The sequence below is a fragment of the Talpa occidentalis genome, unplaced genomic scaffold, assembly GCF_014898055.3.
Source record: "Talpa occidentalis isolate TD23 unplaced genomic scaffold, MPIMG_talOcc4v2.1 talOcc4.2, whole genome shotgun sequence".
Classification (NCBI taxonomy): domain Eukaryota; kingdom Metazoa; phylum Chordata; class Mammalia; order Eulipotyphla; family Talpidae; genus Talpa; species Talpa occidentalis.
In genome coordinates, this window is record NW_023602073.1 from 54,348,846 (window position 1) to 54,410,375 (window position 61,530).

A 61,530-nucleotide genomic window follows, 5' to 3' on the forward strand; every position below is an offset into this window, starting at 1 on the left:
AACAGCTCAGTAAGCGGCAGTTTTAATAAACAAGAGGACCTACAACAATTGTCTAGGATAACCACGGGAAAAGTAGAACTCTGTGTCTAGCAGTCAAAATCTTAAATTTATTTAAATGCCTCCGTCAGGGCTTCCCTGGTGGCGCAGGGTGAGCTGTGCAGCCTCTGCTGTGTGGATTCAATCCACACTGGGAGATTCCCATATGGCAGGGCAGACCTCTCCTGTCTCACTCTCTCCTCCCCTCAGCAGTGTTTTCAGTCCATTTGCCTGTTCTGATCCCCAATTTGTCTCTGGTGAATCCTCTCACTCTCCCGTGACTCTGCCCTATAGCCCAGTTCTATGCATAAATAAATAAATTTTCAAAAAAAATTATAAATAAAAAATGCCTCCATCTGGTTCAGTTACATATGCAGTCAGGATGGTCTCCACAGCACAGGATTACCTCAAGACAGTGTCAGGTGGCAATTTCTACTGCTGAGAAGGCAAGTGAATTGCACATTTCAAGGAAATGTAGGGATTTTGGAAAATCCTAGGCCTCCACCCTCCACCCAATCAAAGCAAAATTGCAGGCCTGTTCACACCCTCTCTGCCTGGGAGGTCACTGTGGTCCAGTTGTACTGTGTCAGGCCCAAGTCTTGTAAATAAGAAAGCTGTGCTTTTTCAGTTTCTTGATACCTATTGGCGAAGGGCATTTTGCAATCTTAACAAGGACCAGCCAGCCACAGCATCAGTCATCGATTGGCTGAGACTGACACAAAACACATAGTTTATTTATTTCTTGAAGAGCATTTGGTTTAGTTTTGGATTATTGCAAATAAAGCTGCAATGAAACATAAATGCCCTGAAATATGATTATTGAGTCATGTGGCAAGTATTTGTTCATTTTTTTAAGAAACTGCTTCTCACAGTGCATGAAAGATCCAGTTTCTCTGCATTGGCCTCAGTATTTTGCACATCGGTATTTTATATTTTGACTGTTTTATACGTGTGTGCTAGTATTTATAGAAATGTGATGTATCTGCATGTTCTTTTTTTTTTTTTTTTTTTTGGCACAGAAAAGCAGGGATGTAGGCCAGAGGTGCAGGAGGTGAGACAGTTCACCAGAGACAGAGTAGGGAGCAGAACAGGTGGATTTACTGAAATACACTGCTGAGGGGAGCAGTGAGCGAGACAGAAGAGGTCTATGTTATATGTGGGTTAGTTCCCTGGCCAGGGATAGAAGTCAGGTTGTAGCAGTAGTAGTGGTGATAGTGCTGAGACTTAACCCCTACGCCACCAGGGAGACCTCTATCAGCATGTTCTTAATTTGTATTTCCTTACTGGGTAATGATGTTGAACATCATACAGAATGCATATTGCCATCAGGATATTTTTTTTTTGATAAAATGTCTCCTCAAGTGTTTTGCCTAAAATTAGATACATTTTTAGTGCAGAATTTTGAGAGTTGGTCTATATTCTAAATACATGTCCTTTGTGACATTTGGGAGCGTGCAAGTATTTTCTCTCTGTGTACTTTATCATTTCTGTCTCTTAACAGGATATTTTGCCCAACAAAATTTATAAATTTTATAAAGTTTGTAAATTTGGCATTGTTGTATTTCTTTTATGAATCAAGTTTTTGGTATCATGTCTAAGAATGCTTCACTAAGTCATAGGTCCCAAAGATTTCCTCCTCTAAAATTTGTGTATTTTGGGGCCTCCTCCCCTGGTGGAACAGCATTTGAGCGCTGGGCTGCGAAGCTGCCTGCATCCTCTGCAGTGCCGGTTCAATCCCCAGCTGCCTGCGAGGGTCCCACATGGCGTGAGACCTTTCCTGCCGAGCCCGCTGCACCCTTCAGCAGTGTACCCCTCTAGTCTGCCTGTTCTGTTCCCCACTCTGGCTCTGGTGAATTCTCTCACCCTCCCACACTTCTGACTGTACGCAGTGCTTGTATAAATAAATAAATCTTAAAAAAAAAAAAACTCTCCTTATAAAAATAAATAAATATGTATATTTTGCACTTAAATTTACAATCTATTTTGAGTGAATTTTGGCATAAAGTGTGAGGATTGATCTATTTTATTTCTTTTATTTCTATGCTTTATTTTTCACTTATTTGTCTTTTTTGCTTATGGATAGCCATTTGCTCCAGCACCACTGTTTGAAAAGACTATTTATTCTCCATCCAATTGCTTTGCACCTTTGTCAAAATTAAGAGGTGTTGATCTCCTTCTCAATTCTCTAGCCTGTTCCATCAATGTGTCCATCTCTCCATAACACCAATCAGTGTTGATTACTACAGCTATATAAAAGTATTACATTTAGCTAGAGTGATTCCTCAACTTTATTTTTATCAAATTTACTTTAATGATGCAAATATCACCCCTAGATTATTTCAGTCACTCTGTATGAGAGCTAATTTGGGGCAATTTCTCTCCATTTCAACTGTTTTAATCCTCAGCATGTCCCTTGTGACAAAAGAACATACCTTTGTACAGAGAGTACTTTTTTTTATTATTCTAGGCATCTGCAAAGTGAGGATTTTAGGGAGCACAACATCAGCGGCTCCTTGGCATCATCCATGAAAAAAATTTCATGAAGCACCAGAATAAAGCCAGCAACAAAGTTTACTGGGAAGCCATAAAACAGAACACTGTGAGTGGAGGTTAAGCAGTCTCAGAAAACAGGAAAGCTGCCCTGAGCAGTAAAGCAATAAGGTTTTTAAAGTTTTTTCATTTCTTAATTACACATACCTTGCTCCCATTACTCCCCCAGATACTCAGACTAAATGGGACTACCACTCCCTCCCACTTTTCAAGACTCTTCCCAGGTTTCCTAGACCCAGTAGAACTTTGCTTATCTTTGAAATGAAGCAATAGCTCCAGCTGGACTGCAGGGTGGCAGAAATACAGTTGTGTTCCTCTGGGGGAATGTGTGAGAGCCCATTTCTATCTTGAATAGGTGGTAGGGGTTAGTCTAGTGAGGGTGATCCCTTAATCTGTAGGACTTCACCTATCTCCCAGATTGATAGTGTTAAAATGAAGCTGAACTGTAAGACATCCAGGTGGTGCCAGAGAGTTGCTTGGTGATGTGAAAAAACTCCCACATGTTACAAATGGATCTCAGAATCTTTAATATCTACCTACAGAAAATCCACAGAAGCAAGGAAATCCCCCTGATTCACATGTGGTCAAAATTCAGGAATATAAATGTAAACTATTACTGTCTTATGACGTAATCCTCCATTTTTCTCTACTTCTTGCCCTTGTAGCTGCATAAAGCAGATGATTTCATGTTTAGCTGAGGAAAATAATGGAACATAAAAAAATACTGGCAGAAGGTGAGTTCATTTGCATAAGAGGTCATAGGGTTCAATACAAAAGGACCTGGGCAAGAATGAAAATGAGATATTTCAACCAATAATATTGGGACTTCCAGGTCAAGGGCAGGGCTGAGGGTGGACATTTTCTGCGAGGTCACTGAACCAGGAGCAGACCAGATCCTGAGAAGGGACTTTCTCTGCGGAATAAAAGCCAGCAGGAGGACTTTACATGCTGCAAAAAAGCTGGGGCAGAGGCTGTACCTTGAGGGTCACTACCTGGGCATCAGCTCAGCAGTCCTGCAAAAGAAAGGAGAGTCTTGTTTCCAGACCTACTTACAAATAGCTTCCTTTCCTCTCTCATGGCCTCATGTTTTATAACACTGCAGTAAGAAAGAGGAAATTCTTATGTCACCTTGAACCAAAGTTATTTTGCAGTGCAGGCTTAATTAAGTAAATGGCAAGAAGAAACTTGAGTGTAAACTGTCAGGTCAGTAGTTAGAGCCCCAGTCTTTCCCATTATTTCTGTCTTGTCACTCTCTACCATCAATTCTATGGAAATTGAATATGTCTCTAAAAGGGGATTAAAGAACATTACCTGTTGGCTGAAGTCCAGAGTGTCCTGGGAATGAGAAGGGATGTTATATACTTAAAAGAATTAAAAACAAGTCTGTCCCCACATACAATGCTCCCAGGCCCTGACCAACAACCTGAGATTTTTCTGACATTACAACCGGCATCACATAATGCCAGGCCAGAAAAAAGAGTAAGGGACCCATGATGAGAGCAAGTGACCGATGATGTGCCTATATAAATTCACTATATTTTCATCACCTTAGTAATACTTCAGCAAATTTGTATTTGTCCCACGATCTCACCTTGAGGTCTCTGTGAATGCTAATCCTTTTCCTGCTTCTATAGGTCATAATAACCTCTTATTGTTTAAACATGCTAATCATGACTTGCTGATTTCTGAAATTTCAGGACATTTGAGGTCAGTTGAGGAAAAACAGGCCTGCTAGTGTACAGAAAATTAAACTGTGTGAAGTCATCCTTTTCTCCCACAAAACTCAAAGAGGACTCTCAGCTATGACTAGGCTCCTTACCTTTGGGATTCCTGAAGTGGATGAACAGCCCCACCCCAAGGAAGAGCAGACCCAGAACAAAGCCCCCAAATCCACTCAGCATCTTGCTCCGTGCAGATTCAGACCGTGCCCCTGAGAAAAGAAGCCAGTTTTAGTGATGTTTGCCCCATATCCAATTTCCTAATATAGTCTGAGATTGAGAGCTCTGAGAAAAGGTGAACACTGCCTTCAAAGAACTAGAATAAATGAACTTTTCTGGAAAAGAGATTTAAAAACCACCCTGCATAGACACAAGTTTCAATCATTGAACTCATTTGACTATCACAGTCTTTATGTAGGCCAGTACTTCAACATCTGATGAATGAGGAACATGAGACCCAATAAGTTGAGTAGCTTGTTAAGGGGGACAGATCCAATAAAAGACTATTCAAATTCCCTTATATTAGGAGTGTCTCTATATTGTAAAGAGGCTTCTCTTCTCAGATCACAAAGAACAACCCAGAAGCAATTGTTCTAGAAGTACAGGTCCAGCTAAGGCAAGGAGATTAGTGTCCAGAGCAAAGAGGTGACCAGGATCTGTGACATCATGGGAATGCTCAAAACAAGGATAAACTTTTCTGCTTGTCAGCTTAATTGCCTCCAGTAGGAGGATAGGTATTGGCAGAAACTATCACAGGGCTATACCCAATAACCCATGCTGAAGGAGAAGAGAAGATAGAATAAATGAAAATATGGTGTGGGCACAGGACAAACCTGAGACTTAGGGATAAGCCATGTCCCCTCCAAGGTGGATAAAGAATTTTTGAGATCAAAAAGATTCTCACTCCACTCCACTGTGATAGGGCTCATCAGGCTTGCGTGCTCCATGTGGCAGGTGTAGACCTCTCCACTCTGAGAAACTGTTTCAAGCATCACCAGGGTCTGGAAGGTCCAGTCTCCATTCTGGATCAGACCTGTGGAAACGACCCCAGCCATCTCCTCCTGGCCATTCCGGAGCCACCTGACTTCAATGTGGCCTGGATAGAACCCATTCACAGAGCAGACCAGGAGGTTGTGGTGCTGCATGGACGGGGTCTTTGAAGGATACACAGTCACTTTGGGCTCAACTAGGAGAGAAATGAAGAGGAAATAAGTGATAATGATGAAATAAGAGGCCTTGGCTGGTGCCTTTCTGCCCCCAGGCACTAGTCTCAGGTCCTGTCTCAGGGTCTCAGGCAGACCTCCCTCAAAGCTGACCATATGGTCCAACAGGAATTAATGCCAAGAGGCTTAACTATAACCTTAGAGCAGGGACCCATTATAGTTGAGAGATGCTGAGGAAATCTGTAGGTTTTTCATAGCATGAGACAGTAATTCATTGTTGAATTTGAGTGTTTATAAACTATTGTAAAGCATTGGGTGCATTAATTAATAGCATTATTTTTGTATCCAGGCTACCTGAGTTCAAATCCAAGTTCTGTCTCTTACTGATTGATCCTGGGTGAGTTTTTAAATTCTTCTGTGCCTCAGTTTTCTTCTTTATGAAGGGTAGTACAAAAACGAACTCAGGGTTAGTATGTATAAATTCTTAAGATTATATGAGAATTATGTGGACTTAAAATATGAAAAACTTAGGCTGGAGCTCAGTCTTCTATATATGTTAACTATTTACTGTCTTTGCTAAGTGGAGAGAAAAATATAATTTAAGGCAGTGTGATGAGCTGAGAAAAAAGGATGTGGACTGTGAAATCTTGGGAATGCTACAAACTTTACAATGCCATAGAAATGGTTTTATCTTGGAAAGCTTTACTAGACAATAGTGAGTGTCATACTCTATGAGTTGAATGCCAAGAACAACATGAATCCGTCATCCTGAAAGGATGATGGTAATCACTACTGGCAAGAGTATAGAGAAAAAGGAACACTCAGCCACTATTGGTGAGGATATAAATTGTTGCAGCCTCTATGGGAAATGGTATGGACATTCCTCAAATAATTAAAACTGAACTATCACAAGACACAAAAATACCACTGGTAGGTATTTAGCCAAGGAATATGAAAATAATATAAAAGATTTATGCACTCTTATGATCATAGCAGCATTATCCACCATAGCCAAGATAGAGAATCAACCTAAATGCCCTTTGACAGACAACTGGTTAAGGAAATTGTGGGAAATATATTTAATGGATTACTCAGCTATTTAAAAAATGAAATAGTGCCTTTTGGGACAAAATTGATAGTTCATTAGGTGATTATGCTAAGTGAAATAAGTCAGAAAGTGAAAGGCAATTACTGATGGCTTCTCTCATCTGTAGAATATAAATAAAGAAAACAGACTGGAAAAACACAACACAAGTAACTGTCAGACTCTGTGAAAACTATGGGAGGGAGGAAGGAGGATGCAGAGGGGTAAGCTGATGGTGTATTGGCCCTGGTGTACTGCCCTGCAAATGGCAAATAAACAAAAAAAAAGATGAAAAAACTAAAATATTATGATACATTCTACAGATCAACATCAATCCTTTGCAAAACAATCATCTCTGTTATTGGAATTGTGACAGTTTTGCAACTGTTTCTCTTTTTAAACTGACATTTGAGTCAGGGTAGGGTCTGTGTGTGATTAGTGTTCAAGACAATCCCTCGCACTACCAGGCTTAAAAATATTATTTTGAGGGGGTGGAGCAACATGGCGGCGAGGAGACGCTGCGAGTAAGATCTCCCATTAAAAAAAGTTAATAGGGAGGAAAAGCGGCAGGTCCCAGTAAGAACTGGGACACGGAAGATAAACGGACGACTCTAGCAAACTGCCCGAAGAAGAAAGTGGCCATAAAAGAGGACCAGAAGGGAGGGAAGCGCAGAACCCTGCTCCCCTCCCCCGCCCACAGAGTCGGCACTCTCCGCCCGCAGAGAGGAGGGAAACAACAAACCAAAACGGCCAACAAGAAAAACGGACACAGCAAGTGGGACTGTGAGTGGAAAGGAACTATTTCAGCCACCACACCCCGTGAACGGGAGCTGAGGCGAACCCTGCAGGATCCACCGGTGAGCGAACGGCTCCAGGCGCCATTAGAGAAGAACAAAGACCCCGGGAGACGCGCACACAGCCCGGGCTGCTGGTAAGCTTGCGCCAAAAGTGGCGCGCTCGGCGCGCTTGAAAAGCAAGTGCAGACCAGGATCGCGGCTGCCCAGGTCCCCGCGCCTGCGACCTAGGCTTGGGAGATGACCTAGGCTTGCCGGGAGACGCTCGGAGGTCCTCACTGAGGTGAAGGTCCCTCCCTGAGTAAGCAGGAACCAGGCGCCCAGGCAGGGGAGCGGTGCAAAAGGCACCATTCCCGCGCCACTGAACTGGGCTACAGCCCGCGTCCTGGAACTGAGGGCTTTGGAACTGAGACCCGGGGCACGAAATTAGGGGCGTGGGTTCCCCACGACAGTAGGGCACAAGGCAGACACAGCACCCCAAAGCCGTTGAGGTGTACCCTACCATCCCCGCTCTGCTCCCTGTCCCACGGGGTGGAAAATCAGCTCCCCAAGGGCTCTAGGAGAGATCTCTGGCGCCACCTAGCGACTTGAAGCCAGCACAGCTTCCTGAAGGAGCTAGTGGCCAGCTGGGGGGTTAGCCCACACCCGGCCCCTTCCGAACAAGTAGTCTGAGCCCACAGGGAGAGCTAGCACCCACAGCCAGGGCAGACCAGGCACGCAGAAGAGTGTGCCTGACACCGTACGCGCAGGGAGTGTGTCCCACATCACCATTTTAGAACAGGGACATTTCTTCAGTAAAGACTACCTGCAGAAGGCTTCCTCAGGAGCCAGAGGTGAGCGGGGGAAGTTCGCCCACGCCAGACCCCCTCTGGCCTGCAGTCCAAGCCCAGAGGGGGAGCAGGAACCCACCGCCGGGGCAGACCAGGCGCACAGTGGAGTGTGTCCCCACATCGACATTTTAGGACAGGGACCTTTCTCCAATAAAGACTGCTTGAAACTGACAGATGACTCTTGGAGGAACCAGAGGGGAGGAGAAAGCTCACCCAAGATGCCGGCCAGTCCCAACTACACAGTGTCCCAACGCATACGGCAAATTAGAAAACAGAGAGTAGGGAGGAGAAGAACCACACGCAACCTAGCAACTCTCCAGAGAAAAAGCACACCACAAAAAGAAAACCAGTCCTCAGATTGCAACGACAGTAACTTGGAAGAACTTCTGAGCCTTCCAGAAAGAGAATTTAAAATTGCCGTGATTAAAAAACTGACAGAAGTCATAAAGGAAAACAATGATAAGGGAAAAATAATCAACGATCAGAAGAATGAAATTGAGTCCCTAAAGAGGGAAGTAAAAGAAATGCAGGAGATCAAAGAATTAGTGGAAGAACTAAAGAATTCTGGGAAAAGCAATGAAAGCAGAATTGATGAAATGGAAGAACGAATAAGTGCTCTTGAAGACACAGAAATAAAAAGAACCAAAACAGAAAAGGAAAGAGAAGTACAAAGGAAAAAGAATGAAGAAAGACTTCGGGAACTATCTGACTCCATGAGGAAAGGAAATATAAGAGTTATAGGAATACCAGAAGGAGAGGAGAGAGATGTAGGAACAGAGAAAATATTCAAAGAGATAATTGAAGAGAACTTCCCAAATGTGAAGAAGGAGCTGAAAATTGATATACAAGAAGCAAGAAGAACACCAAACTTCCACGACGAAAGAAAAAATACAGCAAGACACATAATAGTAAAGCTCCCAAGAATCCAGGACAAGGAAAAAATAATGAAGCTGGCAAGAGGGAAGAAACAGATAACATTCAAAGGAAAGCCAATCAGGCTGACATCAGACTTCTCCGAAGAAATACTACGGGCAAGGAGAGAGTGGAGGGACATAGTCAATAGACTCCAAGAAAACAGATGCCAACCAAGAATACTCTATCCCGCAAAGCTCTCCTTCCTCTTTGAAGAAAGAATATGGACCTTCCCAGACAAAGAGAAACTCCGGAATTTCATTGCAACTAAACGACCACTCCAAAAAATACTACAAGGAGTCCTAAAGCCAGAACCTCAGAGGGACGAATAACAATGAAAGAAGGCCAAAAAAAAAAAAAAAAAAGTTATTAAAAGAATAAATAAAATCAAAGGAAAGACAAACACAATGGCAAATACAGATGTTAACATATCAATATTAACTCTAAATGTAAATGGACTAAACTCTTCAACAAAAAGACACAGAGTTGCAGCCTGGATTAAGAAACAAAACCCAACCTTTTGCTGTCTCCAGGAAACACATTTAGCTACAAAAGATAAAAATAGGCTCAAAGTTAAAGGATGGAAAACAATCCTACAAGCAAATGGACCAAAAAAGAAAGCAGGTACAGCTATACTTATATCAGATAAAACAGATTTCAAACTCAAAAAGATAAAAAGAGACCCCAATGGTCACTACATTATGATCAAGGGGACAATACTTCAAGAAGAAATAACACTCATTAACATATACGCACCAAACGAAGGAGCACCAAAAATATGAGACAACTGTTGTCCTCTCTGAAAACAGACATCAAAGAAAACACATACGTAGTGGGAGACTTCAACACACCACTATCAACAATGGATAGATCAGCAAGACAAAAAATAAGTAAAGAAACCAAAGCTCTAAATAAGGACCTAGAGCAATTGGGTTTAACAGACATCTATAGAACACTAAACCCCAAAAAAACGGAGTACACATTTTTCTCAAGCGCACACGGATCATTCTCCAGGATCGATCACATACTGGGGCACAAGACAAACATCAACAGATACACCAAGATTGAAATCATACCAACCATCTTTTCTGACCATGAAGGCATCAAACTAGAAATAAACCATAAAAAGAAGGCAAGGAACTTTCCTACCTCATGGAGATTAAAAACCACACTACTGGAAGACCACTGGACTAATGAGGAGATCAAAGAAGAAATTAAAAAATTTTTTGAATTGAACGACAAGGAGGACACCAATATCCTAAATGTATGGGATGCAGCAAAAGCAGTAATAAGAGGAAAATATATAGCAATAGAAGCTCACATCAAGAAACAAGAAAGAACTCAAAGAAACAACCTAATCTCGAAGCTCAAAGATCTAGAAAAAGAACAACAAAATACCCCAAAACCAGTAGAAGAAAAGAAATAATAAAAACCAAAGCAGAAATAAATGAAATTGAAATTAAAAAAACAATCCAAAAGATCAATGAAACCAAGAGCTGGTTCTTTGAAAAAATCAATAAAATAGACAAACCCCTAGCCAGGCTCACAAAGGAAAAAGGGAGAAAGCACAAATAAACAGGATCATCAATGAAAGAGGAGAAATCACAACGGACACAGCAGAAATCAAAAGAATAATCAGTAACTACTATGAACAGTTATATGGAAACAAGTTTAACAATCTAGAGGAGATGGACAAATTCCTACAACTCTACAATCACCCAAAGCTAGATAAAGAAGAAATAGAACACCTAAACAGACCAATTACAATTAGCGAAATTGAAATGGTAATCAAAAACCTCCCCAAAAACAAAAGCCCAGGACCTGATGGATTTACAAATGAATTCTACCAAACATTCAGAGACGAATTAGTGCCTATCCTTCACAAACTCTTCCAAAAAATTGAGAAGGAAGGGACAATACCAAACACGTTCTATGAAGCCAACATTACACTAATACCAAAACCGAACAAGGACAACACAAAAAAGGAAAACTACAGGCCAATCTCCCTAATGAACACTGATGCAAAAATCCTCAATAAAATTTTAGCCATCAGAATCCAACAATGTATCCATAAGATAATTCACCACGACCAAGTAGGATTCATTCCAGGGGCACAAGGATGGTTTAACATCCGAAAATCAATCAACGTTATCCAACACGTCAACAAAAAGAAATATAAAAACCATATGATAATATCAATAGATGCTGAGAAAGCTTTCGACAAAGTGCAACACCCATTCATGATAAAAGCCCTTGAAATTCTTGGGATACAAGGAACATACCTCAACATCATAAAGGCCATCTATGACAAGCCAACAGCCAGTATCATTCTCAATGGTGAAAAGCTGAAAGCAATTCCATTAAGATCTGGAACAAGACAAGGATGTCCACTCTCACCACTGCTTTTCAATATAATACTGGAAGTCCTAGCCAGGGCAATAAGACAAGAGAAAGACATCCAAGGAATCCAAATAGGAAAAGAAGAAGTCAAACTATCACTATTTGCAGACGATATGATATTATACATAGAGAACCTCAAAAACTCCACAGAAAAGCTAATTCAGCTCATCAATCAGTTCAGTAAAGTGGCAGGATACAAAATCAACACGCAAAAATCAGTAGCCTTCCTATACACAAACAATAAATCTGAAGAAGAAGAAATCAAAAAAACCATCCCTTTTGTTATTGAAACAAAAAAATCAAATATTTGGGAATAAATCTAACAAAAGAGGTAAAGGACCTATACAAAGAAAACTATAAAACACTGTTAAAAGAAATAGAAGAAGACACAAAGAAATGGAGAGACATCCCCTGCTCGTGGATTGGAAGAATAAACATTATTAAAATGGCCATCCTTCCAAAAGCAATATACAGATTCAATGCTATTCCAATCAAAATTTCAATGTCATTCTTCAAAGAAATAGAACAATTATTGATGAAATTCATATGGAATCACAAAAAACCACGAATAGCCAAAGCTCTCCTGAAAAAAAAAGAAGGGAATGGAGGCATTACACTCCCAGACTTCAAACTATACTACAAAGCCATAATCATCAAAACTGCATGGTATTGGAACAAGAACAGACATACAGACCAATGGAATCGAATAGAAAATCCAGAAATAAACCACAGATTTATGGTCAACTAATCTTTGACAAAGGAGCAAAGAATATGCATTGGAGCAAAGAAAGTTTGTTCAATAAATGGTGCTGGGAAAACTGGGTCGCTACATGCAAAAGAATGAAGCTTGACCACTACCTCACACCATACACAAAAATCAACTCAAAATGGATTAAAGAACTAGACATAAGACCTGAAACCATAAAATATATAGAAGGAAATATAGGCGAAACACTACGTGATCTGCACATCAAAGACATCTTTACAGACACATCACCCAAAGCAGTGATAGTGAAGGCAAAGATAAACAGCTGGGACTACATCAAATTAAAGAGCTTCTGCACAGCAAAAGAGACAATAACAAAAACAAAGAGAAACCCCACCAACTGGGAGAACATTTTTGCACCCAACACTAATGATAAAGGACTGATCGCAAAAATCTGCAAAGAGCTGATGAGACTCAACAAAAACAAAGAAAATAATCCAGTCAAAAATGGGCAGAAGAGCTAAAAAGAAACTTCTCTGAAGAGGAAATGCAAATGGCCAACAGGCATATGAAAAAATGTTCAACATCACTTGCCATCAGGGAAATGCAAATCAAAACTACCATGAGATACCATCTTACACCAGTGAGAATGGCACATATTAAAAAAACTAGCAACAACAAATGCTGGCGAGGGTGTGGAGAAAAAGGAACTCTTCTACACTGTTGGTGGGAGTGCAAACTGGTCCAACCACTGTGGAAAGCTGTGTGGAGATTTCTGGACCTACTAAACATAGAGCTTCCATATGATCCAGCAATTCCACTCCTAGGTATTTACCCAAAGGACACAGAAACATCAATTCCAAAGAACACCTGCACCCCTATGTTTATAGCAGCACTGTTTACAATAGCTAAGCTTTGGAAACAACCCAAATGCCCAAAAATAGATGACTGGATCAAGAAGATGTGGTCCATATATACCATGGAATATTACTCAGCATTCAAAAAAGATAAACACATGCAATTTGCAGCAACATGGATGGCGCTGGAAGGGATCATGCTCAGCGAAATAAGCCAAAAAGAAAAAGAAAAATACCGGATGGTCTCACTCATAGCAGGAATCTAGAAAACTTAAATAAGGGACCAGGAAAATGAATAACTATAAGAAATTGAAAATCAAAATGAACAAAAAACTATGAACCAGAGTCACTTTTAGGGGGGCGGGGGCGGGAGGGGAGGGATTGGAGTCAGAATGGGGGGGCTGCAATTGTATGGGGAATATAACAATAAAATTTAAAAAAAATATATATATTATTTTACAAAAGGAATGAAAACCCTGAGAAAAAATAATTTTACTATATGATAATTGTAGATTTAAGATTGGTGTAAATTATGACTAGCAATTTTGCATTGTATTCCATTTAATAAAAATGTTTAAATTTCTATAATAATAAATAGAATAAAAAAATACAGATTGGACAAAATGCTGAATCACCTACAAGCAAAGTGTTAATCATTGCATTATCTATAAAATCACTGAGAAAAACACAAGGACCCCAGAGATAATAGATGATTCTTAGAGCAGTAACAGTTAACCAAAATACATGAAAAATGTTCAGGAGACTTCAAAATCAAAAAAATATAACTAAGATATATTTTTCAATGGTATTGGTCAATATTGAAAGAATATCTAAGGTGGGCATAATATGCAATAAATTGTCACAACTATAAACAAATAATATGTCACTACTTAAATACTATTAACATTGTACAAATAGTCACATCAGTATGCTAAGTAACAATTATAAACTTAAAACCCTGATTTCATAATCACCTCAACTATGTGACTACACTAAGAAAATATAAGCAAGAAAGTTAGGCCCAAAAGAAGCCTCTAAGATTAAAGGTGCATCTGAGGTCGCCCCTCTCCTCAAAAATTTGTCTGAGACTTTTTTTTTTCCTCAATGAAATGCTTATGCACACAAACACATGCCCACTAGATTCACTGGTTTCAGGATTAAGGAGGGGGTGGGACAAGCCTGAGACCAGCCTCATCAACAGTTCTGATTTCTATATATAAGCTGAAAATTTCAATCCAGACCTCTCCTCTACAAAACACTTTCTCACTCATTTTTCTATTTTCAGTTACTATAACTTAGAAATCTTTCTGTAACTATAAAAAAAAGTTCTAAATTCTTTTACATTCCTTACCTCCCTAAACCCTCACTCCAACTACAGACACTTTCACGTTCTTTTTCTATATCTCTAACCACCCACCCAATGAAGGTTTCTCCATCTCCAGCGCTTGCACTGACACCTCCATTATGTCCCACTTGACCTCTCCCACAGTGCCCACCCGAGGCCCTCTCTTCTGCACCCCCCACACCTCACCACACTCGCCTCCTCAGATCCCAGCCCCCCACATCCTCTGCTCCTCCACACCTAACAGTGCACCCCTCACTACACACTGACACCCACAACCCAACACGGACAGAGTCTCTGACACAGTCTCTCTCTCTCTCTCTCTCTCTCTCTCTCTCTCTCTCACACACACACACACACACACACACACACACACACACACACACACACACGCCGGCAGCCCATCGGCCTTGCTCACCTCGCCGCTGCACCGCGAAGCCCTCAGCAATCCCGTAGTTGTGTCTGCACAGCGTGTCCACCTCGCCCCGCTGGTGCTCCAGGATGTCCTCCTGTCGGTTCAAGAACTCGGCAATCGGCCGCCCCAGCTCCGTGACCGCGATGAACTCCCCCAAGTCGCTGTCGAAGCGCACGACCTCCTCCTGATTGTAGATGTGTCTCTCTAGAAACCGCACCCGCTGCGTCCCGTTGGAGAAATGACACTCGGATGTAGTGATGAATAAGTAATGCGCTGTGGAGCAGAAATAAGCAGGTTCCGGGGTCGCCTCCCGGAAGGAGACTGAGGAGGCTCCACCAACGAAAGGGTTGGGTTTCCTCCGGTACTGGACCCCGGGCTGGCTCCACCCACACCCCCACTACCTGTACCCCAGGGGTTCACCCTTCATCTGCTTGGCCTGGGAGGCCTCCCCTGCGGAGGAAATCCCTCCAGTGTGAGCCTCGGGATCTCACCAGTGTCCGCGCCGCTCCCGACTGCAGGAGCAGCTGGGCAAGACCCCACCTGCTCCCCACACCCCCTGCAGGCGCCCCCACAGTCTCTGCTCCCACCCCGGGGCTCCGGGGCCCCCTGAAAGAAGCCCCCTCCTCTTGTAAACACCTGGTTAGGGCTGACCTCGGCCGGGCTGGTGCTGCCCGCTGCCTGTCCAGAGGAGAGAAAAACATGCGCGTCTCCTCCCTGGCGGAGCTCAAAGTTCAGTGCAAGTGATGACAAACCCAGCACACATGTGGGGGTGAGAAATGTCCAAAGAAAAGTCTGAATTTCAAAATAGAGTAAACGTGTGATCACTCATCTTAACGTGTCAGAGAACTGGTCCCTAAGGGAGACACTCAAGATGTGACCTGGTAGTCAGTGGACGTGCGCTGGAGGGAGGGTAGGTGTGTGTACACTTGTAGGGTAAATGGTTTTTCAGGCTTTCCTGCCCTCCTGACATCAGGATGGCCCTGCCAGATGGGGCACCTGCAGTAGTTACATTGTTACAAAATGTCTTGTTTGCTTGTGTGGGCGGTGGGAGAAGTATTGAGATGGTCACCTGGAGAAGCAGAAGCAGGAAAGAAGCTGGAGAGATGCAGGAGAGAGAAGGGGACAAAGACAGCCAGAAGAGAGACAGAGAAGCCCGGAGTGAAGATTTGCCGGCACCCCTGCCTGCCATATACCTGGTTGCTGCAATGCATGTAAAGCTCAATAAAAGCCTGAGAAAGCCACCGAGGGCTCCAGGACTGTCCTTTACCCGGCTGCCTGATCATAGATAACCTGCTCAGCGCCCTTCCCGTCCTTGCAACATTGCAGGAAGAGGCGGAAGAAGGCATGTTTCAGGTAAAGGTCATACCCCGAGGAAACACTTGATAGACCTGACACCGTCAATAAACCAGAGCAAAACAGTCTGCTGAAGCAGAGTGAGGGAAAAGAAGGAAAAGATGAGGCAGAGAAATCCCAAGGTCTAGGTATTTAAAGGCTTTTAGGTGAAGGTATAGGGTTGACTTTATAGATATGTAATGGGAAACCAGTGACAAATTTAAGGAGATTAAAACCATAATCCCAATATAGACTATAATTCCTTTTCTGCATTTCCAAATCCAGAAAGTTCAGAAATCAGATTTTTAAAAATCTGACTTTTAAAAATTTATTCAGGTCCTCCCCAGTGGCGCAGCTTTTGAGCACTGAGCTGCGAAGCTGCCCGCAGCCTCTGCAGCACCGGTTCCATCCCAGGCCTCCAGCGAGGGCCCCACATGGCGGCCAGACCTCTCCTGCCGCCCGCTGCTCCCCTCAGCAGTGTACTTCGGTCCTTCTGCCTGCTCTGCTCCCCGCTCTGGCTCTGGTGAATTCTCTCACCCTCCCGGGCTTCTGACTGTACCTGGTGCTTGCATAAATAAATAAATAAATAAATCTTAAAAAAAAATATTCAGCAAATCTGACCTAATAAGGAAAAGAATCACAAGTCTCAGAGGCTTATGAGTTTTATGTGTCTGTGTTTTCAATGTATGCAAATATAACTTATATACATATATTTACATACACACATAAATTTATATTTTTATCATTATTTTATTAAACTGTGAAAGTATAAAAAAAATCACTATTTAAAAGTAAGATGAATAAATGGATGTATCTGATATCAATAGTGTCAAAAGTAGAATTAAGGCAGAAATTTGAAGTATTTTATTGAAAAATGCTTGTGGCAGTCACTACCACTGATAACTTATAAAGGAGAGTTGTTGAAAGTTAACAAAGATGTGACAATCAGGAGCTCATGAAAATTTTGAAAACATTACATAAGGCAAAAAATAAAAATGAGTATTTTGAACTTGAGTTGATTAAGTCAACAAGAAAGTAGTAAATTTGTACAACTCTCTAGTTCTTTTTTTTTTTGTCATGAAACAAGCTAAAATAAACCATGAATATCAGAATTAGAGAGTTTATATACAAAGTGTGAGTCTAGAATTTTTACAAGCAATAGTGTAAACCACTGTTTTCAACCTCAACACTGTTGACATTTTGGACCAGATAAATCTTTGTGGTTGGCAGTGAGGTGTGGAGGGAGAAGGGCTGTTCTTGATATTGGAAGATGTCTGTCCACCAGTATCCCTGGCCTCTACCCACCGTATGTCAGAAGAAACCTCCATTGTAACAACCAAAAATGACTCCAGATACTGCCAAATGTTCTAGGAGTCAGGGACTGGGGAAAGGAGTGGTGAATTGTCACTGAGTGAACTCTGCTGATCTGAAAAATCTGTAGCAAAAAAAAAAAAAAAAAATCACTAATAATTGTGCAGCAGCTAAACATTATACTAAAAGTTTTGTCAATATATCTTTTGAAAATTTTGGTCCTACATGAGGTTTGTATTTTTTAGGAATATATTAGGTTACAGCAGAGAGCTAGCTTTCCAGAGAACTAAATTGGTTGGCCTTAACAGTAAATTACCCAATCATGTCATTTATCTTTCATATCATCTCCTTTCTTAATTTCTTCGCTACTGGGCCACTAAAGACATGGACATTTTATTCCTATTCAATGTCCCAAGTAATTGATTTTCAAACTTTATCTCCTGCTCCCAGTAATACCAATAGTCATCAAATTATCAGTCTTGGCCAGATGAAGACCTCTCATTCTTATAGTCAAATCCCCTCAGAAAGAAAGAAACTAAGAAAATGGGATTTTCATAAACACATTTTACAAAAAGATGAGTGGGTTCCCAGACTTCTCCAATTAGAAATGATGGCATAGAGAAGTTCACTCTTGATATGACCCAGTTCTATTTTATAGTCACAAGTTCTCTAAGTATATTCTTGAAAGATGGGACAGTTAAAAAATTAGAATGTATGAAGTTATTCTTCAATGTGGCTTGATAATTAGCACTTTTTATATAGTTAGTTAACTAACACCAGTTAGTTCTTGTCCACGTGACCAACTTAGTGTTCCCGGATTTAGCAAATAAAAATGTAGGATGCCCACTTAATCTGTATTTTGTTTGTTTAATTCAGGCTTAATTGGATATCCTGTGTTTTATTCGGCAGCCCTAGCAGAACTCGCTAACACTATCTCAGGGCAAATAAATATTTAATACCTTCTTTCATATCTTAATGCAACTTCTTTTCATTCTTCAATATGTGCCTGTGATAACCAACACAAGGTGAAGCCACATGAAACTTTTCAAATAACAATAAATACAAAATGAGTATTTCCCCTACTTATTGAAACTAATGGCCTTTACATCCCTCCCAACCTTAATACAAACACTATTACATGAACATCAGAAACATCTCAATCAAACCACTAGTAACTAATGGTGGTTAGAAGTTCAAGCTCTAGAATCAGAAAATCTAAATTTAAACACAAGTTCCTTCCATTTGGGTGAATTGTTAATGCCTATGAATCTTATTTATCTCTAAAATGAATTTACTGATGGCATATTTCTCACAGAAATACTATTGTGTGAAAATTTAGTCGTCCTAGTGCTCATCACATAGTAAGTACTCAATACATATATTACCATTTTAATATTTATAACTCCTATGAATGCAAGCTCACAAGATCTTTCATTCCTTAACTACTAAAAGTATATTCATCATGATGTGGCAACTGTCTTTTATTAATTTTATCACTAATTATCATTTCAAACACATTTAAGGGCAGAAACATAGGTTACTGCACATAAAGGAGCTCACATGAACCTACCACAAAAGGAACATGCTGACATAGGAGAGAGGGACTGTCCGTATACTCAGATTTGGACCACAAAACCTAGATGTAAGCACTAAATATATGACATGAGGTAAATTACTTAACTCTTCAAATTTTACATTCCATAGATATACATGTTTTTATGTGATAAAATAGCTATGGGAATTGCATACTGAAATTTGGAGGCCTGGTATATAGTAACTACAGATTACTATGACTCTTCATGCTGATAGAGAGCTCATCTGTTTTGGTATCACTCTATCCTGATCACCTAGGGCAATAACTGGTATCTTTTAGATCACTGAAAAATATTGACTTTATAATAAATTGGTAACTTTTTTTAAAAAGCTGTAACCTCTGCACACAAGGGCTCTCTAGTGTTTCCTTGTCAATGACTGAACATCCCTTGTTCTCAATTCTTCCTAATTTCTCTTCAGGCTCTTTTATTCTTACACTTTAAATCCAGATGATGTCCCCATCCCAGGAAACAGTGTTTCCCTGGTATTAGCTGCTCCAAAGAGTGATCTGTAATCTATCCTTCACTTCTGCAGCTCCTGTTCACTTTTCAAATGATCCAATACAGTTTCTATATTATATGTCAAGTCTAACAAAATCAATACTCGCTTATCTGTCCAGGTCTCACTTCACTCACTGTTTGGTAATAATCATCTCACATTAATACTCTCTCCTCCTTGAAAAAATCTATTTTCCTTCACTTCCACACATCACACTCTCTTGTTTTTCCTCAACATCACAGGCATCCCTTCCCAGACCCTTTTGGTGATTGGCCCTAAGTCCTCTGGCTTTGATCCTTGTGCTCTTCTTATCTCACACACACACTCTCTCCCTACATGCCCCTCTACTTTCCTGGAATTTAAATAGTCACGCGTCAATGACACCAATGTATATACCCCTATCTCTGGCCTCCCTCTGAACTCCAGTCTCAACTTGAGCTCGTGACTATTTTCATCAACATTGAAAAAACATTTCAAACTTAGTAGACAAAACTTTACTCTTAACCACCCACTTCAATTTATTTTTATCCACATATTCCCTATCTCAACTAATAGCACTATCAAGTTTTTTCAAGTTATTTAGACAAAAATACTTAGAATTAACCTCATTTTTCTATTCCCTTGCCTATTTAATTCATTAACAAGTCATACAATATCAAAAATATCTTCAATTTAGTTTTACTATTGTCTTTGTCATACCACCCAAAATGAAGTCACAGTATGTCTTCCCTACATGATTCTACCATGCTCCTAAGTGGTCTCCCACTTGTTAATCCATACAATCCAATGTCCACATTGTATTTAGAATTTTTTTTTAAATAAATATAAATGGACTCTACTCTGAACCCTTCAAGAGCTTCACAGTGAATGAGGAAGTTAAGAAATGAGTGTAGACAGTCAGTCAGGATCAGATGTCCTAAGTTCATTTGTTAAAGTGAAGGAGGAATGATTGGTTGGAGTTAGGGTACCCCCAACCCAGTAAAAATTGAGTGTTCAGAACACCTAGACAGTAACACAGTACCAAAGCAATGGACCAAAGCTCTTTCTGAAAAACAGACCAGGTAACCTAGGAGACTCAGTGGGCCTGAGTCAATCAAGAGACGCAACACATAGACACCAAGTGGCTAAAACCCCTCCACTCCTTGCCTGCTATACCCATATATTCACCTACTTTTTGCCCCCTCAGTGGCAGCTCCCTAGGGATCACCCTCTGCTCAGATTGCTTTCCTGTCCTTCTCTTTACCTGCCAATAAATCTCTTGCTTTTCTGCCAAACTCTGATCTCCAATTGAATTCCTTCCTGTGGAGATAATAACTGAGATCCCATTAACATCCTGCTCTGTCTCTGGACAGGTTCTGTCTCAGATCCATCTGGTGCCCTGACTGTGGCTCAATTTCACTTATCTGTCTCTGTCTCTTTTTTCCGTACATCTTCTCCCTCTGTTTCCTGGTGGACTGAGAGCAATCCCGGAGGCAACTGAGGTGGGTAGCAATGCACCACTTCCTAGAACTGGCGCAAGGCTTCTTGGAGAGCTTGGAGAGCTCAAAAGGGTGGAGAACAGTCTTCTTTTTCCTTGGAAGCCCACTTTTACCTTTCCCTCTTTCCTTTCCTCATCCTGCCCTGTGGCTGAGTCTTCTAGTTTCTTTCTCTGCAAAACTAGTCTGGTCGGTTTTAGGGAGCTCAAGAACCCCATCTGGTGATTTCTATGGAACTCAAATCTCTGAAAACTCAGAAGGGGTGGTGATTTTCTCTCAGAAGGGTGAGTGAAAATCCCCCTTCTATCCTTTATTTTCATTTCTACAGTCTGTGAGTCTTCAATAAGTCTCCCCACAAAATACCAGTGTAACAGGGTGGACCCTAGAAAGGGGGAGGCACCAGGTTCCCTGCCCCATTCAAGGAAAGGTGAAGCTGAACAAGGAGGAGAAGCTGAAGATGAGACTGGAAAAGGAAGGAGAAGGGAGGAGAACAAGAGGAGACCTGGAGGAGGCACATGGAGCACAGAGACATGGAACAGAAGCTGCACTTGCTTCTTGGCCTTGGACTGATTGAAACAGATGTGTGTGAGAGACTCATGGGGAGGTTAACAATGGCAGCTCTTATCTTGATTTTGATTTTGCTTGTTCTATCCCAGACATGCTGTGCCCCTTCTGCCCCACGGTGCTTTAGACTTGTGGCAGGCCTCAGCGGCCCTGCTTTGGGCCAACCCTGTGTAGCTGGGCATTTGCCCACAAGGGAATGGGTAACTTTGGGTGCTTGATTTAGAAACTGTATTCTTTGTCTTTTTTTTTTTTAATCTTCTCTTTATTGCACACTAATTATTTTAAAGTTCCTTTCCTTTAAAGGTCTTATGCACTAGTGTATGTTTTTTCTTGATGCAATGGATAACAGATCCTATTTAGAGTGGGCAGGTTTGGGGGTACTAGCGTGCCCCTCTCCCTGCCCTGTAACAACCAGGAACCCATCAGTCTATTATTTAATATGCTGATAGAATGGCTGCCAAACTTAAGACTCTGGGGACAGATTGCTGCTGCAGGTGGCCTTGTTGCTCCAGCCAGATAGGATACTGACAAGCAGCTAAGAGAAAGGGCTTCACACCGTGGGGCTGAAGATCTGGCATCCCTTTGCTTTTTGTTCTTGGTCATAGAGAGAGAAAAATTTATCAGAAAGTATATTAGGCAATAAATTATATGTATCAGCATACTGTAAGAAAATGGCACGGAAAATTGTCTGTTTAGAAATTAGTTGTTGGGCAGTTTGGCCAACTTGACAATGGGAGATGGTTTGTTGTGCATGCCTGACAAGCAATCCAGCACAACAATTGTAGTGGGTCTTTCTTTTGCCTTCTTTTGAAGTTTCTTGGGAAAGTTTTTAAATGAAGCTATTTGAGTTAGGACTTTCTAGGTAGAAAAAGTTCTGATAGCTGAGTAGCAGCCAGTCCCCGGCTGAAGGCCATGAGAATAAGAGGAGTCTTTTCTTGCTTAGGCTTTAGCTGATAGGGATGTACTGGTCGCTATCAACTGTCTTAGGATATTGTTTAGCTGAAACAATGAGTTTTAGTGTAAGGCTTAGTTTTTTATTAACCTTGAAGGTTGCCTTCTTACTGAGAGCATGTAGTGGCCAAAAGCTTATGGAAAAAGAGATGCACTGATTGTTTCTGCTTTGTTTCTATGCACATGCTAATGTAATCTCACTGCTTGCAAAAAATGTATAAATAAAGAACCTGCTGAGCCTTTCAGTAGAAGAGACTTGCACCTCACCAAGTGTCAGTGTCTCCTCATTCTACCTCATCCCCTTCCCTGTAGCCCTTCCGTTTCAGGAACCCCTGACATGACATTTTGCCGGAGGCTGGTCCCCGGCAGACTGCGTGGTATAAAAAAATCCCCTGTGTCTTTTGAAGCAGAAACGTCCTCTCTTAAACCACTTTCCATTTTCTCCATGATTATCCAGTTTAGTTACAGGATGTGGGAGCTTGGATTATTCTGTCCCTCAAACTATTCTGTGTCTTTGCTTTGATAATTCTTTGCTTTGACTATTCTGTGCCTCAAAGTTTGAGATAAGGAAACTCACAGGGCTAAAGTCCTGGGTGTGAGAATCTATACATGCTGAAAGCAGCATGTGCAGAAAAGCAATAGATGTTATGCTTAGAGTAGTGAAAACACAGGCTTCCTTGTCTCGCTCCCTAATTTACCAATCTTGGCTGGCACCAGCTGGTTACACTTCACCCACATACTTGTGCATTCCCCATTTGCTTGCTTTCTTCTTTAATCTTCTGTCTTCTTTGTCTGATTCTAAATAAAAATGAAACTACCCTTGGAGTTAGACTGCACCTTTGTAGTGTGGTCCCTTTAGGCTTCTCAGTGTTCTGCACATGTACTCTTGTTAGGGGGAAAAGGATGTCCTAAAGCTATTTCCATACAGGCTTTGTGGACTTCCCCCTCCCCCCTCCAAATTCCATCACCACCAAAGGGAAGGTGGCTGGGACCTGAGGGTGGGGTTAAGCAGCCAGGTTGGTATAAAGCCAGACACGTGGGCTTTGGAGGGGATCCCCCATTTTGGCACTCCGCCACCTCACAGCGTCCAGCCAGCTCAGAGAGTGCCTTTGGGTTTCCAGGTCGGCGGATCGGGTAGGATGCATTAAAGACTTTATTTCCCTATTTTCTCCCTGAGTTGTACATTTCCTTATTTCCTTTTCCCTTGTAAATAAACCTTTTATTAACCTTTTGTGTGTGCCTGTAGTGGAGTATTCATAAGTCCCTTTTAAGCGCACGGGTGAGGACCCACAGCCAGGCAACCTGTTTTATATGGGGGTTGCCCTATAACACTCTGAGTGATCCTTTTTCATGCTGCCACAATGTTGTAATGAGACAACCAGACTCTGTTTCCTGTCTCTCCTACCTTTTCTCATTGCCTTAAAAACCATCATTTAAGCCTGACCTCCTTTTCCTTCTGTCTAGGCTTTTTCCCCAAAAGCTCTCCTACATTGGTCCTTTCTACAAGGAAACAAGGTGGGGCCTGAGAATGCCCCTTCTAAATCACTTTGACCCCCAGGACTCCCCCATTTGGTTAAGCTTTTTAAATCACACCCTTAATAGCCTTCCCTCCTCTGGATCATTTCTCCCTCCAGATAAACTCTTGGTCCTAGTTCTGCTTTAATAATCAGTAAATCAGGGCCTTCCTGGTGGCGCAGGGGTTAAAGACGATGCTATCAATCTATCACCATCCGCTGCAGCACAAGTTTAATCTCCGATTTCAATCCCTGACCTGCCAGGGAGCAACCCACGTGGCATAGCAGACACTCCCCCCCCGCCTCGCCCTCTGCTCCCCTCAGCACTGTATTTCAGTAGATCCTCCTGTTCTTCTCCCTACTCTGTCTCCGGTAAATCCTCTCACTGCATCCCCCACACTTATGGCCTACACCCCAGTTCTTGCATGCATAAATAAATAAATCTTTAAAAAAATAATAATCAGGGAACTCCCTAGTGGCTCAGGCGTTAAGCACTGCACTAAGAAGCAATCTGCAGCCTCTACAGCACGATTTTGATCCCCGGCCGGCCAGGGAGCAACCCACATGGCAAGGCAGACCTCTCCTGACTCGCCTGCTGCTCCCCTCAGCAGTGTATTTCAGTCAGTCTTCTGGTTCTGCTCTCTCCTCTGTCTCTAGTGAATACTCTCACCCCCTGCACCTCTGGCCTGTAACCCAGTTCTTATATGCATAACTAAATAAATCTTAAAAAAAAAAAAAATCCAATCACTGCTGCAGGGGTCTTGCTGCCCCAGCCAGATAAGACACTGGCAAACAGCTAAGAAAAGGGCCTCACACCGTGGGACCAGCCGAAGCTCAAAGAGCCTCACACTGTGGGGCTGAAGAAAAAGGCCTCACACCCCATGGGGCTGAAGATTCCTTGTGCCTCACACTGTGGGGCTGAAGAATAAACATCCCTTTGTTTTTTGTTCTTGTTCATAACAAGAAAAGACTTCTCAGAAAATACATTGGGCAATAAATTATATGTATAAGAATATTATAAGTACATGGCACGGAGAATTACTTGCTTAAAAATTAAACACTGAATAATTTGGCCCACTTGACAATGGGAAATAATTACTGTGCAAGGCCATGCCTGATAAGCAACCCAGAGCTGGCCGCAATTTTCCTTATTGGAAGTTCCATAAAGAAACCTTCTAATGATTCATAAAGTTGATTATGCTAGGAGTTTCTAGCTAGAAAAAAGTTCTAATAACTGATAACCAGGAAGCAACTGGCCCCCGTATAGATAGAGGAGTCTCCTGATATTGTAGCCTTGGTGGATAGGGATGTACCAAGGACTATTAGCTGTCTTAGGTAGTTGTTTAAGCTGAAATAATAAATTTTAATTATCTATTAACTTTAAAGTTCACCCCTTTTCTCAAAACACTGAGGCGCCAAGATGTCCATGGGAAAGGAATGTACTGATTGTTTCTATTTTGCTTCTATGCATATGATGATGTAATCCCACTGCTCGCCTTAAATAAAGACCCCCTGAGACCCTCAGTGGGAGATACTTGCACCAGAGAGAGTGTCTGTGTCTGCCTCGCTCCCCTTCCCCTCAGCCCTCAAGTCTCCCCAACGCTATCTCATCCTGTCAGGGACACCTGACCCGACATTTTGCTGGAGCTGGTCTTTGGCAAGTCACAGCCTCGCAGGGTCTTCTGACTCTGGGTCTCTCACAAGGCTGCACTCAAGGTGTCTTCTATGGCTATGGCCATCCTCAGGCTCCAATGGGGATGGACCAGGAGGGGGCTGGTAGTCTCTGTTCTTCAAGGCAGTTGGTCTAACTCCTCCCCAGTTCCTTGTCAGGTAGGACTGTGGGAAGGTCGGAACACCTGGCTTTATCAGCAAGAGAAAAAACAAGGGCAAGGGCAAGACAGACTGTGAGCAAGCTGGAAGTCCTGATCTTTCGTAATTTAATCTTGAAAAGTAACATTCCCTCACTTTATAATACTCTGTTGGTTAAAAGCTAGTCACTAGATCTACCTCACATTCAATGGGACAGATTACACAGGATGGATATATTTATATTTCGGAAATGGGAATCATAAGGGTCATTTCATATGGCTGCTTACCATACTATCCATCCATTATTATTGGAGATGTACAAAAAGGTGTGGGGCCTCTCTAGTAGAGCAAGTGTTTAAGCACAGTCTCTGCAGCATGAATTTGATCCCTGGGCGGCCAGGTTGCTATCCACATAGTGCAGCAGATGTCTCCTGTCTGCTGCTCCCCTCAGCAGTGTATTTCAGTCAGTCTGCCTGTTCTATTCCCCACTCTGTCTCTAGTGAACCCTCTGACTGCCCCCCCATCTCTGGCCTGTACCCCAGCTCTTGTATGCATAAATAAATCTTTTTAAAAAATAAAAAATAATAACCAATAAATTATAAATTGGCCCAAATCTTGAATTCCAACTACAACCAGCCACAAACAGCCTAACATCTTCCCACTAAGAATAATGTCCCTGTGCCTCCCTGGTGGCGCAAGGGGTTAAGCACTGCACGGTGAAGCAATCCGCAGGCTCTGCAGCACAAGTTCCATCCCAAACTGGCCAGAGAGAAACCCACATGGCGAAGCAGATCTCTCCTCACTAGCCCGCTGCTCCCCTCAGCAGTGTATTTCAGTCTGCCTTTTCTGCTCTCCACTCTGTCTCTGGTGAATCCTCTTATCCTCCTGCGCTCTGGCCTGTACCCCAGCTCCTGTATAAATAAATATTTTTTTTAAAAAAAAAAAAAAAAAGAATAATGTCCCTTAAATGACCTGGGGTTCCCTCTCATGAGATTATTAAACCCATTTGGACTGGCCCCTTGGCTCCCTCTTTGACTTCCCTAGTCCTCTGTTCACTAACCATAAACATTTTTCAAAAATCTAAAAAACAACTCTCCTTCCACTGACTCTGACAAATTCACCCTGCCCACAGGCATGTCCAGATACAAGAAAAAAAACTAGGGACAGGACAAGGGTCGGTGACATAGATAAGGACAATTAATCCTGCCAGACCCTTTCCCTCAAATTTTAGGTTACATATGACCTACCCTCCACAAGCCTGAGATCCAGAAAGAATCCTCTTAGCTACAGATCAAAAGAGGATGCTTTTTCTGTCATTCCCTTCCCAAGAAAAATAAACCCTCCACCACTACCTCAAAAACTCCATCCTCAAAAACTGGGACTCTTTCAAAATCTTCAATCTCAAGGAAAAAAAAAAAAAAACACTGATCTTTTTTACCACTGACTGGCCAGCCTGCAAACTAAAAATAAAAAGTCCTGGCCCAGAAAAAAAGTATCAATTACAATGCTATTCTCCAACTAAACCACTTTTGCCACAGCTGAGGCAAAAGGTAAAACAATGGAAACTAAAATAAGAGACCCACTACAACTGACTGGTGTGTGTGTGGGAGGTGGGGGGCTGCCTTGTTCTCAACAAGTAACTGTAACCAGGAGCTGAAGCCAAAGGCTTTTACAGTGGCGCCCCCTGGAGGGGGATTCTGGTAAGGGTGGATAGTACCAGGCAAAATACAGACAAAAAGATCAGTGTGGCTGGATATTCTAGAGGAAATATAAGGGACTGCAGAAGCAGACCCCCCGGATTTTCAGCTTTTTCGCGATTTCAGCTTTTTCGGATCTTCAGCGATTCCAGGGTCAGCCCATCCCCCACCAGGCTGATCTTCCAGAAGTTTGTGGGCCTCTGAAGGACGTGGAGAGGATTCCAATAGCCAACTTCAGAGGAAAAAACTTGAGAGGCTTTGCAGGTAGCCAAGAAGCTCCAACTGTGCTGGTTTTGCTGCTGTTACAGCCTGGCAGAGCAGGCCAATACCTGGCGCCCAGTGCCTCACTGAGTTGCGTGAGTATAGCTGTGTGTTGGGTAGTTTGGCCACTGTAGCTGCTGTTTTGAGTGTTGCTTGTCTGCTGCTGTGCTGGGGCATCTCTGCAGCTCTGGTAGCATCACCTGCTGTGTCTTCTGCTGTCTTTGAGAGTTGGATCCTGGCCTATGGTCTGGCTGTCACAATATACTGTAGGCCATCAGTGGCTGGAAGATGCCATCTTAGACACCTTTTGTTTAGGAATTTAAAATGCTGGGCACTGCTTTGGGGCACAGTAACTGGTCGCCTGTGGCCACAGTAACTGTTTCCCCTTGTTTGTTAAATAAATCCTGTTATTGTTGTTCTCTGAACCTTAGTGGTCTTGCAGTTGTACACAGGTGAAGAACTCAGACAGTGACCATTAAATTGGACACTGTCCTTCGCAAATTTGGGTGCTCTTTATTGTCCAGTGTCATAACTGCCTAAATCTTTACTCCAATGTTAAAATAATTGATTTGTCTCTAGTGCCTTTCATCTGTGGTGAGACCTGGACTTTCCTTTTGTCCACCTTAAGATACTGTTCACGGGTAAAATAATTCTATTTCCTATATTGTCTTAGTCTTAAAAGGAACACTTCCAGACTTAGCTAACAACAAACAACAACAACAAAAAAACCTCTTAAGTTACTTAAAACTATGCAGTAAAATGCAGCCTTCTGTGAGCTAAATTCAAAACCTCAGATTTTTCATGAGTCTTGAAACAGGCAAACTACAATGTAAGATCTTAATCTATCTCTTCTGTCTCATGGTCCACAAATAAGGTGTTCTTTTGTCTTAAAAATGCCTTTGGTCTCAAGGAGAACAAGTAAAAAACAAGGACTTTTGAAACCCATGTAAATCTTCTGCCTCAGTTTAAAGCCAAAAATTATCATTCTTAAAAATGCAAACTTAAAAAAGTTGCTTTTCTATAGGAATTAAAAGCTGCTTGAAAATTAAATTAATAAAAGTTCTTAGTGTCTTCACAAATGTTGGTAAAATAACTTTTTCTTAAAATTAGTACAAATGGCTAAAATTTTAAATGAAAATCAAGAAATCTCTGTAACTGTATTTGTCTTTGTGTCTTTTGCCTCTGGGGGGTTAATGTGTTCAAATGAGTTATGTGCCTTAAAATTACAATGTTGGATTTTATTCTAGGTATTTTATTCTAGGTATTCTAGGTACTTTTATTCTAGGTATTTACTTAAAAAGAAAGCTTTAGTACTCAACAGAAAATGAGTAATTAACTTGATCTATGTCAGCAAAGATAAATTAGCTTTTTAATATTAATACCTAAACTTCTCTTGAGAGTTCTTTTCCAGAAAGGCTAATCCAGTTATCCTTATTTAAATGGTCACCCAAATCCCTTATAAGACTTAGATTTTACTGAGTATAATAATAAACATTTGTTAAATCTCTAAAATCATTTTATCTAAAATTACTGAGTTTTCACTCTATAGGGACTACACCTGAGGGGGTGGGGGAAGCAAATATTGTTTAAAAATGAACAGTGATGTAAAATAAAAATAATAATAATAATAAATAAATAAAATTACTGAACTTTCAGGTTTACTTCTTGTTCCTTACTTTAAGAAAATGAAAATTTTAATGTTAAATCACCTCAAAAAAATTCAAACATGTGTTTATATATAAGATACTCAGTCTAAAGGAATGACAGTATATGAGTACAATACTTATATCATGTTTATTTAAATAAAATTCAAATTTCATACCATGACTGTCAGGTGAATTCCTCTCCAGCCTCCTCTAAGCCCAGACTGTTTGCTACTCTTCAGCCACTTTAGCCTCTTTTCTATGTCGTAAACACAGCAAACATCTTCCCACTCTTTGGCCTTTCCCCTGTTCTCTCTCTCTGGAATACTTGCTCCTTAGCTCTTCATATGACTGACTGGCTTCTTCCCATCTTTCTTGTCTCCACAAAATGTCACTTTCTCAGGGAAGGTTCCCAAACCACTTTCACTGATGTGAGGCAAATCCAATTCTGTCTAAAAATCTCATATTTTTCAGAGCACCTATTTTCTCAGAAATATTTTCCTTCATTAAATATTTATTAAGCTATTGCCTTTGTCTCCTATCATCAGGTAAGTTCTATCTTATTCAAATAGAATTCTCTGAGCCTAGAACAGAACCCAGTTTATTAGAATTGATCAAGGTTCTGGGGTTTGAACACTGTGGGGATCCTGGAAGTCAGGGAGCTCAGTTCTGATGGCATGTTCATCTGAGAAACAAAGACACCTTTTCTCTTTCTTTTCCTACTAGCTGCAAGAAACATTCACAGGTAAGAAGGTGATTTTAAGAAAAATGAAAAAATTCATTTCATTCAATGACTCTGTTGTGGTACTAAGGGTCTATACCAACTTTGTGGATTTTCAGCATCGATGATGACATAACTGGGAAAGAACAAGGAAGAATGGGAAGCAGAGGTAACTATATATGACTAATGAAAATGGAGAACATGATGAATGAAACTATGAAATTTAGGGTCAACACATCAGTAGATCAATGAGATCCTTGATTAATCTATTGACTTCCAGTTCTATGGAATGTAAACAGCTTTTACACTCTGCACCACTGCTCAGGGTATACAATTTGAAACAAATTATATTGGTAATATTTTACTATTTTTTTGCTCAAAAACAATTTCATTTAATTTATCCATTGCTGGTTGAATTCTTTCCTGTGGGTGCAGGCCAGAGAATGGAGGTAAGAGAAATTAATATTATAAAAAGATCCAAAATAGGTTCATAATGGACACCAACATGTGTGAGGTCTTCAGAAGATGTTTTAAGATTTTATGGCAGAAAGAACACCCCTTACATGCTCCTGACCTACAGGATCATCCCAAGCACTAAGGCTATCTGCTTCAAGTCTAAGGTGCTTTCTACAGGAAAAAAAGATGATACAGGAATCCCAACTTCTTTCAGAGAACCTCTAATACTGGGATCTGGTTTACAAACATTGGAGTTCAGGGAGAATAGAAAGGAAGTAATGTGAGAAACCCCTTGATACATCCTGACATATCAGAGAAAAGCACTAGTATCACAGATCCTATTGAGGCTAAAACACAGGATCTTCTAGAAGAGATGTCTTTCTTTCCTTCCTTCCTTCCTTCCTTCCTTCCTTCCTTCCTTCCTTCCTTCCTTCCTTCCTTCCTTCCTTCCTTCCTTCCTTCCTTCCTTCCTTCCTTCCTTCCTTCTCTCTCTCTCTCTCTCTCTCTCTCTCTCTCTCTCTCTCTCAGTGCTTTACAACACTGTATGTGATCAGAAATACAAGATCATACCTCCCCAGATGCACCACATCCAACATCAAGGTACCATAGTCAATCATGCCCCTAACTTTGTTACCTCCCTCCCCATTCCAGTCTAGTAGTCTTAGTTCCACAGTCAGATTTCTAGGGTTTATTATTGGTTTGGTTTTGTCTGATGCTTTGTTTTCTATATTCCACATATAAGTAAAACCATCTGGTATTGCTTTCTCCTTCTGATTTGTTTTGCTTAGCATAACTAGGAGAGATTTTACTAATTATTTTCATTCCCTATTAACTTTTCAGGGAAAATTTCTCTTTTTCTGGCACTCTCAACATAATAAAAGGAGCGTCTGTATGTAAATTATTTTAACATCATTATTTCTAACATTGATGAAATCATTATTCTGGGGGAATGGAATGCAAGGCTGAAGACCATTGAGAGGAAATGGTCTAAATATAAGGATGTGCTTTATACATGTCTTGTAGAGAGGGCCAGAATCAGGTTCTTTTTGTTCTGGAAGGAACTGAGTACCCATACTTAAGATGGGTGTTCACTAAAGAAAACATCACAATTTTCTAAGGTACACAGTCTGAACATAGTGACAACGCTAACGTCCTTCCTTCCCCCACTCACAATAGCCCACCAGCTTGACTGTGCACTTGCCTGGAACATCCCTGGCCCAAACCAGAGGAGGGCTCAGCACTACCAGCATCACTGTCAGAGCTGCCATCCAGAAGCCTCCTGGGAACCACAGACATACCATGCTGAGAACAAAGGTGGACAGGATGCAGAGGAACAGGCAAGTTTCACTCAATGTAGATTAGGACCTTCCTTCACCACTTCACAAATACTAACCAAGAAATCTTTGTTCTTGGATTGGGCGCTGAGTGTTGAGAACCAATCAGCATCAGAGATGAATAATGTCATCAGTTGCTGGTCAGCAATTTAGTTTGAAGGTGCTATTCTAAAACTTAGAATTTCCTGCATTAAAAGGATTAATTTAGTAATTTAAAGGTCTGATCCAGTTCATTCTGAACCATTTTACTTTTTATTTGAACATTTATTATTTTTTATATTTTTTAAACATATTTACTTCCCCACCAACTCAGATTGAGTCTCATAGAATTTCCTTCCCAAAGGCACCCGTGCACCATCACCACAGTCCCCTGTGCTCACCACTCTCTCCTCTGATGCCTCCCCATTCTCCTCCCCTGCAGTATGTCTCTGGTTTATAATTGTCTGTTTTTGCTGTCTTGTGTTTTATACTGTCATTATATTTTTTTACACTGATATCTTATTTGGTTCCCTTATATTCCTGTTATATGTGAAACCATCCAATATTTTTCTTTTTACTTCTGTCTTATTTCTGAGCATAATTCCTTCTTGCTCCATCCACGTTGCTGTGAATGGCATGAGATTATCTTTTTTGTTTGCTGAATAATATTCCATCATGTATATATACCACATCTTCTTGATCCAGTCATCTATTTTTGGGCATTTGGGTTGTTCCCGATTTTACCTATTGTATATACTGCTGCAATAAACATAGGTGTACAGGTGCTCTTTTGAATCACGGTTTCTGTGTCCTTTGGGTAGATCCCTAGGAGTGGAATTGCCAGATCATATGGTATCTCCAGTTTTAGTAGACTGAGGAACTTCCAGACAGCTTTCCACAGTGGTTGGACCAGTTTGCACTCTAACCAGCAATGTAAAAGAGTTCCTTTTTCACTGCATCCTCGCCAACATTTGTTGTTGCTTGTTTTTTTGATATGTGCCATTCCTACTGGGGTAAGGTGGTATCTCAGTGTGGTTTTGATTGGCATTTCCCTGATTATAAGGGATGTTGAACATTTTTTCGTATGCCTGTTGGCCATTTGCATTTTTTTTTTTGGAGAAATGTCTTTTGAGTTCTTCTGCCCATTTCTTGATTGGATTGTTTATTTTGTTTTTGTTGAGCCATGTGAGTTAATTGTATATCTTTATGATCAGTCCCTTATCAACTGAATGGAGTGCAAAGATTTTTTCCCAGTCAGTGGGGTGTGTCTCTGTTTTGGTTAATGTCTCTTTGGCTGCCCAGAAGCTTTTCAGTTTCATGTAATCCCAGGTGTTTATCTTTGCCTTCACTATTACTGCTTTGGGTGATGAGTCTTTAAAGATGTTTCTGAGATGTATCTTTTAGTGTTTTCCCTATATTTTCTTCTATGTATTTTATGGTTTCAGGTGTTATGTCCAGTTCTTTGATCCATTTTGAGCTGATTTTTGTGCGTGGTGAGAGGTAATGGTTTAGTTTCTTTTTTTTTACATGTGGAGGTCCAGTTTTCCCAGCACCATTTATTGAACAAACTGTCCGTGTTCCATTGCGTATTCTTTGCTCCATTGTCAAAGATTAGTTGTTCAAAAGAGTGTGGGTTTATTTCTGGGCTCCCTATTCAGTTCCATTGGTCTGTGTAATTGTTTTTGTTCCAATACCAGAATGTTTTAATTATTATGGCTTTTTAGTATAGCTTGAGGTTTGGAGGTGTGATATCTCCTTTATCCTTTGTTTTCATCAGCATGGCTTTGGCTATTCTTGGTTTTTTTGTGGTTCCATATGAATTTCATCAGTATTTGTTCTATTTCTTTGAAGAATGTCATTGGATTTTTATTGGAATATCATTGAATCTGTATATTGCTTTTGGTAGGATGACCATTTTAATAATATTGATTCTTCTAATCCATGAGCAGGGGATATCTTTTCATTTCTTTGTGTCTTCTTCAATTTCTTTTAACAGTGTTTTATAATTTTCTTTTATAGGTCTTTCACCTCTTTTGTTAGGTTTATTCCCAAGTATTTGATTTTTCTCTTTTCAATTATGAAAGGGATAGTTTTCTTGATTTCTTCTTCTTCCGACTGATTGGTTGTGTATAGGAAGGCTACTGATTTTTGTGTATTGATTTTGTACCCTGCAACTTTACTGAACTAGTTGATTATTTTGAGTAGTTTTTCTGTGGAGTTTTTAGGATTCTCTATGTATATTATCATATCGTCTGCAAATAATGATAGTTTTACTTCTTCTTTCCCTATTTGGATTCCTTATATGTCTTTCTCTTGTCTTATTACCCTGGCTAAGACCTCCAGTATTATATTGAAGAGCAGTGGTGAGAGAGGACAACATTGCCTTGTTCCTGATCTTAAGGGAAAGGCCTTCAGCTTTTCGCCATTGAGAATAATGTTGGCAGTGAATTTGTCGTATATGACTTTTATCGTGTTAAGATATGTTCCTTCTATCCCAAGAATTTCAAGGGCCTTCAACATAAATGGGTGTTGCACTTTGTTGAATGCTTTCTCAGCATCTGTTGATATGATCATATGGTTTTTATTTTTCTTTTTGTTGATGTATTGGATTACACTGATCGATTTTCGTATTTTGAACCATTCTTGTGTCCCTGGAATGAATCCCACTTGATCGTGGTGTACTATCCCTTTGATGCATTGTTGGATTCTGTTGGCAAAGATTTTGTTGAGGATTCTTGCATCCGTGTTCATTAGGGAGCTTGGCCTGTAATTTTCTTTCTTTGTGCTGTCTTTATTGGGTTTTGGTATTAGTGTAACGTTGGGTTCATTGAACATATTTGGTAGTATTCCTTCTTTTTCAATTTTTTGAAAGACTTTGTGTAGGATAGGCACTAGTGCACTGCTGAATGTTTGGTAGAATTCAGTTGTGAAGCCGTCTGATCCTGGGCTTTTGGTTTTGGGGAGTGCTTTGATTACTGCCTCAATTTCGCTGCTTGTAATTGGTCTGTTCAGTTGTTCTATTTCTGCTTTGTTCAGGTTTGGATGATTATATTGTTCTAGGAATTTGTCCATGTCTTCTAGGTTGTTGAATTTGTTTGCATATAAGTGCTCATAGTAATCTCTGATTATTCTTTTGATTTCTACTGAGTCTGTTGTGATTTCACCTCTTTCATTTGTAATCCTTTTTATATGTGTTTTTTCCCATTTTTTTCTTTGTGAGCCTGGCTAGAGATTTGTCTATTTTGTTTATTTTTCAAAGAAACAACTTTTGGTTTCATTGATCTTTTTGATTTTTTTTTTTAATTTCCAATTCATTTATTTCTGCTTTGATTTTTATTATTGTCTTTCTTCTACTGGCTTTAAGGTTATTTTGTTGTTCTTTTTCTAGCTCTTTGAGATGTGAGATTAGGTTGTTTCTTTGAGTTCTTTCTTGTTTGTTGATGTGAGCCTGTATTGCTATATATTTTCCTCTGATTACTGATTTTGCTGCATCCCATACATTCTCGAAAGTGGTGTCCTCCTTGTCGTTCAGCTCAAAGTATCTTTTAATTTCTTCTTTGATCTCCTCATTAGTCCAGTGGTCTTCCAGTAGCATGGATTTCAATCTCCATGAAGTGGGAGGGTTCCTTGTTTACTTTTCATGATTTATTCCTAGCTTGATGTCTTTATGATCAGAGAAGATATTTGGAATGATTTTGATCTTCATGTATCTGTTGATGTTTGTCTTGTTGCCCAGTATGTGATCGATTCTGGAAAATGATCCACGCGTACTTGAGAAGAATGTGTACTCGGGTTTTTGGCAGTGCAGTAAGTATCCTGTAGATGTTTAAGTCCATAAGTTCTATGTCTTTATTTAGAGCTCTAGTGTCTTTGTTTATTTTTTGTCTCTTTGATGTCCATTGGTGAGAGTGGGGTGTTGAAGTCTCCCACTATATATGTATTTTCTTTAATATCTGTTTTCAGAGCTGATAAGAATTGTCTAATATATTTTGGTGTCCCTTCATTTGACAAGTAAATGTTGATGAGTATTATATCTTCCTGATGTATTTCCCCTTGATCATAACGTAGTGTCTGTCTGTGTCTCTTTTTACCATTTTTAATTTGAAGTCTATATCATCTGATATAAGTATGGCTCTTTCTGCCTTCTTTTTTAGTCCATTTGCTTGTAGGATTGTTTTCCAACCTTTTACTTTCAGTCTATGTTTATCTTTTCTGGTTAAATGTGTTTCCTGGAGGGCCTCCCCTGGTGATGCAGGCGGTTGAGCGCTGCACTGTGAAGCTGTCTGCAGCCTCTGTAGCACTGGTTCAATCCCGGCTGGAGGAAAAGGTCCCACATGGCACTGCAGACCTCCCCTGTCATGCCTGCTGCTCCCCTCAGCAGTGTATTTCCTCAGTCTTCTTGTTCTGTTCCCCATTTTGTCTCTGGTGAATCCTCTCACCTGCCCATGCATCTGGCCTATAACCCGGTTCTTGTATAAATAATTCAATAAATCTTTTATAAAAAATTGTGTTTCCTGGAGACAGCAGAAGGTTGGATTTTGTTTTTTAATCCAGCCTGCTACTCTGTGACTTTTTATTTATGAGTTTAACCCATTTACATTTAGAGTTAATATTGATATGTTGGCATCTGTGTTTGCCATTTTGTTTGTCTTTTTTGTGATTTTATTCCATGCATTATTCTTTTCCTCTTGTTCATTCCTCTATTGATTTTGGCTTTAGGACTTCTTGTAGAATATTTTGGAGTGGAGATTTAGTTGTAATGAATTTCTGGAGTATCTGTTTGTCTGAGAAGGTACATATTTTTTCTTTGTAGAGGAAAGAGAACTTTGCAGGGTAAAGTATTCTTGGGCAGCATTTGCTGTCTTGAAGTTTGCTGAATGTGTTACACCATTCCCTTCTTGCCTGTAATGTTTCTTTGGAGAAGTCTGAAGTTAACCTGATTGGTTTTCCCTTATAAATTATCTGTTTCTTCCCCCTTGCCCGTTTCATTATGTTTCCTTTTCTTGGACTCTTGCAAGCTTTACTACTAGATGTCTTGCTGTAGTTTCCTTTTCATTGTGGTAATTGGGAGTTCTTTTCACTTCTTCTATGTCTATATTCATCTCCTTTTTCACGCTTGGGAAGATCAACATGGCAGCAGGGAAATGCTGGGAGTAAGTGCAACTGTTATAGGGCAGCCCTGATACAAAACAGGTTGCCTTACTGTGGGTCCTCACCCGCGCGCTTGAAAGGACTTATCAATACTCTACTGCAGGCACACACGAAAGGTTAATAAAAAGTTTATTTACAAGGGAAGGGCAAATGAGGAAATGTACAACTCAGGGAGAAAAGTGGGAGACAAAGTTTTAAATGCGTCCTACCTGATCTGCCAATCTGGAATCCCAAAGGCACTCTGAGAGCTGGCCGCAAGCCAGGAGCCCTGAAGCCAGGAGGCGAGCGAGAGAGTGAAACCCCCAAGGCCCACGTGTTTGGTTTTTATACCAAACCTGGCTGCTTAACGCCACCCTCAGGTCCCAGCCACCTTCCCTTTGGTGGTATGGGATTTGTCTTTCCCAATGTCTTGATGGCTTTGGTCTGGAGTGGGGGTGGAGTAAACAAAGCCTGCATGGAATTAGCTCAGAACATCCTTTCCCCCTAACACTCTCATTAAAAAAAGTTAATAGGGAGGAAAAGCAGCAGGTCCCTGGGAGAACTGGGACACAGAAGATAAACAGGGGACTCTGGCAAACTGCCCAAAGAAGAAAGTTGCCATAAAAGAGGACAAGAAGGGAGGAAAGCTCTGAACCCTGCTACCCTCCCCCACCCACAAAGTCGGCACTCTCAGACCACAGAGAGGAGGAAAAAAATAAAACAACAACAACCAACAAGAAAAACTACATATCAACAGGACTGTGAGTGGAAAGGAGCTGTATTAGGCACTGCACCCTGTGAACTGTAACTGTGAACTATGCAGGAATTGCTATGGAGGTAAATGAACGGCTCTGGGTGCCATTAGAGGATAACAACCATTCTGAGACCTACAAATAGCCCAAGGCCACCCGGTGAGCTTGTGCAGAAAAGCAGCATGCTCAAAAAGCATACATGGATCACGGATTGCAGCTGCCCAGGTCCCTGTGCCTGCAACCCAGGCTTGCTGGGAGACACGCGGGAGCCCTCATTGAGGTGAATGTCCCTCACTGAGTAATCAGAAATCAGGCACCAGGACATGGGGGCAGGGTGCAAAAGGCACCATTTCTGCAGACACTGAACTGGGCTACAGCTCGTGTCCTGATCTGAGGGCTTTGGAACTGAGACCCAGGGCACGAAATTTGGGGCATGGTATCCCCATGATGGGGGGGCACAGGACAGACACAACACTCCCACACCATTGAGGCACTCCACCCCACTCCCACTCTGTTCCCCCAGACCCACAGGGAAAAAAAAAAAAAAAAAACAGTTCTGGAAGGTCACTAGGAAAGATCTCTGGCACCACCTACTGACCAGAAAAAAATCACCAACATCCTGATAGTTGGAAACCAGGGATCCCAAAAAAGCCCTCAGGTTCTGACAGAGGGTGGGTCATGCAAAAGTGGGTAAGGAGGGAAAAAAGGCATGGAGCAAGATCCCATCCTGGAACTGAGGCCAGGAGCCAGGCGCAGGATCTGGGCGTGGGTCGCGTCATAGCAGTGGGCCTTGCACAGAGTGACAGCCAGTTATGGATCTGATAGCCCTGGAACTGAGACCTAGAGTGCAGAATTTAGGGCAGGGGATCCATACAACTTCTGGCACACAATAGGGTGAACATGGGGCAGACACAGCACCCACCTGAAATAAGAGCCCCTGTGTTGAGGTGCTCCCCTCCACCCCCTTTCCATTTCTCAGAGAACCACTGGGTAAAAGCACCGGTCACCAAGTCTCTGGCTCCACCTCCTGACCAGAACAAAATCAACAACTAGCTGATTCCCTGTTGAAACTGAGTAAATACAGAGGAAGGAAAATGTAAGGGACAGTGCCCAGCAACACATCAACACCCTGGTGGAATTTTGGCCCACCAGTGCTGGTCTCAGTGTGGTAAACAATATCCAACACCCCTAAAGGAGCACCCCAAAGAGATGCCTGCCAACACCAGTGGCACAACATCCCAATGCATAGAAATAATTAGAAAGCAAACAACAGGGAGAAGAAAAAATATAAATAACCAAACAAGCCCACAGGAGGAAACACCACAAAAAGAAATATAGTCACCAGAGCACAACAATGACATGGAAGAACTTCTTGGCCTATCAGATAGAGAACTGATGATCATCATGATTAAAAAGCAGAAAGAAAACAAAAAGGAAAAAATGATTTGAGACAAATAATCACTGAACTGAAGAATGAAATTGAGACCTTAAGAAAGGAAAGAAAAGAAACGCAGGGGATTAAAAGATTACTAGAGAAGATAAAGAACTCTGTGAAAAGCAATGAAAACAGAATTGGTGAAATGAGAGAACAGATCAGTACTCTCAAATATACAGAAATAAAAAGAGCCAAAAGAGAAAAGGAGAGAGGAGTGCAAATGAAGCAGTATGAGGAGACTCTTAGACAATTATCAGACTCCATGAAAAGAGGAAATGTAAGAGTTATAGGCATTCCAGAAGGTGAGGAGAGAGACAAAGGAACTGAGAAATTATTCATGGAAATAATCAAACCATTTTAGTTGGGTCTCTATTGTGAACCAGCTCTGTGTTGATCAATGATGTGCACACAAATATGAGCCTTTTAGGAACATTCCTTTCTCGCACTTGAAGACAGAGCAACTTTGATAATGTACATGTCAGCAAGTTTAGGAGTTAAGGTGATGGAAGAAAGGTGATTGCAAGTTAGAATACCTTTAATCTGAAGTTTATTGAACAATTTATATTTGGACAGATTACTTAATTGTAAATAATACCCTTCAATCTGTCTGCTATTTCAATCCTGGAAAATGTTTTGACTCTGTGGATAGCCCAAGAGGCTGACTCATTTTCATTAATGAGGAAAGCTCAAAATTTCTTGTAGAGGTGGGAAGAAGTCAGTATTTTCCCTGGATTTGGGAGGAAATTAGGTCTGAGGTGCCAGTGATATTCAGAACCATTAGCAGGTGCACATTTGCAACCAGGAGAACATCACATTTAATCTGACAGACAAAATGTCATAATTTCCTCGGGATTAACTAGTTATGACATATCACAATCGGGGAAACCAAACTAAGATTCCTACTAGATTACAGGAGAAAAAGAATGGCAAAGAAACATAATCTTAATTCAAAATATACTGACCTATAGCTGAAGAGAGCACCATGAAAACTCATTCATATAAATGTGATATACAATGTACAAGCCATACAAACTTATTTTTAAAGAATGGGTCAACAACTGTGACATGAATTCTATATATTGTATACATTTGAGAGTGACAAAGAGTACAACCTTAAGTATTATACATCTCACCCTTTTTGTCAATATGAATTCAATATAAGGACAGTCCAGGTAAAATGAGGCAGCAACTGTTCACCAAAACATCAATCCTATAGGGGATGTTGAAGCTGAACTTCACTGAAATCAAGAGGAGAAGCAATCCTGCTCAAAATGTATCGAAAAAGGGCTCCTTTCGGTCCGAGCCGCCTGGAGCATGCGCCGTGTTGCGCATACTCGCAAGTTAGGTTTCGATTCCTGTTTCGCCTTCTGAGAAACCACTGCATTTCCGGTAAATCACGTGGTACTGGGAGATACGATGGGAGGAGCTACAAGGTATAAGAAGGGAACCCTGGGAGAGAGCGGGGAGAGACTGCTGAGACTGCGTAGAGGATAAGGAGAGAGACTGCAGAGACTGCAGAGACTGCGTAGAGGGTAAGGTGAGGAGACTTCGAGAAGGAGACTACGGAAAGGATACTGCGTAGACACTTTGAGAGAGGATACTGAGAAACGTACTGAGAGAGGAGCATAGAGAAAGCCAGGGAAGGTAGTAGGACAGGGAAAGGAAAAAACATGTAAAAGTAGGAAAAGGAAAAAGGAAAAATAAAGAAGCAACCGCTAGCGGCAAGTCGTCTCAAGCCCCTCATTTCCATCCTCAGCCCTTCTCTTTCCATACCTCCAAATCCCGCGGGTCGGGACACCTTTCTTGATGAAAAAGGCAATTATACCAATTTCCAGAAGAAAGTGGTTATGCTTGCAGAAGTGCTACTCTGCTCCTGATGCAGGATCCCATAGGTCTATTTTCATCAAAAATTAATTGCAACACTCTTGGGAACAAACAACTTAAATCAAAACACAGATTTGTTGAACAACAGGCAGTTTGAAGTTTGTAGCACTGCAGATTTCCTGAGTCCTACCAATTCTCACAGAATAGGATTCCCAGTTTATCTGGGAGAAATGGATTCCAAGTTATCAAAAAGCCAGTGTTTCTCACTTGTCCAAAACTATAAAACTACAGAATATTCCCTGTACTTTTCAGAAAATTGTGGACTTCAAGTGAAAAAAGGATCCTTAGTTCCTTTATCTAAGAAAAATAAAAAAGATTAATAGCGAGAAATGGATAAATAAATCTAATTTCTTCTTAATATGTGAAGCCATGTATCCTCAACCGAAAACTGGCATTTGCAGGTCATATTAATGCACCCTGAAGTGTTGACAGGATCCTCTCCAGGGATGTCTCAGCAATGTCCTCTACAAGGAACTTTAGATTGAAACAGTCTTTATACCATAACATTAAGTCATTTAGCAAGGCTTCTTCATTTTGTGAAAATCATTCGTTGACTCAATTTTTCTGTGTTTTATAAATTTTAACACAGCATTTTTAAAAAAAGAAGAAGAATGTTGGCTATACAGAAATTAAAGCAAGAAAAGAAAAAATTCTAGGCTTAGTCATTAATATTATAGGTAGGAAGACATTTAGCTTTCTTTCTCTGATGTAAACTTTGTATAAATCATGCTGTGTCAAAGTATTTACCTCTTTACAATGCAAATATGGCCAGGTTATTTTTAAAAAATTCATTTTGACTTTCCACTAACAGCTGCCCAATGATTGCAGGAAATTTATTTAAAATTTCTTTAAAATTTCACTTCAAACATCTATGCCTAGAATGCTGTCTGTTTTATTCAAAATAAATAATAAAATATTTTAGCATTTTCTGTTAATAGTCCATCCTTATAGATAAACAAATTTCTACCCTGAAAAAGTAAACTTGGGTCTCCCCTGGTGGCCCAGTGGTTGAGCGCTGGGCTGCGAAGCTGCCCTCAGCAGTGCATTTCATCGGTCTGCCTGTTCTGTTCCCTGCTCTTGCTCTGGTGAATTCTCTCACCCTCCCTGTGCTCCTGACTGTACCCGGTGCTTGTATAAATAAATAAATAAATCTTTAAAAAAAAATAAAAAATAAACTTACTATTAAGTTTTCCCCCCAAAGGGGAGACTGAGCTGCTCCCTTTGTCCTGACATCTTTTCCTCCATGGTATGCCTGTCAAACAAGCCAACTCTTTCAATATTGAAGAGCATTTCTGAGAACACTGGGTCCATCCTAATTCTTTCTAGCATTTCAATTTTGGTCATATATTCATTCCATAGTTTACACAAGTAAGACAAAGGAACAAAACTTGGTGCCAATACACTTCCAATGGCTAAGGTAGGACTCTGGGTGCAAAAAATATTTTATTAGTCTTTATAGTTGAGGTCTGTAACCCTATTTAAAGAGAACCCTTTAAGAGCAGTCTGGTCAGTTGATAAAATGAGAACAAAGGAGCCAGTTGATCAATCTAAACCATGACTATGTTATTAACCACAAGAAAAATGCTTAACAACCACAGCAGAAGGTAACATGAGGCTTAGAAAGTTTAAACGTCTGCAGAATTGAGTAAACCTTATTGCTTTTACAATTTCTAAATTATAAGAAACACAAAGGAATAATGAAAATGAGCGGTGTGAGCAATTGTTAGTGCCATCTATTGAAATACAAAACAGCTGGTCAATCTGTCTTTGAAATCAGGAAGGAAGTCACCACTTAGAGTCATGTGACTTAGACTATCAGAAGCAAATTCTTTTTGTGCCCTAATATGGGTAATTCCCTGGAGAGTTACCTAGCTAGGCTCCTAAGGATGCCTGTCTATAGCCTCTCTATTAGTGAAAGACAGAGTCACTACCAGGATGAAAACTCAGACTGCTAAATGAGTTGTAAAATTCTAGAAAGGCTCAAGAATTGGTCAAGTAGGCCATGAAATGTGAAATTTGTGGCATGCAGGAATTTTTGGCATATATATGACAGATCACTATTTCAGTATCACCTATGAAATCTAAATATAGAACTTCCTGAGAAAATGAAGAAATATGCTCAAACTCTCCACAGGGAAGAAATGTTGAAGATTGTGACTATGCAAATTTGTCCAACAATAAAATCAAGAATGTTGGCATGATTCAAGTTAATATCATGGAGCACAGACTAACATGACAGTCCTCTCTATATTGGACCTCCTAATTTGAAATTCACATCCAAGTAGAAACTCAGAAACGTTCCAGACCTGCAGTCTGGTATAGTTTTCAAAGAGTTCAATGAATTTATTCTTTAAATGTTTACTTCAAACATCTTGGTGCCCCCATCACCTTTGTACAGAGGTGCATTGAGTTCCACTAGGAAGCAGGCTGCTGTTCTTGTGTCCATGGGTGCCATCTAGTGGTCTCTGCACAGGATGCCCAAGAGCAAATATCTGCTTGCTGCATGATCTGATCAGAGAGAGGAAAAATATCCTTGGTAAGAATACTATCTGTGGGTCTCCCATGGTGGTGCAGGTGCTTGCGTGCAGCACTCTGAAGTGGTCTGCAGCCTCTGCAGCACCGGTTCCATGCCAGCCAGCAAGGGTCCCCTTGGCACAGCAGATCTCTCCTGTAGCACCCTCTGCTTTCCTCAAGAGTGTATTTCTTCAGTCTGCCTGTTCTGTTCCCCATTCTGTCTCTGGTGAATCCTCTCATGCTCCAGTGGATCTGGCCTGTACCCCGTTCTCATATAAATAAATAAATAGATAGATAGATAGATAAATAAATAATAAATCTTTAAAAAATTAAAAAAGAAAAAAAGAACAATATCTGTTTCTGAATATTATCTCCAAATGCATAACGAATATTGATGGTAGCAAACTGCAATATTGTAATTTACACAATATATATTCATTCTTTCTCTCTCTCTCTCTCTCTCTCTATATATATATATATATATATATATACACATACTATTCACATACACACACACATATGTGTGTGTGTATTCGTGTGACCAAAATATATTTCTTACACTAGTTGGTCTTTATTTAAAGTTCCTGGTTCATAGACATAAGACCTGAAACCATAAAATATATAGAAGGAAATATAGCCAAAACACTACATGACATGCACCTCAAAGACATCTTTACAGACACATCACCCAAAGCTGTGATAGTGAAGGCAAAGATAAACAGCTGGGACTACATCAAATTAAAGAGCTTCTGCACAACGATAGCGACAATAACCAAAACAAAGAGAAACCCTACCGACTGGGAGAAAATTTTTGCACACAACACTAATAATAAAGGACTGATGACAAAAATCTACAAAGAGCAGATGAGACTCAAAAAAAAAAAAAGAAAGAAAGAAAGAAAAAAAAAGAAAATAACCCAGTCAAGAAATGGGCAGAAGAACTAAAAAGAAACTTCTCCAAAGAGGAAATGCAAATGGCCAAGAGGCATATGAAAAAATGTTCAACATCACTTGTAATCAGGGAAATGCAGATCAAAACTACAATGAGATACCATCTTACACCAGTGAGAATGGCACATACTAAAAAAACAGCAATAACAAATGTTGGCAAGGATATGGAGAAAAAGGAACTCTCCTACACTGCTGGTGGGAGTGCAAAATGGTCCAACCACTATGGAAAGCTGTGTGGAGATTTCTTAACCTACTAAAGATAGAGCTACCTTATGATCCAGCAATTCCACTCCTAGGTATTTACCCAAAGGACACAGAACATTAATTCAGAAGGGCACCAGCACCCCTATGTTTATAGCAGCACTATTTACAATAGCTAAGCTATGGACACAACCCAAATGCCCAAAATAGATGACTGGATCAAGAATATGTGGTATATATTCATAATGGAATATTACTCAGCATTCAAAAAAGATAAACTCATGCAATTTGCAGCAACATGGATGGCGCTGAAAGAGATTATACTCAGCAAAATAAGCCAGCAAGAAAAAGAAAAATATCGGATGGTCTCACTCATAGCAGGAATTTAGAACACCTAAATTAGGTACCAGGAAAAAGACTAATTGCAATAAAGTAAAAATCAAAACCAACAAGCAGCTATAGACCAGAGATACACTACAGTGGGGGGTAGGATGAGGAGAGGAGAGATTAGGGTCAGAATAAGGGGGTGGGAATTATATGGGGAATATAACCAACATGAAAATGCATAATTATGCAAAAATGAAAAATGATGTAAGAATTATATAAAATAAAATAATGTATGTATATTATATGTATATAAAGAACAAAATACAAAGTTCCTGGTTCACACCTCACAGATGTCTTAGAATTTCCTATATGTTAAGAGTATTCCAGGTGTCTTTTAATAAGTTAAGAAAAGCATGTTAGGATTTGGAAAATACCTGAAGATGGGGACTGGTTGCCAGGGAAACAAGCATGAAGCTGAAAATGTGTAAGGTCTGAGAGGAGCCAAAATGTCAATTGTTGGTGTTTTCTCACCTGTGCACTTTCAACTGCATTTTCACTCAGGCTAAAATTTCAACAACAGGGTTTAAGAGAGAAGTTAGGAGAAAGGAAAGAGTTAGAGGCAGGGCAAGAGGCAATAGGATAGCCCCAGGGAAAATGCGAACAAAGTATCACATTTCTTCTAATAAGAAATACAAGGTACTGGGCCTCCTGGGTGGCACAGCAGGTTGAGCACAGCTCTGGGAAGCTGAGCACAGTGTTGTGAAGCAGTCCGCAGCCTCTGCAGCACCGATTCTATTCCCGGCCAGCCAGAGAGAAATCCACATGGCACAGCAGACCTCTCCTGGCTTGCCCGCTGCTCCCCTCAGCAATGTTTTCAGTCATCTGCCTGTTCTGCTCCTCGCTCGTCTCTGGTGAATTCTCTCACCCTCCCACGCCTCTGGCATGTACCCCAGCTCTTATATAAATAAATAAATCTAAAAAAAAAAAAAAAAAGAAATATAAAGTACTGTAGACGCAGCCCTGGAATTCAGTGTTTGGGATTCAACCTTTGAGTATTTAGTGCTCAAGATTCAGCATTTTCAGATTTTCAGTGATTCCGGCCTCAGCGATTTCGGCCCCCGCCATGTCGATCTTCCAGAAGGCTGTCATGGACCTCTGAAGGACGGGAAGGAGCCTCCTGCAGCCAACCTCAGAGATGAAAAGTTCAGAGGCTTTGCAAGCAGCCGAGCACCTGAAACTGCTCCCAGTTTTGCAGCAGTTACAGCCTAGCAGGGAAGGCAAAGGCCCATAGTAAGGCACCTCACTGAGCTGTGTGAGTGTGGCTGTTTATAGGGTCATTCAGCAGCTGTTTTGAGTGTTGCTCGTCTGGAGCTGGGATGAAGCATCTTGGCAGTTCGGGGAGCATCCCCTGTTGTGTCTTCTGTTGACTTCGTGAGTTGGAACCTGGCCTAAAGTCTGCCTGCCACGTGTTTCAGGTCCACAGTAATGGGAAGACGCCATCTTGGGAGTGTGGACTATCCTTCAGGAGAGGAGCTCTGCATCCTCAGTGGCTGGAAGATGCCATCTTTGGAGTGTTAGTGTTTAGGACTTTAAATACACTGGACTGGGCCTCCCCGGTGGCGCAGCGGTTGAGCACCGGGTTGTGAAGCTGCCCACAGCCTCTGCAGCGCTGGTTCGATCTCCAGCTGCTCCCCGGACACAAGAGGAGGGTCCCACATGGCGCGCAGACCTCTCCTGCCGCCTGCTGCTCCCCTCAATGGTGTTCTTAGGTTCCTCTGGTTTTCTGCTCCCCGCTCTGGCCCTGGTGAATTCTCTCACCCTCTCGCGCTTCTGACTGTACCCAGTGCATGTATAAATAAATAAATAAATCTTTGAAAAATAAATAAATAAATAAATAAATACACTGGACACTGCTTCAGGTGAGGTAAACGGCCGTTTTTGGCCTCAGTAACTCTTTGTTTTTCCCTAGTTTGTTAAATAAATCCTATTATTGTTCTCTGAACCTGAGCAGTCTTGCAATTGTGTGCATCAGTGAAAACTCAGGAAGTGAGAGATAAACTACTTGGGCAGTGTTCTTGGCCAGTTTTAGTGCCTCTTGCTGCCCTATATCAACTTGAACATCATTTTGGCTCTATTACTTATCACCTATACATTCACTAAAATCTCTGAAACTCCATTTAGCCTGTCATGAAAATATTGATGCTAATTTTTGGCATATTGAATTATTACAAGGATTAAAGAAAAAGGCACAAAATTAATTAGATGTCTTGCTAAGGGTATTTATATTGTAAAAGTTATAATTCTTTTTTCCTAAAAATATCTACAAACTGATATTGAAAATCTAGGAGAGCAAAGTAAGCACCATCTGCAGAATATGCCACCCCAAAATATGCTCTTTGGCATAATGATCATTTTGATCTGATAAATTGGTTTTAGATGATATAATTGAGGTAGATTACTTGTTGACTGAACAAGGAGGCTGTGTCATAGCAAATACCTTCTGTTGTACTTGGATCAAGACCTCTATAACTGTAAAAGCTGAAGTACAAGGAATTACAAAGAAACACTTAATGCCTCTTTAGGTAAATTCTTCATTATATTTGATACCAAGTGGCTTGGATTTCAAGGGCCTTGTCTAAGGAGTTTATTCATTCTCTTGGTATAATCCTTCCGATACTCATCACTATAGTCTCTGTGGTCTCACTTGGAGAAACAAAGTAAGCAATGAAATAGACAGCAAATGTGGTCAAGAACCTGACATCATCACCTGTGAGTTTCACAGAGAAATAAGAACTTAAACCAGATAGTAATTGAGTGATGCTAATACCAAAATTTGGTCACCCTGAAAGTGAACCACTAAGCAAATAATTATTAAAGCTCCCTGTGAAAGGGTCTTAGGCCTGGTGCAGTTAACATTCCAATGCAATTGTAATTAACAAGTTTGCTCACTTAACAAATCTTTCCTTAGAGGGCTTTATGACTAAATTTAGCTAAACAAAGTAACATTTCAAGTGGGTGGTAGCTGGCCAAGCTGGTCATTCCTGAATGCCTGTATCTTTTCCCCCTACACCTGTCCCCTCCCCTTCTCTGGGGACTTTGCAGAAAATGGTTTCGCCTGCTGAAAATGATGTTATCGATGTAACAAATATGAAGACAGTTATGAATAAAAGGAACCCTTTTTTTTAAAGCGAGGCTCAGACCTTATAGGGCTACCCAGGTCTGAGGCCCCATGCATAAATAATAAACCTTTTCCTGACCTTACCATTCCACTTGTTCTTCTTCTGCCTGGGTAAAATATAGACTCTCCTAGATTTGCAATATCAGTTTGTAGATATTTTTAGGAAAAAAGAATTATAACTTTTACAATATCAGTACTCCTAAGCATGACATCTAATTAATTTTATTGCATGTTTTCTTTAATTCTTGTAATAATTCAATATGCCAAAAATTAGCATCAATATTTTCGTGAAAGGCTAAATGGAGTTTCAGAGATTCTATAACAACCCTCTCATGAATGACCAAGACAGGGGAATTCTTAAAGTAAATAAGCAAAGCGGTCACTAGACTGAAGTGGCTTTAATGCCTTAGTAGCCTACAGAAGCAACACAAGCCTAAGCCAAAGTCAGTTCCTGTAAATGCACTCAGATCCCAGAGAACAAAATTTAGAACAATCATGACATGCCAGTTAGGTCTTTCCCAGTAGGACAACCACTTAAGTTACAACCAATCAAATTATTTCTTTGCTTTGCCACTCCATCTTTGCTGTGAAAACCTTTCCTACCTCCTGTTGACAGAATGCTCTTAAGCACTTTCAGTCTGACACTGTCTGATCTGAGTCAATTTTTGCTCAAATAAATTCTTGAAATTCTTAGTGCACCTCAGTTTACCATTTAATAATCTTATTAGACTTACTAATAAATACCAAGTCTGTACCTATGATTTAAAGAATTGAAACAAAGTGTTCAGAAAACTGAATAGCCACAGGTGTTTCATTTACATACTCTTTTTTTTTATAAAATAAATAGGTATACATAGAATATTACTAGAATTCAAACTGTGTAAAAGAAAAAAGCAAATATATATCTTCCTATGTAAAAAAATATACTTGTAAAATATTCTCTCAGTGGCAAAATCTATTTTAAGTTTACAGAAAAAACATACAGAAAGTAGACTTCCCACATACCTCCTATACCCCCTGCTTTACATGTAGTCCTATAATTTGCATTCGTGTGGGACATTTGCTATAATTGATTAACCAATACTAAGTCATTATTATTCATTAATTTTCTTAATGTAGATTAGGGTTCATGCTGTGCTATACAGGTCTGTGAGTTTTGACAATTGCGTAAATGCCATCTATCTCGCATGACAGTATCATATAGAACAATTTACTGACCTAAAAATTCTCTGTGCTCCACCTAGTCATTTCTTGCCTGACTTCCTGAACCCTGGGCAGCCCATTGTCTTTTCACTGTCTCTGTTGGTTTTCCTTTCCAGAATACCATATAGTTGAAATCATATGGTGTGGAGTTCATACAGTCTAAGATTATTCTTAGGTTCTCCATATTCTTTCATAGCTTAATAGTATATTTCTATCACTGAACAATCTTCATTGTAGAAATATACCCAATTTGCTCAGTCACCTATTGAATGATAGCTTGTTTGTTTCCAGGTTGCTGCAATTATGAATAAAGTTGCTCTAAACATCTGTGGGCAGGTTTTTGTATGAACAGCTTCTCATTAGAGACATTACAGTGTTCAGTAAAGACAGGCTTTGGCAGTGATCACTTAAGGCTTGTTGGGTGAATTTTATGTGTGTTGTAACATTCTCCAGGCAATGGGGGAGACATAGCCAGCAGTCAAATGACGGCACTAGTGGAAAACTGCACATGCCCACCTGCCTGTGAGCAGGAGATGGGCAGCTTCAGGAATCTGATTTGGGTCAGCACACCACACATGGTAGAGGGGGAGCGGTGGGGGGCGCATTGTCAAGCATGAGATGGACTGGGGGTGAGGGTGGGTATGCCAGACAGGGACCCCCACTTGAGCTAGGACATCAATACCACCCATTGATGAGAAAATATATTATTTAGCTAATGGATAAAATAAAGATCGTAGGAGAACTTCCAGCCAAGGTATAATGAACACTCCAATGCAAGCATAATTAACAAGTTTGCTTACTTAAAGATCTTTCCTTTTAAAGATTCATGGCCAGGGCCTCCCTGGTGGTGCAAAGGGTTGAGACACAACCTATGAAGCTGTCCACAGCCTCTGCAGCACGAGTTTGATTCCCCCCAGCAGGCCAGGGAGCAACCCACATGACACAGCAGACCTCCCCTGACTTGCCCACTGCTCTCCTCAGCAGTGTGCTTCGATCTGTCTTCTTGTTCTGATCCCCACTCTGTCTCTGGTGAATCCTCTCACCTGCCCCACCACCACACCTCTGGCCTGTACCTAGCTCTTGCATGCATAAATAAATAAATGTTTAAAAATAAAATAAAAAGATTCATGGCCAGGGCCACAGCACTCCTATCTAAGCAAAGTTGCATTTCAAAACAGGCTGATAGCCAGTGAAGCTGGTCTGTCTTTAAACCACAAGAGCAATAAAGATTTTCTTGACCTCCCCATTCCTGAAGCACAACTTCTTCTTCCTCTGCCTGGGTAAAAGGCCAGAATTTCTACAACACCTTCAGTGGAATGTGTTCCATTGCATGTCTAGTGAGTTTCAACAGGTTCAACTTGCAGCAGGACAATGAGACCCCAAGGAGGACTAAGTAGGTCTCCCTCATCAGGGGTGTGAAGAAACTCACCCATCCCCACAGGAAGGCCATGACAAATTCCAGTGGAGAATTTCTTTCCCAGGTATGATGGGGCTTGTTGTTCTCAGAAGCAGAGCACATTGCCCCAAAGTGAGAGTGGGGGCACTCCACTTTGTAATATTGGTGTCTCACTAAAGATCCCCATTCTGGCATATGGGGAAACAGGTCCTGCTGGTTGATCATTCAAATGTGTTAAGGTCTAGGACGATACTTTAGTCCACCCATCAAGATGTTACCCTGTTAGTAAGTAAATCTGTTGCCTTAATAATCTTTTCTTCCTTTCTCCAGTCCTCATGCTTGCAGGTTATAGATGCAATAAAACTTCTATTTATTATCATATTCTTTTGCCCAGTTTTGTATATCATAATCTTTGAAATGTGACACCCTCACACCTCCCCATCACTATCTAGTTGACTAGGTAGATGTACATTGTGATCAGTTTTTAAATCCCCTAGTGGTGGCAGCCTGGTTTGCATGGTGACAGGAGAAAACTCAATCCAGATGAGTGTCCACACAAGTGATGCATATTTAGAATCTTACTTGGAGAGAGGAGACCAATATAATCAAATTGCCAATTCCTGACTAGTTGGGAATTCTGGTGGACGGCCCCAGATCCCTTTGACTGTCACCTTGAGACATAGAACAAGCTCTTACTCTATTAACCAAGCCTCTGTATTTCAAGGGCAATCCTGTGTCTGTGACAATACACCACCCCACCTGGTGCCACAATGCCCACTTCTATGCATTTAATCTGCTGTATGTCCTGAGGGGTCAGTTGTCAGGACTCAGGCCTGAGCTTGTGCAGCACCACCTAATTACCAGAGACTGTCAGTGGCTTAAAGCCAAGCCTTGGAAGACAGTGAGGATGGCCTCAGTTTCCTACAGGTGAACCAAGTTGTCTTTCCACATACCCTGACAGCACATGGGTTTATTCATAGTCATTCACCCCTCTGTTTCCCATCATCTAAGCCATAGAGTTAATCCTTTCAGGATAGCACATTTGTTGGTGCAAGGCTTAATTAACAGTGAGAATTCATGCATGATCACCAGGCAAACCAGGGTTCAGCCACTGGCTGCTGCAGTTTGCTTTTTGGTGAGAGGATCTACCTGAAGGAGCACTGTGAACACTGATAGGAGCTATTTCCATAAGGAGGTACAGTGGGTTTCCATCCCCTTCCAGAACTGGGACCAGAATCCTGGGTCACTTTCACTTCCTGTTGCCTCTGAGCAATGTCCAATCCATAACTTCAAAGCCCCAGGTATATCTAACGCAAATGATAGCCCTGCGGGCAGATGCTCAGAACTTAAAGTTGCTTCACTCATATTTTTGATTTTCAAAGGCTATTTGCTACTCTTATCCCCAATTTCATAGGTCCTATTTCTTTACAAGTCAGTATAAAGTGTAAAGATATGGGTGAAGTAGAGAATAAGTATTCAAAAACCTCCAAATCCTCTCAACGACTGACACTTCTTTCACATTTTTAGGAGCCTGATAGGCTTATAGCTCATCCATCACAACACGTCTTACCTGATCATGTGACACCCAAAACTTAACATGGGGCTTCAGCCTGGAATTTTCTGCAGGTTTACTTCCTATCCTGTCCCTTTCAAAGTCTGCAGTGTCCTCTAGCAGAGGCAAATTTTCACATATTTAACATTGTATCATCCTAAAATGGGCCCATTTCACTGATGAGGGAAGGAGAACAGCAGCAGGCCCCGGGCTCCCATCCCTTGGCTCATAGTGGGCTGTGCAGGCAGCGTTGGGGAAGAGCTTGAAAGGTCCATTGTCCCTCCCACATGAAGGCAAACTGATCTCAGTTATCAGAAACTTGTCCTTGTCAGAGTCTTTCTTTAAATCTCTTTGAAGGTGAAGCACTTTGTAGAAACACTTTTGCAAAATCATCCAGTAAAATAATAACTATAAATGACAAAAGAATTTAAACGATCATGTTAGTTAAAGACCTGTTCATTGTAATTCAATTGGCAAGAGAATTTGGTTTTTCTGTGACATTCTTCTGAAAATAGCTATGGTTATGACTAATAACATTATGCCAGGATAGATCAGGTTTTTAAGAATTTCATAGTTTCTGAAATATTTATGTTATCTCTAAGGCCAATGTTACGGACCATATCACTTATGTTTACCTCTATGAGTTTTATAGCTTTAGGTCCTACATCCAAGTCTTTAATCCAGTTTTGAATTACTTTCTGTGTTTGGTGTTAGACGGCAGTATATCAATAGCTTCATTCTTTTGCTTATGGTTGTCCAGGTTTCTGAACAATTACAGAATAGACTTTCCTGTCTCCATTGTATGTTCTTGGTTTGTTTGTCATTTATGTGTGGATTTAGTTCTGGGATCCTAACTATGTTCCATTGTTCTCTGTGTTTATTTTTATTCCAATGCTTAGCATTTTTTATTGCTATCAATTTATACTACAGTTTGAAGTCAGGGAGCATGATACCTCTATTTTTGTTCTTTTTCTTCTCAGGATTTTTTGTAGTTCCAAATAAAGTTTGTGATTTTTTCATTTGTTTATGTAAACAATGCTGTCAGAATTTTGATGAGGATTGCATTGAATTTTTAGGTAATAGAGCACTTTTAATGATGTTAACCCTTCTAATCCATCAGTATGGAATATCTTTCTATTTCTGTGTGTCTTCACACAATATCTTATAGTTTTCAGCATGTAGGTCTCTCACATCCTTAGTTAAATTTATCCCATGATACTTAATTCTTTTTGATGGGATTGCTATCCTGATTTCTCTTTAGGCTAGGTTCATTTGCAAATACTTCTGCACATCTCTCTTCACCTACCGTCCATCACACTGATGTGTTGATCTCCTTGGTGCCCTTCCTAAAGTAGTATGTATTGGGCCTCCCCTGGTGGCTCAGCGGTTTTGGCGCTGGGCTGTGAAGCTGCCCACAGCCTCAGCAACGCAGGTTCGATCCCCACCCGCCAGCAAGTGTCCCACATGGCGCACAGACCTCTCCTGCCTCTTGCCACTCCCCTCAGCAGTGTATTTCGTCAGTCTGCCTGTTCTGTTCCCCCCTTTGGCTCTGGTGAATTCTGTCACCCCCCGTGCTTCTGACTGTATCCAGTGCTTGCATAAATAAATAAATAAATCTTTAAAAAAATAAAAAATAAAACAATAAAGTAGTATGTGTTGGTCTAAGAGTTGAGGGGGTGCTTGAGTCTCCACACCATCTGTGGAAGCTTCTCAGTGTGCCCCATTCCTGGATTATTCTTAGTGGTTCCCCTTGTAAGTAAAGCCAAGTAGTTCTCTGTCACCATCTTGGTGACATTCCCCAATAGTTCCCTGTTATAAGGAAAGAGAACACATTATTTGATGTTTTCCAGAGACCCTCTGGAAAATCCCGAATGCAGTTCAAGGTCAGCAATATTTCACTTAGAACTTGATTTTTGGCAAGTTTGTCAAATACATCAAAAAGTTTTAAAACATTTGATTGAATAGGATCATAGCTCAGGCAAAATAGTACCTATCCATATATCCAGTCTCAATTAAAGACTTTAATAAAGTACCCTTTATATGCACAGTTAAAGACCTCAAAGGAAAATACAGAAGGGTACAGAGTTTAAAAAAAAAAAATAACTTAGCTCTTTTAATAGAGAGGACTCAGTTTTCTTATCAAAGACTTCAAAAAGGCAAAATGAAGTACAGAAATCAATAAAACAGAAACTTTGTTTTCTAGGCAGTTTACTGAAAGATAGAGAAAAACATTTCATAATCTCTGATCAGAGGCTGACCAAATAGTCCAAGAGAACTTGTCCTTTTAACAAATGAAGTTTTTCATCTCACTTAATTACACTAATGATATTAAAGCTTATTTTTCTTTAAATTAACTCAGCAGAGATCTTTTACAAATTAATTTGACAATAACATCTAGTGCTGGAAAACATTAAATGTAGATAATCATATGCCTATAGTCACACATAAGCACACATATAGTCACAGAGACCTTGTAGCTTTCATTGCAAAGTGTTAGTCATGATCCAGGTACATGCTGCAGGAGGCCTTGTTGCTCCAGCCAGATAGGATACTGACAAGCAGCTAAAAGAAAAGGCCTCACACCGTGGGGCTGAAGATCTGGCATCCCTTTGCTTTTTGTTCTTGGTCATAGAGAGAAAAAATTTTATCAAAAAGTATATTAGGCAATAAATTATATTTATCAGCATACTGTAAGTAAATAGCACGAAAAATTGTTTGTTTAAAAATTAGTTGTTGGGCAGTTTGGCCCACTTGCCAATGGGAGATGGTTTATTGAACATGCCTGACAAGCATTACAATACAACTATTATTGTAAGTCCTTTTTTGCCTTCCCTTGAAGTTTCTTGGTAAAGTTTTTAAATGAAGCTATTTGAGTTAAGGAGTTTCTAGGTAGAGGAAGTTCTGATAGCTGAGTAGCAGCCGGCCCCTGCTGTGAAGGCCATTGAGAATAAGAAAAGCCTTTTTTTTGCTTAGGTTTTAGCTGATAGGGATGTGCTGGCAGCTATCAACTGTCTTAGGTTATTGTTTAGCTGAAACAATAAATTTTAGAGTAAGACTTAGTTTTTTATTAACCTTGAAGGTTGCCTTCTTGCTGAGAGCACGGAAAAGGAGATGCACTAATTGTTTCTGCTTTGTTTCTATGCACTTGATAATGTAATTTCAATGCTTGCAAAACATGTATAAATAAAGAACCTGCTGAGTCTCTCAGCAGAAGATACTAACACCTCACCAAGTGTCGGTGTCTTCTCATTCCCTTCCCCTCAGTCCCTAAGTTTCAGATCATTCGTATTAGCCGATGCCATCTCATCCTTTCAGGAACCCTGACACGACATTTTGCCAGAGGCTGGTCCCCAGCAGGTACAAAAGTACGAAACTTGCAAATAGACAAATAACAAGTGATACCAAATTGTGTCTCTGGCAGATAGAACAAATCTAGGTTACCAACTCACATGATTAAGACTTTTACTAATATTTGTGAAGTAGACTTTTAAGAATTATGATTGCCCTTAATGAATATTAAGTGCTGCAGGGGGGCTTGCTACCCCAGTCAGATAAGACACTGGCAAGCAGCTAAAAAAAAGGGCCTCACATCATGGGGCTGAAGCTCAAAGAGCCTCATACCTTGGGGCTGAAGCAAAAGGGCCTCACACCTTGGGGCTGAAGAAAAAGGGCCTCACACCTTGGGCCCCAAGACTTCCAAGGAGCCTCACAGTGTGAGGCTGAAGATTCCTTGTGCCTCACACCATGGGGCTGAAGATTAGTCTATAACCTATAAGTATCCCTTTGTTTTTTGTTCTTGGTCATGGTCACAAAAAGAGAAAAACCTCTCAGAAAGTACATTGGGCTATAAATTATGTGTATCAGCATACTGTAAGAAATGGCACGGAAAGTTATCTGCTTAAAAATTAATTATTAAACAATTTGGCCCACTTGACAATGGGAGACAATTTGTTGTACATGCCTGACAAGCAATCCAGCACAACAATTATAGTTAAGTCCTTCTTTTGCTTTTTTTTAGAAGTTCCCTTTTTTTAGAAGTTTCTTAGGAAAGTTTTTAAATGAAGTTAACCATGTTAAAAGGTTTCTAGGTGGAAAACCCTGTTAGCTGATAACTAGAAAACAGCTGGTCTCCGGCTGAAGGCCAGAGAATAAGAAGAATCTTTAGATGCTTAGGCTTCCGCTGATAGGAGAGTACCGACCGCGATCAACTTAGGTAATTGTCTTAGGTAATTGTCTAAGCTAAAATAATGAGTTTTAGTGTAAGGTTCAGTTTTTTATCCATTAACCTTAAAGGTTGCCTTCTTGCTGAGACCCGTAGCAGCCAAAAGTCTATGGGAGAAAAAAATGCACTGATTGTTTCTGCTTTGCTTTATTCATGTGATGATGTCATCTCACTGCTTGCAAAAAATAAGTAAGTAAAGACCTGCTGAGCCCCTCAGTAGAAGAGACTTGCACCTCACCAAGTGTCAGTGTCTCCTCACTACCTCATCCCCTTCCCCTTAGTCCTTTAAGTTTCAGTGATGCTGTCTCATCCTTTCAGGGACTCCTGACACGACATTTTGCCGAGGCTGGCCCTCAGCACTTATGGAAGCTGTCGACTAGATTTTGGGCAAGGGATTTATTCTATAGCCATCTGGTGTTTCTTTATAAAGCCCCTGCCCTTTCTTTTTCAACTCCAGGCAATTATGAGCAGTATTTTGTTATCAACTAAGGTGTTTACTTTTCGAAGGTGATATAACATTTATAATATCAAAGAAAAGAGAAAAAATATGAGATTTTTTAAGGAATGTTGGGTTATATTTCTCTAAGGTTTGGGGTAATTGCTACTTAAACTTTTCCTTTCTAATAGAGGTGGGGTAACATGGGACATGTCATCCATTTCATTGTCACTCACCATGATATCCTCCTGTTTACTCTTTTACCTTTCTGGGAATTCTGCCTCTTTACATCCTGGTCAGGTTTTTTCACAAGTGCTCAAATCTCAGTCTGTGACAACTTGAGGCTTCCCCGAGAATGAGTCCTGACTCACTTCAGAGGCCTCCTTTCTACATGTTGTCTTTAATCCACCTGGGATTTCCCTCTCCAAGAACAAAATTGCTGTTTCATAGAACTGGAACCCACAATGAATAAGTGCCTCTGAAAATAGGTGGATAGATCTTCCAGTCACCATTTATGCAGTTTCTTAAATAAGAAACCCCAGAATAGAAGGAAGAATAGAGACGGCAGGCAGATTAAGGGATCAGGGTCTGGGCCTGAATGGGTTGGGTGCAGGGTTTCCATTGGAGAGGTACCTCTTATACAAGTTGATAATAAAAAAGGATGCATGCTTGGTGAAGGAAATAATGCACAAGGAGTACACAATTTAAATGAAGTCAACACAAACTTTATTAATATATACACACTGAAAAATGAAACCATAGAGTAAGTAAAATGAAAACTTGAAATTAATTTAGAACGAAAGGAGAAGTAAAAGAAAAGGGCCAGGTATTTGTGGGTCGAGGCAAGGTGGAAGATATCCAAGGGTATGCAGCTGGGGTGCTGTGTGGAGAGAGCTTTAGAAGGCCCAGTGTTGAGTGTTCAACTGTCCATGGAGGTTGACAAGCAGGATGCTGGGCAGGAGTGAGCACTGGCAGGTTGTGCTGCAGGAAAGCAGCATGGGCTGGCTGCCCCTGCAGGGTTGTTGTCAGCTTAGCACCCTCCTTTTATCCTGCAGGATGTTGGCCAGGGCCTGGCTCCCCCAGCATGGTTGCTATTCATTCATAACCTTGGAAATCCTGCAGCATCTTAATGAGTGTCTGGCTGCCCACACAAGGGAGGAGAGAGCTCAGAACCCCCAGGAGCTCTCACAGGACACTGGGTATGGTTTGGCTCCCCCAGCAGGGATTCTGGGTTCTCCTGTTCCTCTGGAAGAGCTGATGCCAGAGATGGCTCTTCAGTCCGTCTGGACCTGCGCTGTCTGTTTGCATTGAATCAGCAACTTCACTGGGCTCCTCACTTGTCAGATGCTCTACGTGCTGAGGAGGAGCTGGAGATGCAAGAGCAGACGCCATCACCCACAGTCTTGCCTTGCATGGTCTTTGCAAACAGACCACAGCCCAGAGCCCTCAGGGAATCCATCCTGTAACTCCCCTGACATTTCCCCACTAAGTCCAGCAGGTGGGGGAGTCTGAAGTTTCCCCACCGTGGGACTCTGAACCTCCCCCTTCCGGTAGCTGCTTGCCCTCAGGTTCTTCCTTCATCGGCTCCAGGTTCTCCAGCCAGGACCTATGAACCTGAGCCTAAATCTCCAGGGTGCTTATGGGTTTCAGCTAGATTTCAGCCCTGGGAGGGATCCTGCACCAGGGATTGGGAGGCAAATAGGTAAAATGCTCTCCCTGGCCATCTCCAACTCCCTGGACACAGGACATCTCCCGGGAGTAAAGAGACACACCTGGAGGGTGGATACACCTCGGGCAGGAGGAGCTGCCCAGTCCTTGGGCTCCCACTTGCTGCCTAGTCCTGGGTGTGACCATGACCCACACCCCTGGGAGGGCCAGCTCCTCCCCACATAAGCACACACACATCTTGCTCACACAGGCACACACACAGGGTTGTAGTGCTGGCCAGGGGGAGTGACAGTGGTGGCCTTGCCTGACTAGTCCCAGGGCTACCCTGGTACCTCTGAAGCACTGCTGGCTATTGGCCTTCCAACTCTACACAGGCTCTAATGTGTTTAAAGAAAGGCTGACACGGGTTTTGGCGGCCTTTCCTGGGCCACTGCCTGGGGACCTGAGCACACAACAAAACATGCTGACAGCTCCAGGTTCTCCAGGCCAGTGATCGAGGTTGGGTCTGTGTTGAGAATGTGGTTGCCTGGTTGCCAGGGTTCTGAGTTCTGTGGGGGACAATCCCAGAGAGGTGAGGCCACTTCCTATGATTCCTTTTATCCTCAGACAAAACCTCCCACAAGGGTGCTTGGACTGCTTTTTGTTCCCCCTTATTCCCAGTACAGTCCATATCAGTTGACACCAACACAGCTCCCCCATCCCTGGGATGGCCAGGTGCAGCAAGGCCCCCAGTTGGAGATACAGGGAGCTGGCTACAGAGCTGGCCCCTCCTTCTTCCCATGGAGGAAACCCTGGAGCAGCTTGTGCCTCCAGACTCCTGTCTCCCATGGGCCCCATGGGGCGGTCTAGCACCTCTCCTTAGAGAGGTTACTAGGGGTGTGCTGTCCCTGGAGGGGAGGTCAGTGTGCTCAGGGGCCTCAGGTTCATACTGACTTGGAGGGCTCCATGCAGGGGAGGTCACCTGCACACACTTCACACAGGCCTGACTGGCCCTGCTGCAGGCAGTCAGTATCCTTGTCTGTGTGTCTGTCCTCTGGGAGGGTGGGAACCAACTGATCTCAAGCCTACTGCCCTCTGGCTGCACCCTGGAGGGGTTTGTCTGGGCCTGAATCAGGTGCCAGGACCACAGACAGTGCATGTGTGATGGCCCAGTGAGGTCTCAGAGCTCCCACCTTGTTCACAGGACCTAGTGACCCTGCCCTGGAAGGGGCTGGACTTGGGACTGGGTTCTAAATGAGACAGTTAACATGCTTTCTACCCCCTCTCACACAGAGGTCTATGGGCAACTCAGGATTTCCCCACACACATTTCTCTATCTAATCTTCTGACTGCTCACCAATTTTTGGTTCACAAACAAGCTTTTGTACAGAGACTTCAAGGAGAAATTTGAAAACAATCTGACAACAGCTCAATAAGCGGCAGTTTTAATAAACAAGAGGACCTACAACAATTGTCTAGAATAACCACGGGAAAGTAGAGCTCTGTGTCTAGCAGTCAGAATCTTACATTTATTTAAATGCCTCCATCAGGTTCAGTTACATGTGCAGTCCAGATGGTCTCGACAGCACACTATTATCTCAAGACAGTGTCATGTGGCAGTTTCTAGTGCAGACAAGGCAAGTGAATTGTACATTTTAAGGAAATTTTATATTTTGGAAAATCCTACACCTCCATCCTTCACCCAGTCAAAGCGGAATCCCAGGCCTGTTCACACTCTCTGCCTGGGACGTCACTGTGGTCCAGGTGTACCTTGTATGGTCCCGGTCTGGTAAATAATAAAGCTCTGCTTTTTCAAAATTTCTCAGTGCCTATTGGTGAAGGGCATTTTGCATTCTTAACAAGGACCAGCCAGCTGCAGTATCAGCCATCAACTGGCTGAGACTGACACAAAACACATAGTTTAACTATTTCTCTCTTGAAGAGAATTTTGGTTGTTCCTAGTTTTGGATTATTACAAATAAAGTTGCAATGAAGCATAAATGCTCAGAAATATGATTATTGGGTCATGTGGCAAGTATGTGTTCATTTTTTTCAAGAAAATGCTGAACTATTTTCCCGAGGGACTATACCTTCTTAGAGTCTATGAGATCAGTTTCTCTGCATTGTCACCAACATTTTGCATATCAGTATTTTATATTTTGATTGTCTTATATGTGCGTGCTAGTATTCGTAGGAATGTGATGTATCAGCATGTTTGTTTTGTTTTTTTTTTTTGCATAGAAAAGCTGGGGTGTAGGCCAGTGGTGCAGGTGAGAGGGTTCACCAGAGACAGAGTGGGGCGTGGAACAGGTGGATTTACTGAAATACACTGCTGAGGGGAACAGCAGGCAAGACAGAAGAGGTCTGCTGCGCCATATGTGGGTTAGCTCCCTGGCCAGGAATAGAACTCAGGCTGTAGCAGTGGTAGTGGTGATAGCGCTGAGACTTAACCTGTAGGCCACCAGGAAGACCTCTGTGGACTTCTAGTGAGTCCTGGACCTGGGACGCGTGGTGAAGGAAATCAGACATGGGGGACTTACATGTCCAGCATGCAGTGAATCTTTATTTTCTTAGTGCCCATTATATACTGTTTCAGAGTGAATTAAGCATAACGTCAAAGCATATCACACAATGACATCTTAAGTGATTAATTATTCTGCTTTGCTACTGATAACTGTTTACTCCCAGCTTCTGGACTTCAGGTGGTCAAGTTTTATACACAATCTTATTGCCCCCCTATCTAGAGCATGGGAATCT

General features: G+C 41.2%; 1 protein-coding gene across 1 annotated transcript; it reads right to left on the bottom strand.

Annotated features, from left to right (window-relative positions):
* Positions 1-3,281: 3,281 nt before the first annotated feature.
* On the bottom strand, positions 3,282-51,039 carry LOC119252300 (H-2 class II histocompatibility antigen, E-S beta chain-like). The gene is made up of 6 exons (XM_054698142.1): positions 50,950-51,039; positions 14,811-15,183; positions 5,209-5,490; positions 4,406-4,516; positions 3,898-3,921; positions 3,282-3,599 (listed from the first exon to the last, which is right to left on the bottom strand). The coding sequence occupies exons 1-6, from the start codon at positions 51,037-51,039 to the stop codon at positions 3,586-3,588; spliced, it is 894 nt and encodes a 297-aa protein (XP_054554117.1). The 3' UTR covers positions 3,282-3,585.
* Between the last annotated feature and the right edge of the window lie 10,491 nt (positions 51,040-61,530).

Excerpts from the sequence above, each read along its gene's own strand:
- LOC119252300 (XM_054698142.1), bottom strand. The coding sequence starts at position 51,039 with ATGTGCTCTGCTTCTGAGAACAACAAGCCCCATCATACCTGGGAAAGA. Across the intron at positions 15,184-50,949 it reads TGGCCTTCCTGTGGGGATGG|CCCGGGGTCCAGTACCGGAG; the intron begins GTGAGTTTCTTC and ends GGGTGGAGCCAG. Across the intron at positions 3,922-4,405 it reads CCACTTCAGGAATCCCAAAG|GACACTCTGGACTTCAGCCA; the intron begins GTAAGGAGCCTA and ends TCTCATTCCCAG.